At 40.4% G+C, this 72,089-nt stretch overlaps 2 protein-coding genes across 3 annotated transcripts; one reads left to right on the plus strand and one right to left on the minus strand.

The window, feature by feature from the left end:
* Nucleotides 1-11,255: 11,255 nt before the first annotated feature.
* Nucleotides 11,256-16,853, plus strand: ccnh (cyclin H). Of its 2 annotated transcripts, none has more exons than XM_080892937.1 (10): nucleotides 11,256-11,430; nucleotides 11,505-11,656; nucleotides 11,758-11,880; nucleotides 11,985-12,058; nucleotides 13,136-13,349; nucleotides 13,458-13,621; nucleotides 13,961-14,031; nucleotides 14,280-14,385; nucleotides 16,498-16,561; nucleotides 16,665-16,853. In XM_080892937.1, the coding sequence occupies exons 2-10, from the start codon at nucleotides 11,540-11,542 to the stop codon at nucleotides 16,689-16,691; spliced, it is 960 nt and encodes a 319-aa protein (XP_080749063.1). In that variant the 5' UTR covers nucleotides 11,256-11,430; nucleotides 11,505-11,539; the 3' UTR covers nucleotides 16,692-16,853. The 2 variants fall into 2 exon arrangements, with proteins under 2 accessions (XP_080749063.1, XP_080749062.1); XM_080892936.1 differs by having other exon boundaries at nucleotides 11,257-11,430; nucleotides 11,755-11,880.
* Nucleotides 14,762-45,702, minus strand: rasa1a (RAS p21 protein activator (GTPase activating protein) 1a). Its single transcript, XM_080892935.1, has 26 exons — nucleotides 44,447-45,702; nucleotides 30,490-30,642; nucleotides 27,986-28,121; nucleotides 26,999-27,069; nucleotides 25,324-25,441; nucleotides 24,999-25,030; nucleotides 24,705-24,757; nucleotides 24,438-24,588; nucleotides 24,201-24,279; nucleotides 23,635-23,758; nucleotides 23,376-23,532; nucleotides 23,145-23,232; nucleotides 22,290-22,370; nucleotides 21,768-21,925; nucleotides 20,266-20,342; nucleotides 19,981-20,153; nucleotides 19,729-19,888; nucleotides 19,400-19,542; nucleotides 19,147-19,262; nucleotides 18,966-19,052; nucleotides 18,800-18,867; nucleotides 18,618-18,706; nucleotides 18,456-18,533; nucleotides 18,028-18,162; nucleotides 17,855-17,934; nucleotides 14,762-16,126 (listed from the first exon to the last, which is right to left on the minus strand). The coding sequence occupies exons 1-26, from the start codon at nucleotides 44,980-44,982 to the stop codon at nucleotides 16,078-16,080; spliced, it is 3,192 nt and encodes a 1,063-aa protein (XP_080749061.1). The 5' UTR covers nucleotides 44,983-45,702; the 3' UTR covers nucleotides 14,762-16,077.
* Nucleotides 45,703-72,089: the final 26,387 nt, after the last annotated feature.

The following is a 72,089-nucleotide window of genomic DNA, read 5'->3' on the forward strand; positions in this document are numbered from 1 at the left end:
AAAATCACAGATCCAAATGGGCATCCTAATAGTCAGATTTCCCCCCCCCCCCCTGCATCTCCAAATGCACCCACCTCAGCCCAATCAACGCTTTGTGTCTCACCATTTCTGGCACTCTGACACCTCTGAGAACACCCCCAGAAGCCTGGACTTGCTCATCAAAAGCTCTTCTCACAACAAAATTAACCACAGCGCCGGCGAGAAAAAAACATTTTATCTGTGAATGTATTCAAAGCTAAACAAATACAGTAAGAGGGATGGACATCGACACAAAAAATATAAAATTCCAATCATCGCTAGGAAACACACAGACATAATGTGTTCACATTTTAATGCCTCCCTTTAGTGAATAACAATCACATCAGATAACACTTAATGACCCTGTCAATGATAGCCACATTAAATGCTTGTAATGCTAAAGAGCAGTTAGCAGAGGCTATTAGATAACCATAGTGATAAAACCTGCAATAGTGTGCAATGCAAGGCCAACTGTTAGCATTTTAGATTAGCTCTGTGCTGAACCTTTGGGTTCATTTGGCTGCATTTGTGTCCATTATCGACTGAATAAGCAGATCGGGCTGGCAGGGATCCATTTTTCTCCACACACCGTAGCTCTTTATCTTTGTCTGAGCTCACTCAAATCACGTTAGCCAGTCAAATCAGGTTAGCTCCTCTTTAGCATCAAACGCACTTCTAATTCAAAGCATCACTTCATCGACACCAGGCGTGTTGGCATGCCAGAGACAGAGTTGTCAGTGCCTCTGCACTGATCCACATCCACCAGGGTCAGGCAGGCTGGGATACTGAGCCAATCTGTCTGAGTGTGCGTGTGTGTGTGTGTGTGTGTGTGTGTGTGAGGAGCCGGAGTTGGACTGAGATATTTTAGGGTTGGATGAAAAGAGTTACTGACAATCTGGCAGCCCTTCACAATGACATGTGTGTTTGATGGTACACACAGCCCATCATCGGCTTCCGTGACCCAGTGCTGTCACGGGGGGTCGAGTGCGTGACAACGTGCTTCTGTTTGTGCTGTGGAGGACTACAGTTTGTTAAGGGTGGGTTGGTGGGGGCAAGGACAAGGGTGGGGGTTGAGGCTGAGGACAGGGGTTGTGTCGAGACTGCCAGTCTTGTGCTTACCGTAGGACCTGGAAATACAGTCATCGTAAGAGTTTGTCATAACACTGATTATCAGACTTATCCAGAAAAACAAATAAATCAGAGCAATTAAATAATGTATGTGTATATCAAAATTACTTTTTTTTTCCCTTTTTCACAGCACAATCCTTTCATTTTTAATCCATATGTTACTCATTACATGGACTTTCGTTTGTGACTGGCAGCAAATTCTCGTGAAAAGTAGAATTCTAGGGAGAGATTAATGTCATGTTCTCTCTATAATAAATAACCAGGGTGAATGCAGTACCTAAGTGGAACACAAGACCTGTATTTCATAGCTTCGTGCAGATATCAACAAACCCTGCTTGTCCCACTGCCTGCAAGGACGACTAACATCCAAAAGCAAAACGTTTCTGAAGCACAAAGTGGTGCACCAGGTGAAAGAAATACAGACTCCCAGTTAGAAGTTTAAGTTTAATTTCATAAGCCTGAGGCCACATATGTCTCATATAAAACTAAAAAAAGCATAGTCTACACATAAGTCTCAGGACTTGGGAATAGGTTTTGCAAGAATAAAAGCAAAACTCCTACAACTGTGTTTAAAAACATAGCACACCATGTGCTTCTTTGCCATGCTAATTCCTTATTTTGTACTAGTGTCTTTTCCCAGTTCGATTCCTTTGATTTTGCAGTGGCGAAACTGTACGCATGGCCTAACTACGGCTCGTGAAAATAACTGAGTTGCATATTGTTCTGACTCATATACATGCCAGGAGGTGGAGTCAGGTATTGTGATTGCGTGAGGCTAATAACAGTAGAGTGGGAGGAAGAGGTGTACATAAGAAGTTAAAAAGGCTATAAGGCTTACAGCAGGCGTAGGCGTACGTCTGGGTCTAAACGTGTGTGTGTGTTTGCATGAGCATACAGTGTAAGTGCAGGCACTATGTGGTACAGTAACCCTGCACTGATAAATGTGTGGGATGTGAGGATCGTTGTGGAGCCCCAAAGCCAATCTGTCCAGGACCCTCACAGCAGCCTGAGGGCCTCCTCAGTGCCTTCCTCTACCTGTCTGTCTCTATTTTTTTGCCTTCCTGCTACTCAGAGACTCCAGGAATGTCTGTGTGATGTTTTTTCTGGTAGTTTCCAGTCTTTGAACACATTTTTAAATGAAATATTGCAAAATTAACATGCAGTTATTTGAAAAAAACAAAACAAAACAAAACTGCACAGACTGAAAATATTAATGAATAAATATTAGCTTGCAATTTGATTAATTATGCATCGCTCCTATTTGATCAATTTGACATCTTCAGCAGTATCGTTCACTTAATTCACACATCTATAACTGTTGTTGGGACAAAGCTCAAAAGCAAAAATAACCAGCAAAAAAAAAGAAAAGAAAAGAAAAGATTCACCTCTTCCAGCCATCGCTACCATTATTTTGCCGCCACGTCCATCGTTAACAAAAGCCTTAATTTCATGAAATTCCCTTCAGTGTCGGATCTGTGAATGAGCTGCTTTGCTACAGTACTAAGAACGAAACCTTTATGACAATCACTGCGCTGCAACACTGTAATAACTCAGATGCATCGACAAATAGACATTACAAAATCTGTGAAATATACATGACACGGACGCTTTATAAATGCAATTTTTTTTGCATTTGAGCAGATGAGTGGTGGAGTACACATATCTGGAATCAAATAAAGACTGTGTGCGGGAAGGAAAAGAGTGATGCGGAATCAGTGTGTGACGGAGCTGAGCAGCAGAGAGAATAAGGTGGTTTTGATCAGGAGTTTCTCTGGGATAATTGTCAGGATCTGCTGTTTGGAAGATGACTGACAAAAGGAAAAATATGACAGTGGAATTTGTTAAGGAAGCATGAAAATGTGTCAAACATCCATCAAACAAAGAAATGCAATATTTATGGGTTCAAGAAGACCCCCCCCCCCCTTTTTTTTTCCCCCTCTAGATGCACACACACGCATATTGTTAAAGCCTTCTCAGCGTCTTCTCCACAAATCATTTCCCATGTCGTCATGCACCTCGCTAATGTTCTCTCGTAAAAGGATTAACATGCAAAAAAGGCTGTTTACATAACAATGACGAGCGTGAGCGTTTAAAAATCTTCAGTCGAAAGCCTGATTATGATAAGTGTGTGAAAGTTTGCACAGGCTGAAGGCATATTTGGGATACAGTTTTATTCTTTTATTAAAGGAAAACAACCCCAATTTAACACAAATTAATCACTTGAAGTAATGTTAAGCATTTAAAAAAAAAACTCCACTGCACTTTATAATATATATATTTCAAACACATTAAAGGTGTATGCAATCCTATATCTCTATTTAATAGATTTTAAGCCAAAGAAACATTTTTTCTTAATCATCTCCTTTTACTGTGTTGACATACACATTTACGGATATGCATACACAATCCCAATGTGCACGTCTACAGACACTACAGAAAGAAAGAAAGTTTTGTTGTCTTTTCTTAGAAAGCCCGTTGATTAATTACAACTATCAGCCCGAAGACCTCCTGGTATGGTTAGACAACCTCTCCTCCCTAACCCTTCTCTCTTTTTCTCTAACACACACACTCACTCACACGCACACACACTCTCACACCTACTAAGAAAACAAAACCCCACTAATCACTTGAAGCCTGTGCTTTGTAGGTGGGGCCCAGTCATTATCAGGCCTCAGCAGTGCGGGTTTTTGTTGGTTTTAGTTTTGCATCCTCAATCAATCGCTAACAGGAAGAGCTTTAATCAGGGTTTTAATGCAGCAGTACAAGAGGTGGGCTGGCCCATTGTCTGGGTCTGAAAGGCTGATCAGAGGGGAGTCCTCTCACGTTTCTTTACATTCACCTGCTGGGCCCTATTGGGTCTCTTTCTGAAAGAAAGGGACAAGGGAAATGAATAAAGAACACAGGCAAAGTGTGGGTCTGCTGAACCAGCCTATGGGTTAATCAAGGAGCTACTTGTCATCTCCACAGAGTCTCACAGTTCTGGCGGTTAAGCTCGCCCCTTCTCTTTCGTATGCCAATTCAAACACACTGAGGAGCTGGGCTGGGATGAACAACAGCGGCCCTAACACAAGCATGAGCTAATGGTACTCTGAAATGAATGTATGAAGCGAGGGTGGGAGGGTGCTGATAAAGAAGGAGGACAGAGAGAAAACTTTATGAGTTGCAGAGAAACACAATTTTGAGAGACTGAATATATGAGAAAAAGAATGAAATGAAATCTAAAATAGATTCAAAAATATTGTACAGCAGGAAGATGTGTTTTTCTGAGAGTTATTCTGTTAAAAACAAACACTGCAAATATTCAGAGTAGCTCGGCCCAGACTGCAGCAGAAGCTTTGCAAATCATCTCTATATCCAGTTTGCAAAATGCTTTGGAGAAGCAAAGCAGAACTGATATTTCAGTATGAACCAGTATTCCAATATTTTGTACATTTTGTGATATTCCGATTTTTCTTTGCATCTGAGGCACTTTGGTAAGTGCTGCTTATGGCCCAAAGGGAAGAAAGTTCAGTACTTTAAGCAAAACCTGCAAAGCTGACACCATTTTAGACTTTGGATTTCTATAAAAAATCATTAAAGAAGAGTTTTATCATGATATCGTTGTTTGCAAAGGTGCAGTGGGGCAACGTTTGCTAGGCTTAATGGTCTATTAAATGATGCTCTTACCCCATCTAGTGAAAAGAAAGAGTAACTCAAATCATTAGGAAAAAAAAAAAGAGTGAGCGAGTTTATGTGTGTGAGCGTTTGTGTGTTTGGGGGTTTCTTTTAAATGACACTCGCAAGAAACACAATTAAAATGGGACGTGGATATAACAACATGAGTGGAAATGTGATGCAAGTACTGGGTGTGTGTGGAAATTAAAGCAAATGAACAAACGCATAAAAGTGTATTATTTCTAGTGCTGATTATATTAATTTCTAATTTTACTTCCCCTCAGTAGTCCTCATACAAAGACCACAAGAGGGCATTATTTAATCAGGGCTGTGTGGCACTGTTTACTACACATTACACTGAAGTCGTAGGAATAAGTACAGTTACTGTACTGTTCAGATACACAGTTAAAAAGACAAGAATGAGGATCTATAAATATTTTTTCCAATTTATTTATTTTTTATTATTAATATTATTAATATTATTATTATTATTAGCATTATTATTGTTGTTGTTGTTGCTCTTGTTGCATGACCGGATCAAAAATGAAGGTGACTTTATGTCACAAGATGAAATACCAAAAAATCTTCTTTAAATCATAGCAGAACTAAATTTTAAAAAATGGCAGTAATTACATTTAACTAAAAAAAAATGCTATAATGTCAATTACTATTTGTTTGTTGTAATCAAATTTAACTGGGTAAAGATCTAAATAATTATTTTTCCATCAATATGTTTTCTGTTCCAGCCAACATTTATGATGTTTCCGGAATAAAATGTTTGCAATTTGTTCTGCACAGAGAGTGCTTTGGAATTACGCGTCTACTTTAAACGTCAGATTTGTCAGAGACAATGTAGACTGGTGACTAATGGCTGATCTACCTGACAGGGCTTTTTGTCGAAGTCCACAGGAAGTCCACAGGAAGCCTTCAGTCCTCTCCAGCTCAGATTGATGCACTTATAAGAATGCCCTCTAACAAAAAAGGGTGGTGGCAATTAGGAAAACAAAAGAGGGGAGGGTGCCAGAGATTACAGCAGGAGCACTTCAATGCCCAGCTTTCGTGTCTCGATTAGAGGAGCCAAAGAGAGTACTTCTATAAGTTAATGTTTGTCAAATATATGGATTTTTAAGAAATAAAAAAGATTATGATTATTTCACAAAATAATACATCAAAAAACTATTTTAAATATTTTTTCATGATGATTGTGGCAAAATAGATGTAGTTTTTACACAACATGCTTTTTTGTTTTTTTTTTATCAGTCTGTAATTAAACGGAGTTTAATTTTAAAGTGATTCATTTAAACAAGTAAATCTGAGTGTAAAATTCAACACTGAGTTTAATTAATAACAACTGTGTTTAAACACGCTTGAGCATGCTCAAACAGAGGGAAGAAAAACACAGTGTATGCAAATGCACTTCGGTTTTATTCACTTCCTTTTTACAAGCTGCATCTGAAAGCTTATTTGGGCTGATTTGCAGGGTTTAAGGGTTTATTTTGACAGGCCCTTACTGCAGAAGGTCAGCAATTCACCTGTAAGTTGAGAATTTACCCTGACTAATTTTTGCCATCCTTCAGGTGCAGTCTGCCAACGTCCTTTGCATTTTAATGCAGACAACCCGATTATAAAAGCTTAGAGGGCTTCTTCTTCTTTCTTTTTTTTTTGTCTGAAATAAATGGTTTTGGTTGCTGGGCAACTTGACTTGATCAAACGCAGCTCCCCCTCCCCCAATTTGAAGCTCATAATTCTTCATCTATATTCAGGCACTTTGTTCTTAATTAGATTAAGATGCATAACCCCCCTCTGAAAGCTAATTCACACTGATGTACAGCCCTCATGTACGCGCGCACACACACACGGGCACAACGCTTTTGTGATGGTACGAACCCATTAAAAATGTGGCTATCGAGGAAAAGTGTTGATTTTTTTAAAGTTGAAAATTTAGAATGAACGAAAAATACTTTTTTTTCCTTAAATTTAACAACAAGTAATAACCAAAACATACTGATCTATTACTTGAGACACTGGGGATTCATTTAGTTTCTTTGCAATTATTTTACCCTAAAAACTGAAGAAGTTATGGAAGAGAGATAATAGATATTTTTTAAAAATAAAAGAAAACAAACAAACATTAAGTAATAATAACAATCCAAACTATACCCTAATATTATATATATATATATATATATATATATATATATATATATATATATATATATATATATATATATATATATATATATATATATATATATATATATATATATATATATATATATATATATATATATATGATATTTGTTTTATTTTATGTTCAAATAGAGCAGCAACAGTGCCCAGAGATTGGTCACACAACATTCTACCTGTACAGCATTTCACTCGAATGGCCCGGCTATTTGGAGAGGTGAGGACATTGTACATTGATATAAAGGGTCATTTGGTGGACTTGTTGGAGCATTGTACAGTATGGATTGGATTTTCACCAGAATGACTGTACCTTAACATCACTCTGTCTGTCCTCCTCTACATTCCCCTCAATGCCTAAGGTGCTCAGAATGATGGAGCACAATGTGTTTTTCATTCCCTGCTGATTTAAACACTGCCAGACACTTAAAAATGAGCACACGTGATTTTGTTTTCTAAATAAAGCCCTTATATTCAAACTCACTGAAGAAACAAAGAAAAGAAAAAACTGAAACATTTTCACACTGTTTGCATTTGTCTTCAAGGTAAAGCTAAAATGGGTCATTTAATTTGCTCCAATTCTCAAAGGTGTGACTATGGAGGAAGCGGCTGCATAGGAAAGCCAAGGACAGTTGGATTTACCGTAAAGAGCATGCTAGTTGTGCTCTCCCTAGAGCTATGTCTTTGATTGAATACTGAAATGAGTTGAAATGTCACAAATCTCTACCAGTATGCTCAAAATGAAAATTGGCCTTGGGGGGGTTTTAAGCTTCCCATTAAGAGCGTGCTTAACATTCTGTTAAATGTGACTGGAGTGCATCAAAAATACAGCATAATTACGTGTCTCTGTGCACTCAAGCAAAACGTCCCTAAAAATTCCTCAATGCTGAGCAACTTCCTCTGCTAAAATGCAAGGGACCTTAAAATCGGGCCTCAAAGGGAATGATGTGAGAGTAAAGCTAAAGGGCAGTAGGGTTCAAATTAAACCTGCCAAAATGGGGCAAAATTGTCACGTAACTGGCAAAAGGAAAAAAAAAAAAGGAAAAGAAAGTGGGTGAATCCTGTTTTCCTGCAGAATTTCCAGGATTTAAATTTAAATACAAATATAAATGATGTCAGCTTGAAACCTTCGTAGCCTACATCACAACACCTCTGGCAACTTTTAAGTCAAATTAGAGTATATGATGTTTTGCCTTGTTTCGTTTAAGAAAAAAAAATTAATTCTGCCTTTATATCAGCATCCCCTTCCCAGTCTGGTAATGCCCGTCTGACTGTGAATGCAACTGATTTGATACGACCGCACTCCTTCCTATTTACCCCTGATCTCTCAGGTAGCTGTATTTTCAGGAAACAGGAAAATGACTATCGCGCCTGCTTAGTATTCACGTCACGCAAAGTGGGTCTGTGTTCCTCATTTAGTTCTGTACAGTACAGCTGGGGAGCTGTCCAGCACGCAGCGGCAGTATGCAAATGAGGCTGGATTTGAATGGAGATGGAGGTAGACACAAAGCTCAATTAGAGACAGAGAAGAGAAAGAGGCAGTGGGGGAGCGCTGAGTGTCTGAAGGGGAGGGGGGGGGAACCTTTGACTGCTTAATGCCAACCTGAGAAAACCAGTGTACGGACACATTCAAACACAAAGGGACACACAGATGTGAATGCGCTTAAATAGCCAGACAGATTTCTAAATTCTTCAGAAAGGCAGCCGATCTCTGAGGGGCTCAGACAGCTCAGCTCTGTGATGCCTTTCCCTCACACCAATCACACAGAGAATATCCCACATCATCCATATCACACATTTCAAAACAAAAAAAGAGAGGTGGGGGGGGGGGGGGGGGGGGGGGGGGGGGAGGAGCACAGGTGCACTCCACGCTTTTATTTAAGCTCAAAGAGAGAGTCTCACATGTGGTTAATAAAAAAAGAAGAAAAAGAAAAGAAAACTGAGGTGGGGGGGGGAGTGGCCGCCATTTTGTTCCTGGATGCCCAGCAGCGTTGCATATCACCTGACCCAATGCCTGCATGACTGTCCTTGGAGGAGTTTCTGACATCAGCACTGCCACTTATGGTTGCCATAGCAACCTGGGTACCAATTTGGATGGGGTGGGGTGGGGGTGTCGTTGGATGCTGCAGGATGGAGAGTAGAAAATTAATATGCACATGTGACGAGTCAGAATCGGGATTTAATTGTTGGCGTGTGAAGCTGAAATGGAATGAAAGCTGCAGCAAACACGAGGAATATCAGGGCAAGGGCGGGCAAAAAAATGGATTAGGCAGGCTCATTCTGGTAAATCATCTGCATCATTGTCAAGGTTATATCCAGATTATTTCCTCTCATGCTAGAAAGTAACTTCATAGATGAGATGAGGAAGGTGGGCCACGGGGTGGGGATTATCTTCCTCCAGCTTCTCCTCGCCTCCCTCCTCAGCATTATCACCGCCATGAATAGTTTACAAAGCTGCGTACAGGCGAGGTGATGGTTCACATGGCATCGGCGGCTGAATTTTAGCTGACTTTGTGTCCGTGAATAGCAATCATTTCAGCACGCCTGAAAAGGTTTTCATATGTGGCTGAAATATAACAGGCAGGAGTGTGGGCTCGACTCTGGGAGGATGAGTCTAACTCGATCAGGGAGGCTCAAAGATCATTCAGTTGATCTGGCAATGCAACAAAATCACCCAAGTTTGATTTCCCATAAAACACTGCCTGTCAGATTGCATAGGAGCAACCGTTACTCACAGGGACACACACACACACACACACACCTGACCTAAAACTGTGGTGTCTCTCCCTTCAAATCACCCATCACATGAACATACACACTCACGGGGAGGCAGATTTCACTTGCTGCCTCACCATCAAGCCAGCATTTCTTTTGTAAATAGTGAAGGCACAGGATGAAGTGATGAAGTCTCAAAACAGAAAAAAAAACCCTACACATACATATATAAATGACAAATTAAACAGCAGAAATGTAAAAACAAAACAAAACAACAACAAACAAACAAAAACCTTCAAGATAGTCCAACACAACACAGAAAGACAAAAATAAGTCATCACACTGCAGAATTATGCGAAATAGCAGAGGGAGAGGTGTTAGGCTGACAACACAAGCGTGCATGCACAGTCAGTCCCGCGCACGCACACATATGCGCACATACAGTAAACGTTGCAATGGTCTCATCAATAATGCATCGGCACTTCATGTTTATGCAATTTACAGGGCAAGACCGAGCGATGGCTAGTGTAGAAGCCCGCCGTAGCCTTGTGCACAAGCCTATCACAGACAGAGCTCAGACGCGAGCGTTCACACGGAAAGCGCCTGTAGAGAAAAAGGTTAAGATTATATAAAATAGTCCCAAGTGCGCACATACCTGTTAAAGCGTCATTTCTTTGAGTCTGGTTTTATGCAGGCTCGAAGGGCTTCATGATAACGCCGCACTAAGGAAATAAAACTGTAGCTGTGGTGATATGCAAATTAACGGCTCCCGCTGAATGCAAGGGCATTTATTATTCATAAATTACTCATGTTTATGCAAATGAGGGCGTGCGGAAACACGGGTGGGGGGTTGAGTGGCTCTGTCTAAACATACCGTGTGATTTCGTTTCTGTTGCGCATTTTTTCCCCACCCCCCACTAAAAAATAATCAAAATCCTTGATTTTAACTAACATATAGTCACAAACCAGCTTTAGCAGTGTGAACTTTATGTTGTCCTGGCTCATTTAAAGAAGAAGGAGGAGGGAGCTGCTGTTAATGCGGGCCTTTATTCAAGGTTTACATGCTTATTTATTCTGGGTTATTTAGCGTGTGCTAACCCAAGTGAAGAGGACACATAAGGTCAGACACCTCTTTCAACGCTACAGACTGTCAAAAGTGGCAGCTATTTCTAACCGGCCTAGCACACGTGACCCTGCAAAGGTGGGATATCATCTGAAGAAATCTCTTGGGTGGGAGGTGAAACGTCTTCATGGCGCTTCATTCGTTTTCTTTCCAACCTCCTGTTTTTTCTTTTTTTTCTGGAGTATGTTTGCTTGTGTGTGTGTGAGTTCGTGTGTGTGTTTACTTCTGTCAAAATTGGGGACCTATATCAGCTGACACACCCGTTCATTGGGGACGCTGTTGCCTCTGGGGACCGAAACTACCCCAATTAGACATAAATTGAAGCCATTCGGCGCGTTTCAAGTGGCATTCCCGTCTAAAACTGCCAAAAACGTCCCTAAATATGACTTAGATTGTGTGCGTATATGTGTATGTGTGCGTCATCAATAACCGACGAGGTCGACGTAATCCAATGGCGACGCGCGTGGGATTTGTTATTGCCGCAGTCCGCTTGTTAAGACGTTAGTTTTGAACTGTCTTGAGGCATTAAACGCGCTCATTTGTAGAAAATTATTTTCACGCAGCATAGGTGTCGTGGATGGACTGACCTTCAAATACGCTCAACAACTGTAAGTTATTTTATTTCAGATTTATCAAAGTTTGGACGGCAGGCTAACGTTGACTCTTTTTTTTTTTTTATCAGGCAGTTTTGCTGCGGTGTTCTCCACAACAGGCGACATGTTTCACAACAGCTCCCAGAAGAAATACTGGATTTTTAAAAGTGAAGATGAACTCGAGCATATGAGGTGCAAGGCTAATCAGAAATTCCGCAACAAGGCCCTAGAAAGTGGGAAGGTAAGCTGCGATTAAAAATGTCATTAGGCATATTTGAACCAAAGATGTAGTCCATGAACGTCTGTTTGACAGTTACCTTCACTCCCTCCTCTTTGAAGAAGCCCGGGGTGAGTGAGTCCATGTTCTTGCAGCGTCATGAGGAAGACGTCCTATTTCGGCACTATGAGAGGAGGCTGCTGGAATTCTGCAATGCTTTTAAGCCCACAATGCCAAAGTCTGTGGTGGTATGTATGTATGTATGTATGTATGTATGCATGCGGTTTCTTTGAACAGAGCCATGTGACCTCGAGGACATCTGTGAACCACGTGCCTTTCTCTCGTTTTGCAGGGTACAGCCCTCATGTACTTCAGGAGATTCTACCTGAGCAACTCCGTCATGGAGTACCACCCCAGGATTATCATGTAAGTACTGCTGGTCGGTGAAAGGAAAACGAACAGCACTGAGGTGACACATTAAAGGAAGTGTCTGTTGAGGAAAGTTTCTGATAGGTTTGGCAGTTTCCCTCTAAGAATTTGTTGACATATGTGAGTCCTTATATTGACTTTAATAAATTCAAACACTGAGGTGAAAAAAAGTAGTCGACAGTAGTAAAAAAGACTCGACGGTGCTGAGCAGGCCAATTACAAAAGTTGCATGCTGACTCAATACGATGCGTAGCTTTGCAGAGAGGTGGACATCAGGTTACTGCATAGGTTATGCTGTAGGGTTTCAGAGGGGTTTGTGGCTACGAGGTGACATCCTTACAGTGTAGATTGTACACAGAAGCATACATCTCTTGGTGTGTTTCAGAAATTCCCAGTTTGTTAAACTCGCAGGCAAACTTTGAACTGTTTTATTAAAACGATCAAAGCGATGCGACGGTTGTAGTGTAACTCAGTTTGGTGGTCTCTTATCGTAAATTAATGTGATGTCAGGTGTGTTGAAAGCCTCAATTCAAGAGTCAAAGTTGATCTTCAGTGGAGAGAGATGATGTGGGCAGATGTCAGGATGAGAAACGCGTAAGAGTATGTGGCAGCAAAGCATCTCAGGTGTTTCGTAATCTGTGCTCAGTGTTAACAGGGGTGACCCATGTGATCGTCACCCACAGTCACATTATCAAGTCGTCTAGACTAAGTGCAGACAGATTCTCTAAACACAGCGTTTCTTTTTCTTTGACATCATAATTTTACCTGACCTCATAATAAATTGTTTTTGTTTTTTTGTGGGGGGGGGTTTTCTCTTCGATCTTAACCAAAGTTGTTCTCAGTGATCTCCTACTTCCTGCTATACACTTTCCTCCTAATGGGAATGTTTCCTTCTAAGATAAAAGTGCAGCATCCATAGGGCATAGGGGGAGGGTCACTGAATGATTTGCTGTGTATAAAAATGATTTATTTAACTAACACTTAAACCACTTAACCTTCATGTCGTGTTGAATAATGAGTTAATTATAGAATGTTTTTTCAGCCTTGTTCTAAGCAACCTGTTACTTGTTTTAGGCTGACGTGTACATACCTGGCCTGCAAAGTAGATGAATTCAATGTGTCCTGCACCCAGTTTGTGGGCAATCTTGTACAGGAGACCCCAGCAGGACAAGAAAGGGTTCTGGAGCAGATCCTGGAGTATGAGCTACTGCTAATCCAGCAGCTCAACTTTCATTTGGTGGTCCACAACCCCTACAGACCCATGGAAGGTCTGCTCATCGACCTCAAGGTGGGTGTGCTCTTATGACTGCTTCACACTATAAACACGAAGACGGAAACTACTACTGCCCTAATCTCGCTTACTTAAGTTTTCATTTGAAAATATCGCTTTTTCCAGACCCGGTACCCTACACTGGAAAGCCCAGAGTCACTGAGGAAGACTGCCGATGACTTTCTGACACAGGCAGCTATGACAGATGCAGGACTACTTTTTTCTCCCTCCCAGATCGCTCTGACAGCTATTCTGAACAGCGCCTCGAGAGCCGGTCTTAACATGGAGAGGTAGTACACAAAGTTCTTAAATCAGTAACCAGGTGACAGTGGTCAGTTTGAATTTCAAACACGGATTTAAAATATTATGTCTAATTATGAATCGAATCTTCCTCATGGTTGAAAAAAAAAATTTAAATGTTAGATAATGTTTAGAATTTAAGATTTCATCATAAAGTCCAGAGTGATTATTGGCTGGCTTAGTTAATTTATATGTACAGCAAATACATTACAAAAGCAAAATTTGAATCAGGAACAAAAAAAACCGTAAAATGTAATTTCTCTGAAGAAGTTTGTCCGTCGTATGTTAATCAAGACCGATCCCTTCTATGTATTATTTCTCATGCCCAGTTACCTGACCCAGTGCTTAGGACTGAAAGAGGAGAAGGAGACGCTCTCAAAGATGTACGACTCCATGAGACGTGAGTAAACCGCACCTTCAAGTTGACACCACAAGATGGTGATATTGAGCTGTTTTAGCTTCTCCAGAGGCTTTTTCTTGCGGTTCTGTCCGATTGACTGCACGATACAGAAACTATTATGCTGAATTGCACAAGTAAAGGAAGAACTGAATACATTTTAAATGCCAATCCAACTCATGTGCCTTAGAGCTACAAAACAGGGCCTTGGCAAAGAATGCGCTTTCAAACTTGCTGCTTTGTTTTTTCAGGAATGAAAACCCTCCTGAAGAAATATGAGCCTCCTAAACTAGAGGAGGTGAATATTTCCAAACAGAGGCTGGAGAGGATTCATGCCGAATTTGCCAGTTCAAGCAAGTAAGGAGACGACATTAACTCCCTTGGTTGTTTTTGTTTTGTGATACTTTCCGACAGTTAAACATTGTGATATTAAAATCAGAATATATAAAGCTGATCAGTGTGTACATATGTATGTAGAAAGAAAAATAACACTTAATGTCACTGTAAAACTGTCACGTAGTACTCTGGCACACACAAACAAGCGACTAAGTCCAGGTATATATTGTTTTATTTTAGCCAGGTTGTCGTATCTAAGATGCAAAAGGTTCAAGGTTCAGTAATCAGGTAGAAAAATAAAAAGGATTACACATCATTATCATCAGCTGTATGAAATACAGAAAGTACATCATCTATACCATGTAGCACAGCTGATATTGGTATAGCTGATGAGGAGTTTTGTTTTTTTTTGTTTTTTTTGTTGTTCTGGGCGATGTTAGGAGACATTATGTCACTTATCTGTCGCCAGATGTCTGCTAACACTCGGTGAGGTCCGTGGTATCTTAAGTGCAACTACAGTAAACTGTGGTAAACTTTTGCGCTATGACAGGCACAGATTCAGACTTTTGCAGCTGCTCGAATCACGACGAGGCACACGGGGCCAACCGTTATGACGTTGAAGTTGGTAAATCTGTGCGTGGCATGACTTCTCCGGGTGGATCTATGTACTGAAACGCCACCTGTTGGTGGAGGGAAAAGCGAGAGAGAGACTGCAACGTGTGAAAGCTTTTTTTTTTTTTTTTTTTTTTTAAACGTCCAAAAAGGCATAAAGGGGAGTTCCCGTGAAAGTCGTTAGAGCAGCATATATGTAGGCCCACACACAATAACAGGATCCGTCAGGATTACACATGCACAGAATGGGTTACAGGTATCTCCTACAAACTCCTATGACTACCTTTCAGCTGTAATCGTACACAAACACAGTTTCTCTATACAAGCCTAAGTATATAACATCAATAAACAAAGCAGCATATTTTAAAAAAACAGCCAAAAAAAGAAGTAACAAGCGACTCCCGTTGCTGCGTCAAAGTTCACACACAGACTGGAAGTCGTCAATGGTTTAAAGGAAGAGCTTATTGTAAAAATCAGGCGACGTGGGTGAGAGGACAGTGAGTAGAAAGGGCGTTAAGGCTCGTGTTGTCTTGGCAAGAGGTGCTATGTTTGAATTCCCTGATGATGGCAGAAAAAAAACGCTACTTCAATGCTTTGGATTTCCTTTCTCCTGTGTCATCACGAGACAGAAGTTGGCCCATCAGGTAGCCTCCCTACCAAACCCCCTATTTGTCTGGTTCTATGTCAGTTACCAACTGTAACTGCTCAGGTTTTTTATTTTTTTTTTTATTTTATATTTAGGGAGTGGCAGGAATAGCAAGGATTTAAAAAAAAAAAAAAAAAAAGTCTGCAGTAAAGTCTCTCAGATCTTCACAGAAATCTTTGAGGCTTTTTGCCCATCTTTAAACACGGCGTCATCGTTTGAAGCATTTCGAGAAGGGCTTTGGAAGGACAGCATTCAGAAACGCAGCAAGTGGGTTTCCCATGGAGAACAGCCGTATTGCATTTATACCGCCAGGAATCTAGGCCACATGCTTGGAAAGTACAAACTTGCTCCAGTCTTCGGTTCTACACCTCACGGGATGATGAGGCCTCGCTTTGGCTGGCTGTGCGGCCCGACCGCCACACTTTTGATTCTCAGGTGAAAAATCGTATGAAAACTCACATTACCTGGATGGCAGCAGCGAGTGACATGATGGTGCACTCTGTCCTGTAAGATAAAGCGAACACGTTTGTGAAAGGGACTTTGTTTGCTGTGCATCAAAATGTTCCAGACAGATGGCCTCGCCAGTCGTGTGTGGCTTGCAAACATGGCGTGAAGAGAGTCTAAATGAAGTCATAGAAACTAAAATAATGAAGAGAAACACAAAATGCAACTAAGAGTGATTATGGAGGGGCACTACACACTAGAGGTCTCACACTACCGAAATGAGTTGACGACAGAGTTGACAAGTTACAGTTAACAGCAAAGATGTGGGACGGTTATTTCTCGCAAAACAACACTTGCGATTTGCAGAAGTGTTTGCAAAACTAGTTTTACACCTACATGCTAAATTTTCTTTTTTTTTCCCCCCATCGCAGCAAACGAAAGAGAGGATATGAAGAAGATGGCCATGTAGCAAAAGAACCACGGTTGGTAGAAGAGGTGAGGCAGGCCAACATTATTCTCAGTTTAACGTTTGTTTGTTGCTGTTGTTGTTTGTTTTTTAAACAATTCTTTCTAAATCTAGACTTTTGTTTTATTTCAGGAATGGACTGATGAAGACCTCATCTAGACTTGTGCAACTGAGCAGTGTTTAAAGTTATTATATATACACATTAATTCCAGTGTTTTACTGTAAAGGGATGTGACATAAATGCAGGTGTTCGTGTCATAATTGCAGTCAGCTGTTTGTTTGCTCTCTCTTCTGCTTTTTTAATAAAGAGTTTTCTACATATTTCTGTCACATGACACCATGTGCACACATTTCTCCTCCTTCAAATCAGGAGACCAAAAGAAAAACCCACTCCGTAATCTACTTTACAAAAACAGTTTAATGAGTGCATGCATGTCTGATACAGTCTGTACTATCCCAATTTTTTTTCTTTTTACTGCTGTAAACACTTTTGTTTTACTTGGTTTCTCTGATTATGTGTCTTGAAGTTTCAAAAAAAAGAAAAAAAGCCTCAACCAGATAATCAAAAAAATAGCTGATACAATTATTGGGAAAAATGCAGCTCTTCTCATGTATATACTCATGATTCCAGCAAGAGAATTTATTAATATAAAATAACCATACTTTTCTTTTTTCGAAAGACTTTGTTCCAATCTAGAAAAGAAAAACAAAAACAAACCACAGACATACAGAGATGCTTGTTTCAGTACTTTGCAGATATTGTCACCACCTTCAAATAAGTCACTAATTACAAAAAAGCATCATCTCTTGTAATCCAGTTTCCAGTAAAGGGGTCTGAGGAAAACTAGCATCTCCTTGTCAGTTTCCTCATATTGAGTAGGAGGGGTGGGGGGGGGCACTTTGGCAACCTGTGCTATTGAAAACACATACTGGGTACAAAAAGCCCCTCTCAGCATTTGGCCTCAGTGATGAAAGGAATAAATGTACCCAAATCACAGTTAATGGAGGAGGTGAACAAATATTTGCATTGTGCATACAGCTGTCAGTTACTGGTGCAAGTTCTTTGTTTTTTTATTTATTTTTTAAAGTACGCCGTCGCCTGTTGTACTCAGCTGCTGTTGTTGCATAGCTCTCTTGTGTTGAACGAGACAAGATGGCAGGTGGGTGGGATGGGCGGGACTATCAGAGGAAGATATGATGGAGAATGGTGGATGGGTTGCCATGGTGATGAGGGTAGAGCATGCCATGTCTCCACCGGGCTGCACTCGGAGACTTGACGCAAGGATGGGGAGGATGGGAGGAGAGGAAGAGTGCAGTACTACCTGTTGCTGTTGGACATGGCATACTGAGCCTGCTTCTGCTGGAGGAGCTCTGTGATGGCCAGCATCTTTTTCAATACATGCTGCGGAGATCAAACGGGGAGATAAATGAGCCTCGTGAAATGCGACGACATTAATTGATGTCTCTGTGCGAGAATGTGGCAGCGGTCTCTAACCTGTCCTGAGCCCCTCTCGTTGCTCAGCGTCCGGAGCTCGTCTGAGTGTGTGGCACAGATCTCGTGCAGCGCGGCCAGGTCCCGGGACAGGTCCGTCCTAAAGTGCTCCGTGGCTTCAGGGAGGTCAGGCACATTCTAGAAACACAGTTAAGAGTTTCTTAAAGTTTTTCAAAGCTTATGAAAAGGTATCCTTTTATAATTTCCCTAAGGTCAATGTAGTATTTAAGCTACTTTCTTAATTTGACCAATAGTAAAAAAGCAGCGATGACATACCGCCCACTCAATTTAGCGCTTTTGTCAATGTAAAGAGATGTAACTACACACTGAATTGCTAAGATATCTTAATAGTACTTTACTTTTACTTTATAAAACTACAAAGCATTTAAATGCACTAATCTTTTGAGCTTTCGGCAACAAATGTGACTCACCCCCAACTCGTCCAGAAACATGATCATCCTGTGTTTGTTGTTTTTGATGAAAGGGTTTACACCCTCCATGTAGGGTTCCTGTTCGTGAGCAGAGACAACTGTCAAATCCAGACAAATCTCGACACGTGCCTTCCTATAAAAGCTGAATGAAAGAATTCATACCTTAGCACCAAATTCAACCAGGTTAGCCAGATTCTGGACAGACTTCGCCACCAGTGTGAGGGTCCTGCCTGCTGTTGAAGATGGAGGATCTGCAAAAGGGAACAGTAGTGTCAAATGCACAGTGGCAAGTCACAGAGTGAGCAAAGATGATATGGCGTGTGCGCTTTTCAGCAGATGCTCACCAGAAATGATGTTGAACATTCTGGGATTGAGGATGGCGGGGCAGATCAGTCTTAGAAAGACAAAGCCACTAGAAAAGGAATCGATAAGCATAATAAGATATTGAAACATAATAAACAAACATTCATACTCTCAAAGAAAATCGGTGTTTTTTGGCAGTTTGTCTACCTTACAACTCTCGTTCGCATGGTGGTGTTGGTGGGCCACTTCTGTTGCACAGACTTCTGCAGACAGCCGTAGATGTACCTCAAAGTACTGAAAAAGTAATTATAGAGACACCTGAATTGATTTTTTGGGTTCCTTGGACTTGTGGTTTGATTTTCTGCTGTGTGAGGGTAAATGAGCTTACGGTGGAAGGATCTCAGCAGCCATGAAGATCTTCTCCACCAGCTCAGACAGTATGTTGAGGAGATGCCCCAGATTCATATTCACATCTTCATTCTTTTCCAGTTTTGAAGGGTTCAACTTAAAAACAATTTTTAAAAAAGGTAGATTTAGGCCGAGATTTGGCGGGGAAATAGACAAATAAATTCAACAAGATAAATATTTCACCTTATTGTACGGTATCAACACTTAATGCAACATTTTTAGCAGGCGTTTACCTCGCAGGACTGTTTGCTCTCCATGATTTTGAGGATTGTGTCTTTGAGCGCGTGGTGGACGAAGGGTGTTGCTGTGGCCTTCATGTACTGCTCCATCAGTGTGCTGGCCAGTGTAGTCGCTCTGAACAATGTTGTGGCCTCATCTGGTAGCAATGCATAAGCAGAGAAGGGTTTTTAAAATGCGTGGACACGACAACTTCCCGGTTACTAAGCAACATGATTGTCACTTATAGCTTTCAATGAAATGATTCTTTCATAATTCTTTAAAACCAATCTATTTAGATGCCTAAGCCTTCCTATCTTTGGATTACAATAGCAGTGACTCCTACCCTCCATGCTAATCTCTCTGTCATTGAGTGTCCTGAGTAGCGGGGCTTCAGTCTTCTCGTGCCTGAAGATCCGCAGGAGGAGACTTGCCAGTAAGGAGCGGTCCTGACCACACACATGTGCCAAAGCATAGACGACATAAAACTCCTTCTGCAAGATTATCTGCAAAGGATGCACAACAAGGACATAAAGTCAACAACCGAGTAGACCGTTAATAGACGTTGCAATCAAAGCCACTTTTCAGTGGTTCAGACCTCCTTGAATTCGTTGTACTCCTCTTCGGGCATGATCTTCTCCACGGAGTAGCGGGCACGTACACGTAAGGAGCCCGGCTCAATGCCCTTCAGAGGAACGTAGGAGCTGAGAGGGAACCACTCGTCAATCATCTGGCCTTTTTGCAGCCGGTTTAGCTGGCAGCGCATGAACACTGAGAAGGGAAGACATTGAGGCATCGATGAACACGGAGAGAAAAGGGTAGATAACGGAAATAAAGTAAATGCAGATTTGAATCTGTTTTAAAACTTGAATCTGTTACTTACAGATGTCATTTTCTTTACTCTTTTTCGTTTTGTTGCTCAAGCTGATTTCAAATCTGTTAATTTCACTGGACAAGTCACTGAAACAACAGAGATAAACACATCATTCTCTAAACCAGGAACCACACACACACTGCTCATTTCAAATGTACAGTACCGGTATTCAAGTGCATTGTTTTCAAAGTCATCGGTTAACATATGTACATATAAATGGGAATATGCTTTAATCTGTTTGTGTATCTTGTTATGTTGCCACATTAATGTTTTGGATTGCTATGTAGCAAACACTTCAACTTCACTAGCATCACATGCACAGCATTTCAGATCCAATTGTAAAACAATGACTACATTTACATGGAATATAATACTAAAAAAATGAGAAAGAAATTGTAGTCTGTGAACAAATCGTTCACTTGGTTTCAGGCTGTGTTCTCCCTTTGCGTGCTCTTGTATTTATATAAATGCCAGGTCATTTATATTACTGCAGACTGAGAGCTCAGAAGAATCAAAAGAGCAATAATAGCAGCTACAGTGCCATACAGATGAGAGATATATGTCTTCAAGTATCTATTCAGATAAACATCACAGATGTTAGATGTGTATTTTTTGCATGTTACACTTTTCTAGTTCATTGCATGTGCAGCCAGTGAGAAACAAGAAAAAGCATTTTATTAAAGGGTCCACCAAACATCAACTTAAGGACAAAAGCTGAGTTGTAATTTCAGCTACATTTACATGTCAAATAATTCAAACAAAAAAGTGTGTGTGTGTGTTTTCCAGAGTGTAAGGCCTCTGCCTGCATTAACAAACCAGATGAAAAACATTGCATGTATGTACACCGCTGACTCAAGGGTTCAGCTCCTCTCTGCCACTCACTGAACAGAGCAGACACAAAAAGATGTGCATCTTTGGCAGGAGAGCAAGAACCCTGCTCAAACAGCAGCACTGGCCACAGTGCAAGACTCTTTGTCGCTATAGTGACATGAAAAGTGGCTAAATCAGGCTGGAAGCTGCTTAAGCAACAATGAGATGAACTGAAGCATGACATGTACTCTGCGAGTGAGAGGGATGTCAGTCGCATGAGCTAATATCCAAATTACAAAAGTGTAAAAAAAAACAAAAAAAAAAACAACAACAACAAAAAAACGATGTTCAATGCCATCGGTGCAGCTTATTCAGTGACAATGTTAATGTGTACGGCCATAAAGATATGGGTTTCCTTAGGCAGAATATGTGAATCACCGTACTTTCCTGTTAACTATGCCACTCCTACATGGTCCTGGGGCAGATTCACTTTGCAGACTTTCGACACCTCAGTCTTATCTGTGCTCTCTCAAACAGTGGTAAACATTGGCACTACACTGGCTATATAGCATGATGCTAGTATGCTATGAAGTGATTTTAAGCAATAAAAATAGCTGGAAACATTAGAAGGATAAAACATGAAGGGAGAAACATAACAGCAAAAGCCAAAGGAGAGAAATAAACAAGTACAACAAACTTACTCAAAGATGAATTCCTCAGTGAAGACGGGGTTCTGCCCCTCCCGCGGGTGCGTCTTAGCAACCTGGACACTGTTCAGGTAGATGTTACAGTAGGGGTTGGTGAAATACTTCGCTGGCAACTTGTGCGCCTCCTCCACGTACAGCACCAGGCTGCTCACCTGAAAGACAGCAATAAAGATTAAAACATATGCACTGATGGGTTGCAATAATTAGATGTCCTGATATGCCATGACATTTGAGGAGAACCTCGTCAAACTACTGAATTAATCTTTAATCAGAAAAATTAGAACAACTGCCTCATCACAGAAGAATTAATATACAAGCCATTTTAATAATCAGTGTTTAATCTTTCACAATATTATTACGTTTTGATACATTTTAAACTTTAAAATGTTGATGTCACAATTGCAGCCCTCTCTTGCACATACACCTGAATGAGAGCTGCCTCTTTATTCACTGGATTTAATCTTCTGCTGTGTTGCTTTGCCATCATGACCACACACTGGGTGCTGCTATACAAACCTGTCTAAGCCTCTTGTTGGAGGTGGGCTGAGTGGTTTTCCTTAGGTTATTACAGAAGGTTTGAAGGCATTTCATCCAATCCTGCAGAAAAAAGGAAAGAAGAAAATGGCCAAAACATTAAAAAAAAAATACTGTATTTACACTGTGTGTACTCATTTATTCCACAAAAAGGAATAAAATGAAAGTCTTATTGTGAAATTTCTAACTGGTGGCCACTTGCATCTGGAAACTGAAAATGTTTTGTGGCCCCAAACTTATCTAAGACAAAATATACTATAATGAATATATTACAATATAAAACAAGAGAAAACTGCTGTCCTAAAGTAAACCTGTTCCACCGGTGCTACAGTGTAAATGTGTAATTCTACAGTGAAACAACACTGCCACCATCAGGTCAAACTGAAGCTACAGCAATAAGTCTTTCATTTTCGAGCATTTTTATGACATTGCAGAAAGATTTTAAATCAAAGAACTGAGGCGTGATTAAAGTGGTGTTTCACCTCTAATTCAAGGGGTTTGATAAATGATGCAGTATGTTCGTGAGCTCTTTCCTTCCTTCCTACTTTTCTCTTCCCAGCATTCTAACTTCCACTTTAGACAATGATACATGAAAGATAAAATAAATAATGGAATAAATTTGCACTCTGATCTAGCAGAAGACAAATGGAAAGAATACCAGTCGGTTGAGTTCTACGAAAGTAGATAATGATGTTGAAATCCTTGTTCTTTTAGAAAAGCACCCTCAGCTCTCAGAAAAGTAAATGTATGTGTATAAAAATATTTCTAAGAATGTGTATGCGTTTCTGCCTTGTTTAACCATTTTCTGTGACAGTAAAGTGCTGACTCTCTGTTTACCTGTGCCTGCTCTGTAGCCTCTCCTGCAAAGTAGAATATGTACTGTTCCTCGCTAAAGTGCTGGACAACAATCTGGAAACAGTTTGGCCTGAAAAAGTAAAGCAGAAGACAAAATGCTTTAAAGATTAAAAATAATTTCCATCTATACAATGTCAACACAACTGCTATCATTAAGCATTCAGATTTTAAAGTGTAAAAAATGAAACCACTGATTAGATTTCAAAGCCCGACCTGCCAAACAGACTGTCGTGCACGCCGTAGACGGAGCACACGCTTAAGTCGATCAGCCCTTTGGGTTTCGTGGCTCTTTTCTCGTTTTCAAAATAGATGAGCTGTGCGTCATTACCCTCCAGGATAAAGTAAAGGTTCTTCCACCGTTTGCCTTTGCCTGTGGGAGAAATCAAAGTTTAGACTCTCAATGAGATAATAGTTACTCACGATGTTACAAGAAGATAAAAGCCCAGACAAAACGAGCCAACGTTACACAAACCTTTATTGATCAGGAGGTAGCCTTTTTTGACAATGTTTTTGTAAAAAGCATCTTTTGTTTTCCGTCTGATAGTGTTATAAATTTCTCTCCCATCCACTACGTCAGTCAGAACCTGTTCCTGGTGCTACAGTAAATACAAAAACAAACACCGTGTAAGGACAGAGGTAAAATGACATCATTCAAACGACCAGCTTACATCGCTTTTCTCCGTCTGTTATGTCTATTGATTAAGAGAAGTGTGGATGATTTTTATTAAAAATTGACATTTACTGTTCACTGAGAGTCCAATCATATTAAAATGTAGTACTTTAACATATTTAAGGTTAAGTCCTCCACCTTGCATTCATTTAAGCTCTAAAACTTCACCTCAAATATCAACAAAATGACATCTCAGAAAAAAAATTTGTACACTGCCTTTCCAAGGTGGCACAAATGCTAAGCCCTAATATCTTCAGAGACTCACACACACAAAAAAAACAAAACAAAAAACACACTGTCGAATGTCATTTTGCTAAGTCAAAAATACAGTGAGGTTCACTATATGACGTTAGCATATAACTGCTTACCTGAACTGAAACAGCTTCTTTTAAGTTGTAACCCTCAACAATCTGTTCTTTCTTGTAATGGTCGATGATGTCATCAACACTGCCAGAGAGAAAAGACACTCAGCTCATCAGCAACTACATCGGCATCCTCAATATGTGCTGATGTTGCATTGCAGAAATGCTACAGTTATACTTCAACTTTCTTTATATAACTGTGTTGCATCGCCACACTGAAGGCAGCCACACTGGCAGACATACCTGTTATAGTACCTCCCCCCCATCACGTATTGATTGTTAGGTGTGGGGGAGATTTTAAACCTTTGGATGTTTTCATTGGTGCGAAAAAAGAGGGAATAGTCGCCAGGTGTGTTGTCTGAAGGCCGGACTAGAAAACCGCACACTTGACCAACTATGAAATTAAAAGGAGCAAAAGAAGTGAAGGAAAAAGAGACGTTTAGATAATGTTCACAACATATTTGGGACAAAAAGAAACTGTAAAGTCTGCAGTGCTGAGTGAAAGTGTACCTGTCATCAGAAGGTTGTAGGCCTCTTGCTTGGTGATCTTTCCGTGATACCAGCTGTAGGAGAGCAACAGAAGGAAAACAGACTGAATTAACGCAATTAACCGAATGCTCAGTAGTGATCACATGTCTAAAAGACAAAGCAAACTAGGCTCCGCGTATGGATGCATTTTCTGCAATAATAAACTACAGTAATACAATTATGTGTGATAAATTATTGTAACAGAGAGGACAGATTTTTATGGAAGAGAACAGATGTCAGACACTAAGTAAGTCAGTTCAGTGCCATGGAGCTTACACTTTTCCCTCATGTGGATCCTCCTCACGGCCCTGAAAATGATCACAAACAGAAATGTCTGTAGTTTTTACAATGTCATGCAATTATTTTGTGTATTCATATATCCCATCCCAACTGTGGGTGCTATGCTTTTGCCTACTTTAGTGTCCTATATTGCAGTCACCTCACAGTGCTAGTGCAGTGCTTGTTTTTAATGCACACTACTGTGCAGATGCCACTATTAATTTTGTTTGTTCTTTTTCCCACCGAATTGACTTTTATTGTTTGATAAAGATCTTTTGAAAAATAAGGTGATATGAGCTTCTCAATGTCAGGCCGTACTTACCACCTCCTCCACCAAATCCTCCACAATGAGTCCCTGCTCCTCTGTACGAACATTGCTCACCCACATCCAGCCATCTTCCAGTTCATTGTGAACAATAAACATGTCCCCTTTAAGGAAGCTGCAAATAGATCAAGTCAAAATAAGGTAACTAAGAAAGACTTTATCCAACACTATCTGCATCGCATTGTCGCTCTGTAAGGGGACTATCATCTCAACTGTGATTTAATGTGAACTTGGGATCAGTAAAGTGAACACATATACAGACAATAATAATTTAGTGTGGAAATAAAGCGTTACTAAAATCTGAAGTAGCGCTGTGCCATATCATTTCATTCGTGATAATACCAGCATAATTTTTTTTACACAATATAAAAATGTCATATCTCAATATTGCTATAGCAACGTCATGTATTCACTGTACACCCAACGAGACAAGCCCGGGCATGTCTGAAGCAAGAGCCTTGTATCAGGCTCCAATGACGATTTAGACTCCACCGAGCATCATCGGAGCATTTGCTAGTTCCGCTTCATATGAGAGAAAGAATAGTGGAAGGTGGAAAAGCTAAGATTTTGATACAACATACCAGGTGGAAAATTACTTTCAGTTTTATTATGTGACAATATTGCACAGGCTCCTGAAGAGTTAAAGTTAACCTCCTAGGAACTGGCATCCACATATGTGGACATCACATTTTGGGTTGTCTAGACCAAAACACTAAATTTTGTTCTGCAAGGGCCTGATATCCACTTATAAGAACACTGCCATTGTTCCATCGAAATTTAAAACAAACGTCCTCTTATGTGGACCTCTTTTTCCTCAGAAACAAAAAAAAAAATCAAAAAAAAAAATCAGGTAATTCTTTGTTTTTACATTCATCAGGTCCCAGTCAGCCCAAATAGCAAAGAGAAATAAAAAAAGCATGCCATGAAAGAGTTCAGGTCTTACCAGGTTAAGGTACTTTAGGTAATGTTAAACTAAAATGTTTAGTAGGCTACTTTTGTGCTTAAATCTGACTTTTGCTGTGTCACTACTGTTAGACTAGAATGCTGCGGCTGGTGGCGCCTCATGTCACACTTAAAATTAGGAAGTGTGTGATCAGCAACAGTAACTTGTTGCAAAAAAATGCCCTCCATATACCTACTTTTTAAACTGCTGCCCGCATGCATCAATAATATTTTGTTAACTATTTTATAAATTCGACACTGGAATTATTCTTGAATTGTCATGATAAAATTTTGAACCATGTCGCCTACCCCTAAGCTGAAGTAAATGTTGCATGTGTGCTCAGTTAAGCCTGTGGCTCACTGGCAGGCTCAGCGTTGAGGTTGACTTCAGACAGTTGTTTATCAGATTTAGGAAATTGGGAATAGCTGGGATCATCAGTAAGTGTGCCTACTGCAGCTTAATGACAGGGACAAGACCATTTTTCAGTCACAAGTCAGATAATGTGCTTTCCAGCCTGCTGTGTCATGCCACAAAAATGAAAGGAAGACTAGGCTGTTCTTTGTGCTAAGAATAGGTATTTTTTAGGTCTAGGATGTCACTGTGGCTCGTGTGCAACTAAAAGATTATGGTTCACATTCAAAAAAATACTTTTAGGAAAGTGATGTTGGGACACGAGGATTTTGCCCTACAAGACAAGAAAAGCAGATTTTGTGCACACATGACACTTACCTGATCTCATCAGTATCTGGCACTTTGGTGTATGGAAGTATGGCCCTGACTCGCCTCCTGTCTTCTACAGGCTGTGGAAACAGGAATAAAAAAAAGAATAAAAGCCTCATTCTTAGCCCTGACCTTTCAGAATTATATTCATGTAAAATCCTCCAATTATTTTTGAAAATCAAGTATTCTACTACAGCTCCCTGGGGTAAATCCCACTACCTTAAAAAGCATAATTAACATTAGCCCAGGCTTTGCCTTAAACAGTTCTGAAATCTGCCAGAAGGCAAAAGAAAAAAAGGAAAAGGAAGACCGTAAAATACTTCCTCTTGCAATGAACAAGTGGCGTAAAAAAAAAAAAAGGAAGAAAGAAATAATAAAGAAGTGAAGGCTGACTTCGAGTTATCTCAAAAGGTGCATATTTCCACTCATCTTTCAACCCTCACACGTTTTATCAGATCAGAACTCTTAAGGGACATTTCAGGAGATTAGGTTTCATTATGCACACTTTACTCTTGTCCCATTTTGCACACTGTTAAGTATATTTAAAAAGTTTTGATAGAGCCCTGGGGAAAGTTCGTTTCTACTTATTTCCAAAACAGCATAGGAGACCGTTAATTCAACAAGCTGCCAGTCACACATTTTATTCGCTACATTAAACACAGCTATCCAACCATCACAATTTCAGTTTTTAAAAGGAAATCATTAATGATATGCCATCTGAAAGTCATAGTTCATTTATATCAGCACAAAAAAAAAAAAAAAAAAAACCACACGAGAAACTTCTCACGTTATGTTAAGTTTTTTAAAACTGACGAGGAGTTCATTTTTAATATAGCACAACCTTGGCCTACTTTGAGTTGAGAAACATTGGGGACGGTGTGACAAAACAAATCGGGGGTCAAATAAAATTACAGAGGAACACTACAAGACTTTACATTTATCTTAAACGCAGTACTTTGAATTACACTGTATACCTTCAGCCATGGAGTCACTCACCTCTGGAGGGGCCACTGGTGATAGCAGTTTCTCTCCTTTTAGAAGGCAAGACACATAGCTGTAGTAACCAATCAGGTCTGATAAGGACGAGAACCGCCGCCCACCAATGTAATAGTCCCCACACATGGCGATTATCCTGTTAATAGAAAACATAACAATAAAGAAGGTGCCGCGGTTAGCTTTAAGTACAGGTAAACCCCTGGGCAGTAAAGACAATCAAAAAGAGTTCAACTCTCATTTATTTGACAGTTGAATTATCTGTATCGATTACTTCCATCATTGTTCCTATGATACACCATCCAGCTCTGGTGTAAACACAGCTGACGATAAACTGCTTCATCACATGCATATGTGCAAAGGTAAGCTCATACCGACACAATGAAACATCAGTGCTGACAGTCTGTGCGTTTGAAGACAATCCATTAAGTCTGTTTCGACAGCAGTCCCAAACCCATTTACTAGATATGAATGGGAAATTGTGACACAGGTTAAAAACCTGAAAATCACTGCAGTGTACGGGTACGTTTACTGCTATCTGCTGACATTATTAGCAGGTCAAACTTTTCTTCGGTTCCTGAACTCAAATACTGTGGCATCGCTGAGAGTTAAAAACAGCCCAAATTGTTTCATCTCAATTAAATTGATCTGTGTGGGTGCCCTTCCAGGTGTTACACTAAAGTTTAGCATCCAGGCACCAATGGAAAAAACAAAACAAAACAAGAATTACAAAGTTTAACAGAGTTAGAAGTTAGCGGGAAGTCAACTAGCTTTAGAAGTCAACTAGCTAAAATGTGCAGCTCTGCTCTCACTTCAGACATAAATTAAAACAGAAACCAAACAGCGGCAGTGTTTGTAGGATTATTGGAATTTGGTTAACTGGCATATAATGGTGTGCTACTTGATGGCTAGCTACAGATTTATGGTTAGGGTAACAATAAACACCCTGATATCAACTTTCCCTTCTAAAAAAGTTCATGTGAGGGTGGAAGACATGACAAATGCAATCAAAAGGCAGGAAACGATGCTGAAAATTGACCAAACAACCAGAGAATACTGGAGATGATCCATTCACAGCTCAAGGTTAGTCACGCATATTCTCCTGCATGGCTTGGATTACTCACCATGAAAAATTCTCGATCCTAAGCTTCATGTCCTTTTGAAATCTTAGTTAGCTTCAGAGAGATTCTTATCTGAAGCATTCAAATATGTGGTGTCTGACAAACCGTAAGTCCATAGGCTGTATGTAAGGTTTTAAAGCTGAGCTTAAAGGCATGATGCACATGATTAGTGCTAATAAAAAGGCAGAGAGGCCTACGATGATCACAGATTATTTTGAGGGGATTGTTTATATTAAATAAAAAAATATATAAAGAATTTAGTTAAGATTACAAGTTAAGACAACAGCCTTAATGAACACAGCAGGAGCTTGGACCTGGAAGCAGGGTTGGCCCGTCATCACTTAACAAGCGGATTCTGAACTGCAACCAGTTACGGAACCACAAATCTCTAACAAACACTAACTCACTAAAATAACACGAATAAATCATATACAGAGCAGCTCCTTTCTCCCGTAACTGATGACATCATGGCAATATGTCCACAGGAGATCATGTCGTTTTCACTTAATTAGATGATGTTTGCCCTGAATCTTGGTGAGCTGCAGAGTTAATATTAACATAGCATAACCACTGAAGGAAAGGACAGACTGTAATGTCTTATCTTCTTCTCGTCTTTTTTATTGACTGTAAGGTTGTAAAATGCTCCAGGGTACTGTTGTTAAACAAGTGTGGTGTCATTTTTCTTCTGCATCAAGTCCGCCCACACACATTGCATAAAAAAAAACCAAAAAAAAAAAACCACCTTGTCCACCTTACACGCAAACACACACAGCGTCATCTGTCGCAGCAAACATTTAAATGTACAAGCTGCCATGACAAAACACTGTTTTTAAGCTCTGTATAGTCTTTGAATCTGTGGGACAAAAAGGCTGACCTACCCCAGAATCTACTTTCTTAAACCTTAACAGTGTTGAAATAAGGGCTAATCTCTGAACTTGCCCTTCTGTTGTAGTCTCTAGCTTTCTGCCCTTTTGGTTAACAGGTAATAAATAACTTCAGTACTTCAGAGATTTTATCTTACCCGAGGGCGACTTCCTACAACTTGGATCCTGCTTGTTGTGAGATGCCATAGAAAAAAAAAATGAAACACTTCATGTTGCACCATGCTACTCTAACTATTCCAACCACACATTTCTCTCTGGTCTCAGATGTTAGCAACACCATGCTAGACAGCCATTCAAAGTCTACATGGCTATTAGGGTAAACACAAATAAGACATCAATAACAGTCCTATTTTATTTAAACCTCAGGCCTGAACCACTCTGATTTATCTGTAAATTATAGAAACACCTGTAGGCTAAGTAGGTTCAAATTAACTTCTCTTTCCAGAGTTCTGTGAGCAGTCAGAGAGTTATATTCTGTTTGAATGGTGTAGAAAAATCATACCTGAAGTGGTTGACCACATTGGTCATACTGAGGAAAGACAGGACAAAGGAACCGGGCCGGCGGTCGCTCTCCCTGATGAGGTAGCTGCCAGGATTTCGGGCCTGGCGCAGGCGCTCCTCTGCAATGGTTCGGTCTAGCTTGCCATGGTACCACCTGAGAGAAAACAAACAGTAAGGAAATTGCCACAAGGAGAAACATGCAGCATAAAGTGTTTATACGCAGAATTTCTCAAGTTATAACCATGAAACAATATGTTGACAAGTCAAGCTATATTTAACTACAACTCAAAAAAAAAAAGCCATATAAAAACAATAAACCCATTACACACGCAGCACACAACCTAAATGCTTGATTATACCTAGTTTTGGACACAGACGGCCACAAACTCAACGGCCGAGTATTTATTCCTGCTATACTTCTTTGAAGTCCATTTGGCTTCATGCATAGTGACATACTGTGGTGATATTTCTCTGCAGATAAGTTTTCACAGTCACAAAAACCAGTCCGCATTGACCATCCTGCGAACTTATCTGATGATGAAATTTATGTTATTCCAACCTGAGCAGAACCTAACAGACTCACAGATGAACAAAGTTTAATCAAGGCTTTACAATCTCTACTGAATCTAGAGATTAAACTAAAACTTTAGCACTGTATGTCCATTAGTTCAAAAGACAAGGTTTAGGTTCATAAAAGCAAATGTTTGGCTTTTTCAGTTTTTAGTAACTCTATTTAAGTCTTGCTTTCTGAATTAAACAGAAGACCTAAGAACGACATTGGTTAAAATTTCAGCAGGTGGGGCTGAATTTGAAAGGGCCCTGCCAGCTGGGGTAAAAAATTAACATGTTTTTCCAAATTTAGGCCAGTGTTGCATCTCAGAACAGAGGGCAGTGACTGGAAAACATGCAGAGGTGAGAGGATGAATGAGGTGCTGCAGTAGCTCTTTTCACAGGAGGCCTTAATGGCTCCCATCTGGTTTAGGGAAGTACAGGTCTCCATTTGTAAAGAAAAATGCCATCAACTCTGCTATCATGCAGGAAGCTGGAGAAAGGTTGCTGAAGAGGAGATGGAGTGTGTCCATGAGGGAGGTTTGGGGGGGATTTTTGGTGATAACGAGAATTGAAGATGGCAATCGAGAGCAGCTGGAGAGAGAAGGGCCAAGGAGCCCTTAAGCGGTTGAGGAAATATGGGAAAATAACATTGAGAGGCAAAGACAGATGACTGTGAAAACAATAACATCCAGACAAAAAGAACTTTCCACCACATCCTACTGGCTAGTTAAGCTCCACTTATTATGGAATGAGGTTATTTAAGTTGTTTACGACTCCTCCAACACACACACACACACACACACACACACACACACACACACACACACACACTTTTAATCGGGTGTGGCAAACAAAGACACGGTGAGCCAGAACCAGCCCACCAAAGGGTGGCCAACTAGATGAAGTGGCAAAGTATGACATCTCAGAGAACAAATTAATGATTCTGATGTTTCATTAACATGAACTGCCATTTCTGCCTCTTTGATGCCAGCACTTGTAAACATGAGTGAACATGGAAAGCAAGAAGTATTTTCTTGTCTTAACAAGTTGCTCCAATTGTCATTTTTTTGTTTTTTTTCCTTTGTTCAAAATACTCCATGTGAAGCCATTGTGCCTTTAACGACCCTCTGCAATCTAAAAATAGCAACCCATAAATTGTTGAAATTGCACTTATTGAGACATTTCAAGCAGCTGTACTTTTTAATTCTTTCTTAATGGTTAATGATGCAGCGATTTCAAAAGTCCACCCCATTAGGGCTGGGCCAAACTATACTGTTCACGGTATAACAGTAGAATGTTAGTCAATGATAAGAAAATGAAATATGACGATTGAAATGGGTAAAACGCGCATGCGCAGAGCCTTTGTTTTCATACGTACATGGCGAAAAAAGCATGGCAGCGACGAGAAGGGCAAAAGCAGATCGTTGAATGAAACAGATGAACCAGAATTGGTTTCTAAAAATGGTGCAACTTCAGTGATGTGGAACTGGTTTGGTTTTTGTCCGTCAGACACACACCAAAACACTTTTTTGGGGTAGAACATGCAAGCGGGCCGTCGTTATTACTATATTTTTTGGACTTTAAAAGGCTTTTAAGAGCACCTTAATTTTCTCAAAAATCGACAGTGCGCCTTATAATCCGGTGCACCTTATGAACTCTGGTTGTGCTTACTGACCTTGAACTGATTTTGTGTGGTACATGGCGCCCAAAAATCGGTTAAAAATTTTTTTAGTGTGACTTTGGTAAGCTATGAAGCTGCAATGCTTGATGGATTGTCGGATCATTACGGCTACCGTAGTCAGGAGCCTCGCGGAGTAATACGTACTGTGCTTCAACATAACATTACCTTATTGTGTCGCTTAATGCGCCTTATAATTCTGCACACCTTATGGTCCGAAAAATACGTATTTGACTTATTTATTTGGCACACTGCAGTTTCATGTTGCAAAACACCTCTTTTTAACTTTTGTGGATATTATACATGGTTATGCTCAGGATATGTTGGCCAGTTTCCACTGAAAATGCCTTTTGGTTAAATTGTCAGCAAGGAACTTGCATTTGCACTGTTAAATTTTTATATAGCATTAATGCACATAAAAAACAGCTTCTTGTTTAAATGAAACTAAATTGATGGGGGCTTTTTGCACTAATAAAGTTGCGGAGTTGTAAAGTATTTTGGCTTGCATCTATTATATCGTTAGTTCTATCGTTATTGCAAATTTTCAAATATATATTGTGATAAATATTTTTGGCCATATTGCCCTGCTCTACATCCCACTATGAACAACAACAAAATACAAAAAAGAAAATGTGTGATCTAAATGTAATCGAATGACTCCATTGAAAACTCGCTAGCTGCACTCCATATAACAGAGAGACAATTGTGGATAGTGGACCACTAAATGGTGGTAAAAGAGAGCTGTAACATCATATGTCACATCATGATAAAGTATAATCAAAGTGATTTTTTGTGAAACTTTAGGCTCTTTTGCATCTACATTTAGTAAAACTATTTTATTGGATGAAGTTTCCTTCAGCTCTGTGTGTAAGCTATATATCCTCTATGATGACACGGGATGCAAATAGTTAAACAAAAGGAGAAGTGTTGAGATAAATAAGCCACAGCAATGGTGATATGAGACAGTGCTACTATCAGCTTCAGGAATGCTCTTTCATGTCAAAACACGAACATCAAGCAACACCATGACGTTTTGGTTTAGCTCGGCACAAGATAAGGAATTTACTTTTTCAACTACAGCTCCATGGCCGTGTGTGTGTGTGTTTCTAAAGACTAATGTTAAAAACATTACTATTTTCATTATATTGCACAGTAGCCCGGCAACTCCCATACGTTACAGTATGGTAAATGGCCTGCATTTGTATAGCGCTTTTCTACTCTCTAAGGACCCCAAAGCGCTTTACACTACATTCAGTCATTCACCCATTCACACACTGGCGATGGCAAGCTACATTGTAGCCACAGCTGCCCTGGGGCGCACTGACAGAGGCGAGGCTGCCGGACACTGGCGCCCTCTGACCACCACCAGTAGGCAAACATGGGGTTAGTATCTTGCCCAAGGATATTTGGCATGCAGCCAGGGGGCAGCCTGGGATCGAACCACCATTAGTGGCTGACCTGTTCTGCCACCTGAGCTACAGCCACCCTGAATGTAATGACAACAGTGTGCCGTCCACACTAGGTGACAGATACCCATGTTCCCACAGTGTCACCAAGCCAATGCCTGCATTTTGAATGGTATCTTCACACCAGAGACCTGTTTTATCACTCCATCACGATACAAGAGGCCAAGATAAACCTTCCAGCTAAGCTTGTAAACAAGTGATTTACTTGGGTAGGTTACATGGACAGTTTAGCTAACCGTGTAATGCATTTAAGAACAATATCACTGTGCACTGCTGCACATTAGCATGCCTAAGTCTAGTGAGTTGAGCAAGATGACTCAATACAGGGCTGATGACCGAAAGCCTTAAAAATATTCTATCACTAGACACAAGGGTTACGTGCTGTTTATAGCTTTTGTTCTAGAAAGGACAGCCTGCACCACAAAGCCACAAAGAGCACAAAACATTTTTTTTTTTTTTAAATCTAACTACAATGAGAGGTTCATTACACAAAGACAGCCAACAGACTCTTAGAGAGAAAGAGAAAGAGAAAGAGAGAGAGAGAGAGAAGCACTCATCCAAATTTAAAGAAGTACTTGAATGGATAAAATACTTGTTTATTAATAGAACAAAATTAGCACTTAATCATACTTTAATATTCAAGCTTGCAGAACAAAAATTATGAGCATGCATGCATGGATATAAAACCTATATGTCTAACTAACAGGAGAACAGTCGTTCCATACAGGCATTTTAAATACCAATATAAATAAAGCTGAGGATAAATAACAAATAACAAAATTGTTTGGGTCATTCGTGTGCACCCAACTCATGATCAGGGTATTAGACAACAGGATCACCATAACAGCATAACCATATTGTATCCTACCCACAGAGGGACTCATTCACAGACATTAAAATGGATATAGAAAATGACAGACAATCACATCAATGGACTGATCTGAGCAAATTTAATCAGTCTATATCATGAAGGCAAAGTGCATCATCCAGAGAGTGAATTGTTTCTTAAACCCCCACCTCAAAAAACCCAAAAACAGTGCAGTCATGACATGCTACTATTTGAAAATACAGTCTCTAAAATTAGCGGACAGGATAAGATTTAAGGATTTAACAAGCTTCACCAGACTATGGATGAATTTACACAGTAACCTTTTTTTGTCAAAAATGCTATACAGAGAATTTAAATCTGAGTTTCAATGATGATTGCAAGCAACAATTCTAGTATTTGTGGTCATCCACTCAATGTTCAGTTTTGTTGTTACGTTACCACACGTGAGAAAATCAGACAAAACGCTTTTTTGTTGATATATATATTTATTCCTGTCTGCTGGAGCCTAGTCTCTAGGGGCAATAAGACTAACAGGACAGGCACAGATTACTGTGACTTGAGTGGGTTAGACATCGTCTCTCTGTGTGCCTGTCTGTCTCTCATTAAGCAGTTTTGGGAGCTCTTTCTCTCTAGCTTATGCCTCAATTCTTCATCTTCCTTCGTCTTGACAGTTGGACTCAAATATCTCCACAGACATACTGTCAGCCATCATCAGGATCAAGAAAAGAAATAGTGCATGGCTGTACATTAGCAATGCACCTCGTAGCTACAGACTTTGTGTAGTTGGCATACCTTTTACACACATACTCAAGATTCCAGTATTCTTAAATAGAGCTAATGCACTCTATTAGCTTTCTTTGCATATCACATATATCCATACAATTGCACATAATAACCTTTAGCACCTTTCCGTGCCTTAGGTCTGAGAATTGGACAATGACAACATTATTGACCATATGCTTACATATAGAGTATTTAATAAACCAGTAAACCTTCTCCAAGCAAAACCGTTAATAAATTACTGTTTCTGCAGTATATTAGTGTGGCGAATTGAATTACAACTGTTATCATGAATTAAGTGCAATTGCTAGATAACAACAGGCTGCAATTTAGTTAAAGATACAAAAACATACCACATGTGCACAAAAGTTAAACAACTCTTTTCTTCCATGTGTAATCTATTCATTCAATATACCATACAGAGACATGATTATTCGGTTATTGACACTTTTTGGAAATAAACAGGTTCGTGGAGTCCGAAATGGTGATTGGGGAAAAAATGTTATCTCTGCAGGCTCTATAGTGTGAGCATACTGCTTGTAAAACTGACAAATTATGGAGGTGTAACATTGTAAGTGATTCTTACACTTCGAGTTCTTGCACTGTTGTTAGCAAAGCTAAGTGCACAAGACTTTCTGGCAGCAGCTTCCCACTTTTAGACAGCAGATTGGTGTGAAAACAGGCTGCAGGAACACTACTGTCTGTACCCAGCCAGAGTGTTTCTGATGTAAAAAATGCATAACTCCAGGGTCTCTGCCAGTGTTGCCAGACCAGTGGCACGCCAGCCCTAAGCTGACCTAACCAAGGTTAAGCATCATGCAATTTTCTAAATTTATTTTTAAGATGTTTTGGAGACATACGTTAAGCCATGTCTGAAAAACTGCAACAATTAATACTTAATATATCTTGTTGCAATCCAGTTCACAACCTTTTTTAAACCTGTATAAATAAAAAAAGCTCAAAAGGGGTTCCTGCAACTGTAAAGAAGTAAAAAGGAAAAAGAAGCTGTGAATGCAAAATGAGATTTATAGGCTGATTTGATCTCCCACTTACACCGAGTTTACCCTCTGCTGCATCTCCCTCCTGTGTCCCGTGTTCTCACAAGGTGCACCCACTCCACCGACAGCGCTGCTGGCCAGGCAAAAACTGTAAGCTCTGACGTGTAGAGCAGACCAACGGCAGCTTTAAATCCGTACCAAGCATGGTGATGTGACCCTTTTGGTGCCTTACTACGTCCATCTCCCGTAGCAAGGGTTAATGAGAAATATCCATGGAAGAAAGATAAACAGGAGTACACAAAGATGCAGATGGACTTGGATACATGCAACCGACAACCTATTTTGGTGACAGCTGGATGGTTTTGTCTGCTTCTTTGGTTCTCTAGAAGCTATTCTGAAGAATAACACAACTTGATCTTTCAGCTGCTGTCAAGCGCTGGTCTTTGCTCCCACTTCATCCGCTTCTCAATCTCATTCTCTTACTCTCCCTTAGTCTCTCTCTCCCTCTCCCTTAAAAACACGTATCACGAGCATGCTGGCGATTGGTGTTCCAAGCAGGGGAACAGCAGGGGTAGGGAGTGGCATATCTGCACATATACCGCCAACTGTATGACCACACATTTGCATGCTACCCACAAACACTAAAAAAACACACATCCATAAAAGAAAAAAAAAAAAAAATAGGGCAATCTTGTCACCTAAATAACTCTGGCTTAACAAGGTACACAGCATTGTGAAACCAAGTAAAGCAACTACCAAATCAGCATATTTTTGTTTTACTATTAGTGCTTTCTTAATTAACTGACTGTGTCCTTGCTTTAGAAATTAAAGTAATAGATATGAAGATATGTTATGATAACATAACTTCTTATCAAGTTTCACATTTAAAATCTATTAGTTTGCAAGTACTGAAACCAAGGCTGACTTTAGAAAGTGAAATTTTGAAATTGTAGTATCCGTTTAATAAAAAAAAAAAAGTTTTGCCTAAATCCTTCAGCTCTATCTTGAATAATTTCTTAAATTGTTAAAGGCTTAAATTAAACATTGCACCACAGTGCAATGAGGGCAGCTAGCTTTAGAAATGGCATAAAGTAACACTGCCTTGGCTTAATTTCCCCACCACTACCACGGCTTATTTTATGTGGCAGGCAATTTTCCAACTTTTCACTTAACATGGTAAATTAATTATTTCCATGAAAGTCTTAAGCCTTTAAAAATCCTCTTCAGGTTAAACTGGACTGATCAAATACCTTTAGTGATGATTAATTGTGAAAAAAACAGCTTTAAAACAGCTGCCAGTCTAGCAACATTGAGGCCATTTACTAAAAGGCAACACTGTTGAATCCCCTAATGCATGACTATCTCACTTTTATTAGGGCTAACACATTTTATGGGCTGAAGCCGTGATTGTGCTTGTTACTTTGTTCATTGTGCAAAAAAACCAAACAAATGAACCCCCCCCCCCAAAAAAAAATAAAAAAAATAAAAAAATCCACACCACCATAAAATTTCACACTCAAGCTTGAGGCACGCTTGACTTGCATCTTTGAAATATAGGTGTTCAAGCATAAACCAAATTTTGCCAAAATTATCTGCAAAGGGTCTCTTTTTTTTCCAAACTGCTGCAGTAATACTTTTGAGTTCTGTGCCAAATGGGAAGCAGAACCAGTGCATCCTGCGCTAACTGAAAATAAGCGCCATTATACCTGCAGAGCTGAACGTGCACACAGACCCATACCTCCAGCTCATCCATTTTCCATATGCACATGGCAACCATAAAACATTGCACCAAAGCTTAACCACAAATTTAACAACAGCGAGCATAAACAAAGCTTTGTGACCTGCATTAAAAAAAAAATTAAGCAAATTAAAACCTAACATGCTAGCATGGTGTTGCTGATGGACAACAATGTTTGTACAGCCATGAAATTCAAGGAGTATCTTAAATTATAGAATTTTCTTTTCAGGAGTTCACGGTCAACGGTCTTATTACCCTACAGAATAAACAAGTGCATCACAAGTGCGTAGCCATTCAAACAACTCCCATGCAAAATGTGATCCTTTAATCATTTACTTACATTTGTTTTTTCATGTTTCCACAACAAATAGAAAGGAAGTTGTAGAGCTGATGACAGACACCAGTTGTGACTTGGAGCAAGTTCTAATTTCATTATGTATAAGCTTCTATTAAACATGATTAACTTCCAGGAGTTAGCAAGGGGGGAAAAAATATAATGACACTATAGTAAAATACCATGCTTGTCACATGACAAACAACATCTGCTAGCAACCTCACTCAATAATGAGGGTGACAGCACACCTGAAATTGTACAGATGAAGATATGGGAAAGTCAATCTTCGGATTCTCAGCTTTGCTCAGTCTAAATGATAACCAGCCAACACTTTAATCCCCGGTCACTCAAGCCAATACCTCAGCTGTCCTTCTGTGAATCAGCTTCCTTGAAATAACAGGATTACATCAGTAATAATAACAAGCTTCACTCCCACATATGCCAACAATCTTCCTCTGAGCATTTGATTACTACAAGTTCAAGCATACATTTAGGAACACCGTTTATGACAAGAACTAAAACCACGTCCACCTGTTAAAAAAACAACAAGATACTGTAGCTCACAATAAAATGGAAACATGCAACAGCAGTTTTCAGTTATGTGGCTATTCCTTCAGCATTCACTGCAACGGCATCACTGCCGCAAAAAGAATTTTTTCATATCACAGGAAGTCATGACAGTAGTACTATAATACCAAAGCCTAACCTGGCACTGTAATACTTTCCATTCACTCCCCAATCCATCAATCAGCAAACCTAGTTAAAAAGAAAAGTCATTCAAATCAGAAATCCTGCACATTGTCAAACACAACTCAAATGCTTCAGAGGATCCTGTTAGGGCCACAATGAATGGTTCAGAAGTCTTGAAAACAGGATGCTGGGTGAGAAAAGGCAGGGCAATGTGGGCGCTGGAAGAGTATAGCACGACAATGTATAGCAAGCTGGAAATATATGGAAACTATAGACTGTGTTATGAATGCACAAGACAGATATTATACTAATAAAAGTTGGAGCGGGATCAATCAGCAAATCAGTCAAACCAGCCCTAAGCATGATCATCCTTGGTTGTAATGGTTCAGGAGACTGAGGGGATATTTGTTGAGCAACAAGCAATCACAGCCTAATACTTCTATATATTATTTACATGCACACGCGCGCACGCACACACATACACACACACACTAGGAGAGCTGCAATAATTTTAAAAATAAGGGACAGGAAATGGCATGCTCAAGAGTGTAATGGTTGTCACAGTGTTATTAATCAAATGCTGCTTTGTAATAAAAGTGCTGTAATATATTGACCACTAGGAACAGCTTCCATCAGGGAATAATCTAATTAAACTATGCAATCAGTCCTTGTGGTTTATCAGAATTCCATTGTCTGTAACAGCCTTCATCACAAAGGCCAATTAGGCAGTGTTGCTGCAAAATTAGCAGTAAACCTACAGACATGTTTCCACAGCCAACTGGTAAATCTGGTAAACTCATTCACACAACCACAGATTTTCAAATCCAAGTTTTGCTTCCAATTTTTTTTCCCCTTCCTTCCGCCTACCACAACCTCCTGTGGGAAACCCTTTATGACTTAAAATCCCCTCTAATCTTCGTGGAAACTCAAAATCAACGACTCATTTCCCAATGTGCTGTTTGTTTAAGCTCAGGCTCACGGCCAGTGGTTTCTAAAGGTAGCAGGAACACACACTACTGAGGCCACCTGACATCTTCACTCCTGCATCTTTGTTAATCATCAGCTTCTTATCAAACATCCTTTCAAACATTCATACAGTGCTTTTAACCACACATGATCAAAATAGGGCCTGATAGCTAAATCTGACCCAGGGTCTGGACAGAAACTGTGTGCAAAAATCCTAAAAATCAAAAGCAAAATAATCCCTAAAATGAAAATAAAAAAGGCAGCACTATGTTAATGAAGCTGAAGGACTGACTGAACCTGATTCCAACCGAAGGTGCCCCTTTTAAGACTGTTGTGGCCATTGCAAATTATTCATTATTAATATAAGAATGTATATAATATGGCTATCTTAAAAAAATGCAGCCCTCTTCCACTTTTTACCTACATACATGCACACAAATACACACAGGAAACTAGACAATACCCCGTTTAGATAATATTTTTGACTATAGCCCGCAAGTCTTATTTGTAGCCCTAATGTATCCAGGTTAGCTGGCTTTAGCCCTCGTCAGCACTGGCAGGGGAATGTGAAAGCTCTGCTAATGTGTTTTACTGTTACAGAGGAAATTAATTTATTACAGGCAGGGAAAATAATCAGCTGTCATAGACAAGCTGGGCCAACACTGTGGGAAATAAAAAGGAGAAATTTAGCAATATTTTTAAATCTAAAATTACACTGCAGACTTGATTGGGTTATTTAAGTAATTGAAGAAATTAGGTGATTTTAAGTAACTGTTTTAGTAAGTTATTTCATACTTATTGCTTTTTCTTGTTGATATTATTCAGAATTTTATCTTCTGCTTAGCAAGAATAAACAGAACCCTGATTGATGTTAAAAACCAAGGTTCATGTTGAGCAATGACTGTTTTTATACTGTTACAGTTTGCAACAGTTTACTAGCTACATAATCAAATGAACAACACATACAGAATCACTGTGATTAAGGCAGTAAGCTGTCAATGTCCCTCAGCTTTACTTTTAAGCCACAGTTTAAGTAGTCTGCCTCCTTTTTTTTTTTATTTGTTTTGAGGTACAATATTTGTTGGGGTTGAGAGTGGAGGGTGAATAATAACAATTTTTTTAAAAAAAATGTTATTTTTGACTGCAGGCACGATTACTCAATCATGACTGGACCCAAGGACAAAACAGGGTGCGACCCATCTAATTGTAATTTGAGACCTTGGATGCTTCTATCTCAGATACTATCTGTTTCAGAGCAGTTACACACCTAATAGATTTGGCATGATGCACTGCGCAGCACCTCTGACATCACATCAGCCCCTTCTATCAACAGTGGATCAGTGGCACAATCAGAAGGAGAGAGAGATCCCAGCCTTTACTGGGCCAACTTTACAAGACAAAGTCAGCACCTCATAACTTGCCTGTTTCTGAGCTGCATCCAGTGACAGAAAAAGTGATAAGATAAGTGCTCTCAGGAGGTCATTTCTCTGAATTTTCTTTTACTGCCAATCGCAAGTGTTCTCATGTAAAAAACACACAAGTGGTATATTAAGTGTATGACTGTAGTATTTTATTCAGATGTTTACGGAATACAATTACCTTAAAGAACAAAGAAAATCCATCCAAATCAAAAATAGTAAACCTCATTCTAATAAACTGCCACACAATTCTTATATACTAATAATACCCAAAAATGTGGTCCAGCTTTCCGGTGCAATCACAACCACTACAAACAATTCACCAAACCACAAAGCCAATACAGCGGAAAAGCTTGTGTTGTGAACATGTCTTGCACAACTCGATTAAGAAAGACACAGGAGACTGTGTTGGTGAGAGTCAAAAAGATTCTGGGTATTCTACTCTAGTCCAAAGTTAGGTACTGGTGAGAGGTTTAGCGAATGTAGCAGATAAATATTTGAATTCAAGTTACGCATGATGAAGCAAGTAAAACCAAAGAAAGCCCCCCCCCCCATAACACGCAGTAATTGCTCCAATGCCTCAGTGAAAATCTTTCAAGCTGAAAAACTGGGGTGAGTGTAAACCTGTGAAGAAGTCTGCATTTCCAGGGCAAAACTACAATTTCCAAAGCAGCAGGATAGGTAGGAGCCTAGATATAAGTGATGTTCATTCCACTTAAGGTTATTCATTACCAAAACAGGCAACAGTGTAAAACGCTGCCCTTCCCCTTCCTCTGTAATCTGACAGCGAGATATAGAATGGCTTCTAAAATAAGAGCTGAATCCACACTCCAAGCCTAGTCACTTCCATATCTCACAGTATGAGGGCCAGAAATGACAAAGCTCAGCAGTTTTCTAATGAGACTATAACAAATGGAAGGCCTATATTTAGGTTATTACAACACCAGCAGTGCGCACGCAGGTTTGAACATGGGTTTCTGTGCATGCCTGATAAAGTCATGACAGTACCCACAATTAGTCAGATGCTTTCTAAAGTACAGTGCTTAGGCAGAATTTACTGTGCTGCAGACAAGAAAAGAAAAAAGGTTTGCAAATGCTTTGTTTTAAGTTTTAGTTCACTTCAATCACAGGCAAAATATTTAGACACGATGGCCATTCTCTCAGAGCATACAGTTGTGCAGCAAACAAGAAACAAGATTTTCTACTTCCCATGTAGCATTACAGAGAACTATGCACTTTACTATAAATAGTAGATAACAGAAAGGTGTATGGATTTCTGTCAAAAGCACAGGCATTGATTTTAATGTATCTGGGCCAATAGTGCCAAGGGTTCTTGCCAGCCTAAAACTTAAATCTAAAACAAGAAAAATGCTTTGTTTAATCAAAGAAACAAAGTTGCTTTGGAAGTATTTGTGCATCACCTGAGCATCAGTTCGAATTGTCACAACTGTCACCAACGACACCTGGAATCAAGTTGGTCTCCATACAATTGTTGATTTAGGTTTTTGATACAACAGAAAAAGAAAGGGAGGCTAAGGAGCTTGGAATAATAAAAAAAAATTGGAGTTCTTTAAGTTTCTTAAAGACATTTTACCTCTTATTCGAGAAGCATCTTCAATTCTGAAAGAACTATTCAAAGAAAGTGTCCTGATATGTATATACTGACTTTATCCAAACTTAATGATTTCCTATCTTCTTCCAAAAACATAAAAACTACAAAAAAAATTGAATGTTAAGCTGAAAGATTACGTGGAACAGGAAACGAAAAACCTACAGTCGAGTTCACTTGAAAGAAATCTAAAAACAACAACAAAGCTCAAATAAGCCTGGACAACTGCTGCGGAGTGCAATTTTGAATGTTCTTAATCGCTCAGTTTCACTCCATCACAAAGAAGTTCTTTGTATACCATGACTTCTCTGCAGAATGGGCAAAGCTGAAGGACCAACAACAGCATAAACGTGAACAAAAGCGCCTGCACTACCAGTTGTCCCACATCCTTGACGGCATTTTTGTTACTGTTACACTGTATTACTCAGTGTTGATTATTGTGTTTACTGTGTATATACATAATACTTGTTCTGCTTGGTTGATCCTGTGAAATGAGGCTATGCTGACAACAGCTGTCCAAGTCAATTATTGATATGTAGTAGTCCATTGTGAGAATGTTTATAAGGGCATTTACTATAAGTGAATCAGCTCTCTGTAAAAAATAATGAACAGGCATTACTACTGTGTTGCTAGGGTTTCTATTTCATATTGAATCTCCTGACAATTCAATTTGATCTCAGTTATTTCAGTGCTTTCTAGGATAACAGGTGTGCAAACGCACAACAGATGTATTTTAGGTAATGTGTCTTGGGGAACTGAAATTATTTCAAAGCCACATCTACCAAATATACCTCAAGTGCAAAACAGGAAGGCTATGAAAACGCAATAAAATAAATACATTGCTTTAGTGCTTCTATTTTCTAGAAGTTATAGACGTCACTTAACTTGTGGTTTACTTACTGGTTAGTGGGAGGTGCGGAGAGTGGGAACGTCACCTCTTCTTCGTCGATTTCCATCCCATCTTGCATGTCGCTTTCATCCATAGTGCCACCGAGCCCCCCACAGCTAGGAGGCGGAGGAGGTGGTGGTGGAAGTGGTGGGAAGACAGTGGGCCCATCCGGGCCTGTTGATGTGGGTGAGATCCGACTAGCTGGACCCTCCATAGTTGGAGAGCAGCACATGCCGCCCACTGTCCCTGAGCTTGTTCCTTGAAAAACTGAATGTCCACCTCCTGCTACGCCACTCCCTGCTCCGGTCATATCCCCACTAAGCATGGAGGAATAGATTATATTCATCTCTGAAAGGGAGTCCGGAGATGTGTTTGAATGCTGTCGGGTGGCTGGTGCCGGCCCTTGCACCAAATCAGTGGTTCGGACTCTGCTCGGCTTGGGATAGTATGGGAAAGGGGCCGTCGTCTCCGGGCCTCCTCCGCCTGCCACCCCTGTCCCTGTCGCGACCGAGCCCGTATCCTCACTGCTGACCTCCGCTGCCATCATAGTAGAAAAATACGTAGAGGGGGAAAAGTCCAGAAGGGAACCTGCCCTTCCCCTCTGTTTTTACAATAATCCCCCGATGTTTGGGCTCCTGGGAAACAACACCAAAAGTTTCTCAAAAACGCGTTCAGCTAGCCGGCTAATGTTAGCCAACAGCTAACTTAGCTTACTTGGCTGCACTAGCGGGCGTTAGCTTCGCCTCGCATTCGCTCCCTGCAAAAATCACCGAGCTAACGCTAGCGGGACAGCTAGCAGCTTCGAGACACTTGATGAGTTCTTGCTCGCTATGTCTTCATTGTTTCCTGAGTTTAGAGTTCACGCAGAAACACTACATGAGATTAACCGTTACAATACTTCCAACAGAATATCACTTCACCTATATTTCCTGTTGGTATTTTTGAGTCTGGGGGGATGTTCGGACTTCACCCTCGGCACCAAAGCAGACCACTTGTCGATGAGTGTTGTTTTATTGTCACTGTTGTGTGTAATCCCCTTCTTTTTTCCCAGTGTTGTTTTCTTCAGTTTTAAACCGTCTCCAGTAGCGTTCCCAGACGACTTCAGCCTTATCTCCTATATCCCCGGAGCCGCATGTTGTTCTCCGCGTACTGCCATGTCGTTTACCAACATTTATTATCTGCGTACAAGCTTTATTTCTGGGTTTCGGGGCTAGTGGCTTGCCCGCTGCTGCGCTGCTCTTGTCTCCCCTCCCTCTCCCACTCCTCTCCAGTTAAAGATCAGACACAGCTAAGTGAACACAGAGCGGAACTTTTTTTCCCCCCAAATTTAATCCATGGCATCTTCAATCACGTTAAATCTTATTAAGTTGAATAAAATGCGATATTGTCCTTGTTACGTAAATGAAATATAGAATCTCATTATGGTTTGTTTGTTTTTTTCTTACCAGAGGATCTCAGAAAAGAAGACAAGTAGCAGAGTAAAATCAGTCCTCTAGATATTTTTCTGCAAATAATCTCTTGCTGAACTACTATACTGTGGCAGGAAATGTTTACACCTTTGATCTGCTGTTTTTAACACGTCAGCAGCACCGAACAAGTTTCACTAGTTATCAGATAAGCGGCTCTGTACAATAAACAGAAAAGAGTAATTAGAAAAAAAAACATTTAATGGCAGGATTTATTTACAGTTCCCCATTTAATCTACAACTGCAAAAATATTTTTTTTAATTGTACCTCTTATTCTTGCTTCCATACAAGAACACAGAGATTCAAAATCTCCCGTGATGTTATCAGTTACACCTGAGCGTTTCCCTTTCAAGCCCCAACTTCACATTGTGATTTGTGTGTACGTGTGTGTGTTCCTGTTTTTCCTTCAGACAGGTAATGAAAGTCTAGGTAAATGACAGCATGTATAGTTCCACGTCCTCTAGTTTATATTAAAGCAAAGGCTTTTAGTAAAAAAAAAAAAAAAGGGGGCGGGGGTTAAAGGCTGTGGCTGCTAATTCTAACTAATTTCACCACTGCATCCTGTTACATAGAAACATACTGGGTAGATATGCTACAATGCTATTCAGCTGTTTAAGATGTTCGAGGCGTTTACCTTAACATATTGGCAATAGCACTACGGGGCAGCAAGAAAACCGCTTAAACTAATTTGCAACCTTTCAGTTACGTTTATACAAAACAGGAAAATGCTTTAATTGCAAAGTCATAAATAGCATGATAATACTACTAAAATACCAATGTGAAGGGAAAACGCTCAAAAAAAGCACGCACAGATGTTCCATCACATTGCTGGCTCCTAGTGAAATAGGCTTGAATTTTTAATTCTGGCATGGTCCTTTTTAGTGCTGCAGACGTCATTGCTAACCGCGTTAAAATAGCAGCCAGGTTCAGATTTGTGCAACGCACGGACCCAAGTCTTTCTTTCTTTTTATTTCTAGATGCATAAATACAATTTTAGCCTAATTGTTGCAAAGCTGAATTCGTTTCCTGTATCACCCTCTTTCCTCTAGATGAAGAGAATAATCTGCATGTTGTGCTAAACTGCAGCACTATTACAGAACAACACCAGGAGGACAAATGTTTTGTTTTATTCCTTTAACTGAATGGACAACGATTAACAGTGTCAATAAAACTCAATAAATACTATCTGTCTATGTAGTCTACACACACACACACACACACATATATATATATATATATATATATATATATATATATATATATATATATATATGTATGTATGTATATATATTGTATATTGATCTTTACTAGACTTATGCACAAGTTGGTGCAGACAAGCATACACTTAAGGACAATGGAAAACAATGATAATCATGAAGTTTAATCAGGTGGCCAAGTGACGCCTTACTCACGACCTACAAAAACATATGTTTTGGCTTTTTTTGTTTTGTTTTTTCTGAATGCATCATATTTTGAATACAGATAAACTACTGATACAAACTTATATTTACTCTATACATACTCTCAGCACACACCCTTTAAACATGCAGAAGGGAAGGTGAATTTTCTGAATTCATCAGACATAAAACAGTCCTGTCTCACCTACAGCAGAAGTAGTGAAGCTGATTATGAATTAAATTGACTTTTTAAAGGTTTTTTTCATAAGTTCTAGTAAAGCAGCCACTGGCTAACTTTAAGATAAGAGTGCATACGTGCGCAGCTTAAGCAGCAGGCCACTGTTGTTCTCCACCCACCATCTACAGTCATGCCCACAGGGCAGCTGCCATTACTGTTCTACCTCCACATAAATCCATTTCGGAGCAGCTGGCACTGTGAAAAGAATATCTGGAGGTCTCATCTTTCCTCTCTCTGCTTCCTGGCCTTTCTAACCTATTTTCTCAGTTTTTGAGCCAACAGCTCTGATCACTTTGCTTTTGTACTAGTATTTCTCAGGTTGATCAGATACGCAGTTGAAGCTAGATGACAATTAAAATAGTATTTTTTGTAATTTTATTTATTTAAAATAAAAGGGTCACATGAAAAAGATATGAAAAAAAGTATCACACCTTCCGATCCAAAATCAGGACCGTGAGTTTCAGATTGGAAACCAGTGATTAGACCTGTATTAGATAGTTACTGGAACCTATCTTCTCCTAACTGTGACATCCAGGATCTCCTGTTATCTTAACTTTGCTTCCCATCTGTTTGCTTGGTGGCTTCAAGTCAGTATCAAAAGAGGTCTTCAAGGCCTTCGTGGAAAAAATGTAGATGACTATGAGTCTGGTAAAATCTTCATAAAGATCTCCCAGTTGCTGAAAAGCAATCATTCTACCATTTCAAAAGCGGTCTACAAGTGATGTAGATTTTAGTGGTCAATCATGATAGACAGTAAGCTGTTATCAGAAGGGGCGATGCTTACTTTTTCCTCACAAAGAGAACATATACTCACGTTTTGTAGATAAAACAACTGAACTTTTGTTTGTTTTTCTCTCATCTGTAAACACTGTTTAAAAAAATATTGAATGCGCTTTATTTATTTATTTATTTATTTATTTTTTTTAAAGCAATTTCCATGGGATGTAGCCTACTTAGTATTTCACATAACTATTCACAGTATTATCTGGATTGTGTAACAAGGGAGGAAGCACACCCTGCACCCCTGTTGGTCACTCAGGGAGCTGATGCCTGTGTTCTCCTCTAAGGCGTAGAGATCCCTTAAGTCCTGTGATACAGAAGGTCAGCGAGCTGTGAAATCCAGAAGCTGACATTGACTTGACGTATGATCATCAGAGGCACTCGAGTTGAAAGACATGTACAGTGGGGCAAAAAAGTATTTAGTCAGCCACCGATTGTGCAAGTTCTCCCACTTAAAATGATGACAGAGGTCAGTAATTTGCACCAGAGGTACACTTCAACTGTGAGAGACAGAATGTGAAAAAAAAAAAAATCCATGAATCCACATGGTAGGATTTGTAAAGAATTTATTCGTAAATCAGGGTGGAAAAGAAGTATTTGGTCAATAACAAAAATACAACTCAATACTTTGTAACATAACCTTTGTTGGCAATAACAGAGGTCAAACGTTTACTATAGGTCTTTACCAGGTTTGCACACAGTAGCTGGTATTTTGGCCCATTCCTCCATGCAGATCTTCTCCAGAGCAGTGATGTTTTGGGGCTGTCGCCGAGCAACACAGACTTTCAACTCCCGCCACAGATTTTCTATGGAGTTGAGGTCTGGAGACTGGCTAGGCCACTCCAGGACTTTCAAATGCTTCTTACGGAGCCACTCCTTTGTTGCCCGGGCGGTGTGTTTTGGATCATTGTCATGTTGGAAGACCCAGCCTCGTTTCATCTTCAAAGTTCTCACTGATGGAAGGAGGTTTTGGCTCAAAATCTCACGATACATGGCCCCATTCATTCTGTCCTTAACACGGATCAGTCGTCCTGTCCCCTTGGCAGAAAAACAGCCCCATAGCATGATGTTTCCACCTCCATGCTTCACAGTAGGTATGGTGTTCTTGGGATGCAACTCAGTATTCTTCTTCCTCCAAACACGACGAGTTGAGTTTATACCAAAAAGTTCTACTTTGGTTTCATCTGACCACATGACATTCTCCCAATCCTCTGCTGTATCATCCATGTGCTCTCTGGCAAACTTCAGACGGGCCTGGACATGCACTGGCTTCAGCAGCGGAACACGTCTGGCACTGCGGGATTTGATTCCCTGCCGTTGTAGTGTGTTACTGATGGTGACCTTTGTTACTTTGGTCCCAGCTCTCTGCAGGTCATTCACCAGGTCCCCCCGTGTGGTTCTGGGATCTTTGCTCACCGTTCTCATGATCATTTTGACCCCACGGGATGAGATCTTGCGTGGAGCCCCAGATCGAGGGAGATTATCAGTGGTCTTGTATGTCTTCCATTTTCTGATGATTGCTCCCACAGTTGATTTTTTCACACCAAGCTGCTTGCCTATTGTAGATTCACTCTTCCCAGTCTGGTGCAGGTCTACAATACTTTTCCTGGTGTCCTTCGAAAGCTCTTTGGTCTTGGCCATGGCGGAGTTTGGATTCTGACTGTTTGAGGCTGTGGACAGGTGTCTTTTATACAGATGATGAGTTCAAACAGGTGCCATTCATACAGGTAACGAGTGGGGGACAGAAAAGCTTCTTACAGAAGACGTTACAGGTCTGTGAGAGCCAGAGATTTTCCTTGTTTGAGGTGACCAAATACTTATTTTCCACCCTGATTTACGTATAAATTCTTTACAAATCCTACCATGTGAATTCATGGATTTTTTTTTTCACATTCTGTCTCTCACAGTTGAAGTGTACCTCTGGTGCAAATTACTGACCTCTGTCATCATTTTAAGTGGGGGAACTTGCACAATCGGTGGCTGACTAAATACTTTTTTGCCCCACTGTATACTCAGTTGTAAGCACGCAAAACAAACATTCCCCACTAGGATAGCCAGACATTTAAACATGCTCATTAATCAAAGCACTTCAGTGTGAGTGGTCTGTTCAAGTGTCAGAACAGCCTGTTTTTTGTTTTGCTTTTTATTAAATCAACACTGCCCCTGCTTTTAATTTCACAGAATTATACATATTAAAATATAATTATGTATTTTAAGCATCCTCATGGCTCAGTCCTTTATTTGCTAGTCATCATTTGACCTTGTATGGTGATGTAATCTGGAGGACTGGGATCATCTCATGTGTCCCAGTGGCAGATGACGTGTCCTGCAGATCCTCCCACATGGAGCATAATAAGATTGCAGACAGGATATAGCTAATTGTCTTCCCTTAGTAGACGTGATACAAGAGGACCAGCCTCATACCTGCTGAATGGCAGTTCAGCCACTCTCGGCCATGTCTGAATTCAACCCTGTCTCTGTGCATGTATGTAATGGGGTGTGAAAGACTGATTTTTTATTTTTTTTTACACATGTAGAGGTGAGATAGATAGTCCAAAATCTAATTTCCAGGACTTCACCCATGTGTGAATTTGCATGCAGTGATTTGTGTGTGTGTGTGTGTGCGTTTTTGTGTGCATCCATTCCTGTGTAACCATTTTTGTCTTTGTTTTTGTCTTTGAGAGAGAGAGAGAGAGAGAGAGAGAGAGAAAACATGTTGCCTAATACAGAATCAGCTGGTGAGGCACAGGGACCATGACATTCACTGCACATTTTAGCTCATATTAAAATATCATTGTGTGTAATAAGTGTGCTTGGAATTCCTTGGGCAAACGTACAAAAGAATCTGCAGATATTCTAAGTTATGTTTGAGAATATTTGTTGAATAATTGATCCGCGAGCATTAAGTTTCATGGTTTTTAAAATCACTGTACGACCAGATTGAAGTTTTCATTGCTGGATCTGTAAAGATTTAAAATTGGCCTGGATTTTAAGACATTTCTAGTGTTTTCAGTTACACTGTATGTGGTCTTTTAACTATAGTAGGTATCAATGTGACTTTATTACCACTTTTGACCCAGACACATTAGCTGAAGAAGGTGACAGCACTTTGCCACACTGAACAGATACGATGTGTGTGTGAGCAAGAGTGAGGTGACATTTCTCAGAGTGTTATCGCGTCTAAAATAGACAGTGTGAAAGAGGCAGGATCGTGAGGCCTTCTGCATATTTATGTCTCTGTGTGCAGTATATGTTTGTTTCCCTGAATGGCCCACATGTCTTGTAATATTTTAAGTGGCGCTGGAGGAAACTTCCTCTCCTGTTGCCTAAACAAGCGGCCATATATGCCTGCTGCATTACGCGTCCTGTCCCCGGAGCAGGAGGACAAAGCAGATGGGAAGGCCACTGTGATGCGTGGTGTGTGCACACATGCATGTAATTAATGCCCCTACTTGATAAGAAAATAAGAGCAAAGAATCCCAAAAGAAGACAAAGAGCTTCTTACAGTGATGGCGCAGGCCTTGTAAATAATAGGTTTGTTGTTTTTGGATAGGAAAAGGCCTTTTCTTTAGCTTTGTGTGTCTTCCTGATGCTCACAGTAGCTGTCAGACACATGCTGACCAGAGAAGCTCTTCGACTTGTGCGCAGAGCTGTTTTTCCACTTTCTTTTTTTCTTTTTTATCAGAGGGCAAGTGAGAAGGGAGGAAGGAGTTTGCAGCTGCCACCCGAATGCACATATGGGCTGAGTTGAAGTGAGAACTGGGGGTGGGGGACAGAGCACATGGCCCCCTCAGTCACACTTTTAGCCATGAATGGCTGTGGAAAGTAGGCGGCTCTGTACAACTCAGCCACTTTTTGATTTATGAAGCAAACTTTGACAAATGAGACAGTTTTTTTTTTCACTTTCATTTATAGTACCATGTACCATGAATGGCTTCTAAAAGTTCTGATGTTTACTTTTGTGGGTTTTTTTTCCATCTGTTTTACCTTTTCACAGCTACATAGATAGTAACAATGATTCACAAAAAGCCAATTTTAAAGTGCTCATTACAACACTTTAAATAATTATTATGATAATTGAAATGATTAAGTACAAGTCCAGCTTGTCTCTCGTGTTGATGTTTGCTGTGATGCCAGTGCTCCTCATGTCATTCTACATGTGCTTGAGAGCGCTCAAGCACATGTAGAATGACAGCTGATATTCATAATACAGGCTACAACTAATGGGCTGTCTCAATTAAAAATAAATAAATAAAATAAATAAATAAATAAAATTCTGGTTTATGGTTAAAGAAACAGGGATTCTAGTTAATAAGCCTAATTTACTTGGCACCCATTCAGATATATATAGCGCTAACAACTTCCCTTTTTATATGACACACCAATTTCACTCAATCTCCGGGATCAATATTTGCAGGAAAAAAAACCTCAATATAAAAGCAAGAGTGAAGGATAAAGACCTTTCACTATATGAAAATGCACTGTGTGGCTCAGAGCCCATGTTTGAGGTTGATTATCAGATGATATCACCCTGGCACCAGCGGTCTGGGCGGTTCCCTTTCCCGTCTGGGGATGCTGTGAGAGATGGACAGCAGCTCCCTGAGGACCAATGAAAGGGGTTGTCATTAGAGGCACTTCCTGTAAAAAGTTACTTACAAATATCAGACTCATAAAACACATTAGTGTGTGTGTGTGTATAAGAGCGAGAGCAATAAAAGAGTGGTTCTATCTAGCAAATAGCCATTGTAATCTAGACCATACGCTTACGGACTAATCTGCATCAGGGGTTAATCCTGCTGCAGATGGTTGTCCTCAGTAATAATACACACATATGACATGTAGAGAAAGAAGCTGTACTAATACTAAATATGTGCCAGAAATGACTCTTTAAAATGCCTATTGGTACTATAGGTCAAATCTTATCACTTTACTAAAACAGGAAGGGTATTACCGGAATCTTTTATCACTGTGTGTTGTTTTGCTTCATAAGGTGATGAGTCACAGACTAAATGAGGTTATCCTCTCCATTAGGACATGCAGGCTGACACCAGAAGCTACTCACTGCGCAGCCTATTTGAGCAACAGCTGAGACATCACACGCCCCACTGTCCAATGCACACATGCACGCGTGACATCATTGTCATTCCTCTATTTTATATGCACCCAAAAGGGATTAATGTCTCTCTGGCTAAATTAAGACTGCTGCTGCTGCTCTTTTAGCTATTTATCTCCTCTGTGTCCCGTTAAAGCCTTTGTAGCGTTTCTATCAGTCATGTCTGCTGTTTTCAAATGTCATTTTTATTTTTCTCTTGTATCTTTACGCTTCCTCTTCTTCTTCAGCGTATTTTTCTCCCTCTCTACTCTCGCATCTTCCTGTGTCAAAGTATGTCCCTTCCTCTCTGCCTGCTTCAGATCCCTCCAGCCCCTCAGGCTGCAGTGACATGTGCATTGCAGTCTGCAGCCCCAGTATACTCTGCTGTGTCCTCAGGCCTTCCCATCACCCTGTAAGCTCCCCTCGTGCTTTTAGGCCCTTCTGTATAATTCATAAGCTTCCTGTGGCTCCTGTCATGTCTCATCGGGGCCACAGGAAGGCATGGTGTAAATAATGGAGCATCCCCAAAGACATGTTCAATGCTGACTGCCACAGCAGTGTGCCTTGCGCTTCCATGGAGGGGACAGGACAACTGTGTGCATACTTTTAAATTTTTTTATTTTTATTTTGGTGCCCTTTTGAACACATACCAATGTAAATTATTTCTAGACATATGGTATGCATAGAGTGAATATAATTACTGGAATGTATACCATTAACATTGTTTTGTACTCTCTCATGAAACTCTTGTTTTATTTCAATTGACTACACGGTGCCAGAAACTATCCAACATTCTCACGCTGTTAGAATCCTCAGCATTGATCATCTCTCCAAGGTTTTATTAGCATTATTCACAGCTGAGGTGGTATTGGAGCAATACCCCATTAGGGAGCTCCTGTGAAATCCTTCCTTAAACCCCATAGCAGATCGAACTGATCAATATTGTTGTGATGCAAATGAGAAATCAGGGCAGCGGTAAAGATGCAAAGGCCTCACTTCACTATCACAGGGTTGTCTTTAAAGGCAGATAACAGGTGATGTGCTTGTTAAATGTAGCAGAGAAATTCATCAAATGGAACAAAGATCACTTTGTCCCACTCAAACGTCAAGCTTAAGGATCTTGTTTTGCATCAATCTTGTTAAGGGTTGTCACAGCGGACCATTTGCCTCCATCTCACTATATTGCTAACGTTTCACACCAACCCTCTGTAAGTCCTCCTTCACTGCATCCATGAACCTCCTCTGAGGTCTTCCTCTTTTTCTCCTGCTTGGCAACTTCAAATTCAACATCCCTTTTACAATATATCCACCCACCATCCTCTGCACATGCCAAAACCATCTCTAAGTTTGTCTCCAAATTGCTCAACCTGAGATGTCCCTCTGGTATATGCCTTTCTAATCCTATACCTTCTGATCTCTTGATGTCAATGAAATCTTAGCATCTTAAGCTCTTCCACCCCCACCTCTAGTTTGGCCTTATATGTTTTTGTCATTGCCACTGTCTCCAGACCATGTATCATAGCAGGTCTCGCTACCAATTCGCAGATCTTCTTTTTCATTTGTGTTCTTAATTCAAAAATGAGCTGTGATAATTGTCTCAAGCCACTCTACTCTGCTCTTCATCTCTCTGTGCACTGTCCATTGCTTTGGATTGCTGTGCTCATACATGTCCTCCACCACCCTCACATACTTGTCTGCCGCTCCTGACTTCCCCATACAATACCACAGTTCCTCTCTTGACACCCTATCATATGCTTTCTCTAGACCCACAAAACCACAGCAACTCATTCTGATCTTTTCTATGCTTCTCTTTCAACACTCTCAAAGTAAAGTGCTCTTTCTCCCCCTTAAGCCAGACTGCTGCTTGCTGATTGTCACCTTTCTTTTTAACCCAACTCCAACAACTATTTCCTTTATCTAACTACAGCCTTTGCATTTGGATATCAGTGTATCGGTTAAAAAGCCCACTGTCTTCCACAGACATGTCGCCTGAACCAGCGGTCTTTCCACTCTTCAGCTTCTTACTAGCTGCCCTCACTTCCTCCTTACTAATCCTCTGCATTATTTACTTTCTTTATCTTCAGCTGTACTTTCCCAGTCACCTGGTAACTGTTCCCTACCACCTAGAGCTTGTCTCAACGCTTCCCTGAACTCGATGCACCATTCTTCCACCACTTAATCCTTGCCTCTGCTTTCACTCACTTCCTCGTCTTGATTTCTAAAATCATGCTGCACACTGCTAATTGATGCTACCCCGTTAGATTGTCCCCTGACACAACCATGCAGTCTCCTATTCATTTCAAATGGCTCTTTTTGCATAGAGTCCACCTGTGTGCACCTTCCTCCACCCTTATTTGTCACCTTATGTTCCTCCTTCTTCTCGAAGTACATGCTCACCACAGCTGTTTCTATTCTTTTCATAAAATACACTTCCATTAGCCCTTTGGAATTTCTCTCCTTAACACCACACCTGCCTAGCATCTCCTCATTACCTCTGTACCCTTTACCTTCATATTCATGGAAATTCCAGTCATGATTCTCCCACCATAGAAACACTCTTCCACTTCATCCAACTTAATTCAGACTTTTTGGCCAACAGCACTGGATACAGTCAGTGTTCACCCTAACCCAAATGATTTGGTATAGATTTCTCATTCTTGATGATCCACGTTTGATTTGTTAAAGATTTTATATTTTGGGGAAACAAGGCAGGGATTTAATGTAATGAATTAAGGACAGAGTGACATCGGGCATAGATAGAAGTTGGGTTAGCATTGCAATTAAACATTTAATCTAATACCACTTTTAGCCACCTAAGAGCTATTTTTGCTATCTCACTCACACACTTCATTGAGACTCAGTGCAATGGAATATAATGGAAGCTTCTCTAGAGTACTGACTCCCCACCGAACTGAAGAGAGTACATATCAAAGTGAGGTGTCATGTTTTTGTTGGCGCATGTATGTCAGGAAGAGAAAGAGAGAGTGAGGCAGTTAGAGAGCTAAATGAACCGCAGTTTGATCAAATCAACATGGGCAGTCTCTTGGGGCTAAGAACCTGGAAACACACCATGTGCTTATTGATCTGTGGCATGTTCAGAAAATCACTAGACTCCACTTTCCAATCATATGTGTAACCCCCTACTGTTCAACTCTGTGGTGTATTCTTTGTAATTCTGCTTGATCCGTCTCCCCTTGGCTTTAAGTTGAGCCCCGTTGCCATATACAGAATGGAACGGATGCAAGGTTAAGTATATAATCAACTGTCTGGTGGCTCACCAATCAGCCTGCAAGACCCTTTCACATTATATGTTCAATATGAGCTCCTGGTCTTTACAGATGAATAGCCAAATCATGACAATGTGCAAGTAAGGACAGCCAGACTCCTCTGTGTCACTTTTTACTTAAGTAAAAGTGCATCACTAACTGAACCTCCACCTGCCATACTAATATCCATCCATTTATTCATTCTCTTCTATTCATTCAATGCAGGGCTGTGAGCCCATGGGCTTGAATTACATGTGACTTTCACCTGTAAAATGTCTTTCAGAAATGTCTTGATTCTTCATGGCATGAATTCAACAACATACTGGGAACATTCATCCAAAATTATGGTACATGTTGACATGATAGCATCATATAGTTCATCATACAGTTGCTGCAGATTTTTTGGGTTGCACAGCCATGATGTGAATCTGTTCTACTAGATCCCAAAGGTGCTCTCTTAGGGATCTGTGGAAATCAGAAGTCATCAGAAGATGGGTACACACTGGTCATAAAGGGTTGGGAATACTGACCAACAGGTAGGTTGTGGCATTTAAATGATGCTTATTTGGTATTAAGGGTTCCAAAGTCTACCAAAACATCTCCCTCACACCATTATACCAGCAGCAGCTGGAACTGTTGGTACAATGCAGGATGGATCCATGCTTTCATGTTGTTTCTGCCAAATTCTGAATGGCAGAAACATTTCTGCAGCAGAAATGATCTTCTATAAAAGAACTGCATGTACCTAGAGAAGGATTAAATATTAATGAAATATTAAGTAGGAGTTTTAGCAAAAAAAGCTGGTTAAATTCTACATTTGGTCGAGTAAGTAAGTTCCTAGAGATCTGAAAGTTTCAGTGGAACCTGCACCTGTTCAACTTGCGTGTTTTATTAAACTGGACATGGCAGAAGTTCCGCTCTCCATCATCATAGCTTTCATTAATAACAAGTAAATGAGTCATCAAAAACCTCTTACATCATGTTTGATGAGGTGGTTACTAAGAGAAAATTCATCTGGTATACTGGTATACTTGCTAATGCAACATCTGTTTCTACACAAAGCACAGATGGTAACTGATCTCAGAGCAGTGAAAGCAAATCCAGTGATAGCTCGTGCAGGACGCTAATCTCCCATCATTCTTCCATCAAAGCCCATACTTCTCCACAATGCACATGCACAAACAAACAGCTGCAAGCTGATGGCCTCTCAGCTCGACAAGCTCCAGCCAACAGTGGCTGAAGTGCTGTGTTAATTTTGCTTCCAGAGACAATAGGCAACTGTTGCCACAGGATGGCAGTGATGTAAAGAACTGATACAAATATGCACGTAAAGCTTAATGAAGAAGTGCTTTCTGAGATGAAACAAGAGAAATCACTTTACTATACCTTTTCATTTTTAGATATCACGAACCTTGCCTTCCCTGTTCGAACTCCACTGGGTGAGAATTTCATTATTTACTTTGCATGACTTATTTTTCCAATCAACATAACAGTGCCGTGCCTTCTGTTCAAATTATCAGGATAACAGTAGACAAGTCAAAAGTAAGTGACTAAAAATAGGCTAGTATATCATTGATTTCCCTTTAAAAATGCATAGCAACGAGGATAATGGTTGGTATGCCCAAAAATAATTTCACACTTGAAATATAGGTAATATCTTACATTGGTGCCTTATATGTACTAATATCAGCAGCACCAACACAATAGAAGTTAGCACTGTCAGATCAAAGGATGTGCCAAAGGGATAGTTTGCACAGCTGTTAGTGGTTGTTTAAAAAACCCTCCACACTGGCATCAACATTTTGTTTGATCACTTCAGCTGTGGTGGCCTATATATATATATATATACATATATATATATATATAGGCCAGATGTAGCCATGTTTCTATATATCTATATAGAAACATGGCTACATGTGGGATTATTCCCATTGGAAAGCTCTTTATATGATTCAGTTGCTTGGAAAAAAGCAAATAATCTCTCTGAAAAGAAAAATATTTTCCAGCCTGAATGCAAAACAAATTTAGATTATGGAATAGATTGTGTTATAAATCAGCCGAGTGCCTGGAGGCAAGAGGTGAGTGTCTGCTATCTTTGTGTGCATAATCCTCTCCCTGAATGGATGTCATAAAAAGTGTGTTGCTTACAATGTGATGAACTTGGGTCCCAACATAGCAGCTCCCATGGGCTTCTGAGGCTTTGTTTTGGATTAAGTGGCGCAGAAATGGGGGGATTAGACACCACGCTAAAAAAAAATAAGGGCACTGCAGGTGTGGAAATCTAGAACAAGCCATTAAAAGAGAAAGCACGTTTATCTTTTGTGCTTAACCCATTCATTCCAGCAGAAACACATGTGTGTTCATTTCGGTGTAAATGTGAGGGTGACTGGCTTTCTGTAGCGCTGGAATGCACAGTCCATGGTATAGCCCACCTCATGCCCTATGACAGCTAAGATAGGCTCAAGCCCTCACTGCAACCCTGAACAGGTTAGGCGGTTATAAAAATATATGAATGGAAGGATTTTTTCTTAATTTTTATTTGTTTATTCAAAGGAAGCGTTTTCCTTGCTTTTACCACTTGCAAATATATATGTAGCTGTTATTGTTATTAACTGAGCCCAGAGCCTATGGCCCTTCTGCTCCTCACTGTAATGATGTTGATACTAATGTATAAACTGATGTCAGCTTGAACAAGCCTGCACCAAAGAGCTTGTATTTTCACCAGAGGCAATCTTCTAAAATCTTCTCTATCTTTTTTCTGCTTCCTCTTTTTGCTTAGGGGCAAAACTTGTTCTGCAGTTAATTAAAGGTTACTCTATCCCCTGCTTTTATTAGCTAATGTTTTATACCACTCCTCACAAAGGCACACAGAAACCCACACTGACACTCTCTGCCCTCCAGCTGCACAAGTGCTACTTTCTTAGCAACTGTAATCACAAAATAGAATTTGTCCTAGCACCTTTGATTCAAGGCTGAGTACTGAAAGTATACCTGTCTTTCTGACATGCCTTGGGATTTGGAAGATAAAGAAAGTGTTCGAGACAATTCAAAGAAACACTTCCTGAGGACTTTTGTTGTGTGTGCTGTGCGTGACTGAACAGGTCAATAGTTCCTGATGTTGCTCTTGGCTTTATTCAGAATACATGAAGGCTAGTGTTTGCATGATGAGGTATGGTTTTATCATTACTGGCTAGACAGGAACTATTTTTACTGCTCCCTTCCTTTACTGTCTTCCAAAGCATGGTAAAAATGTGCCTGAGATGAATGAAGGTGCTTTTGCTATTCATTGATTCACTCTTTCAATAACAATGAAGCATTTGAATTCATAATCCAGGCCAGTTTGAGATAGATAGATAGATAGATAGATAGATAGATAGATAGATAGATAGATAGATAGATAGATAGATAGATAGATAGATAGATAGATAGATAGATAGATAGATAGATAGATAGATAGATAGATAGATAGATAGATAGATAGATAGATAGATAGATAGATAGATAGATGTTCTCTCTTGCTTTCTTATTTTTCTTTCTCTTGCTTCTTCTCTATAGACATGCTCCAGCCAATGACATCGAAAAGCCTCTTTATGAAGATCATAATGAGAAGTAAAGCTTTGAATTCAGGCTGGATGCCTCTGAGGCATGTTGCATGTCTGAGCTTAGTTTCATGTCCCATCCCATTCAACAGGGTTGACGAAAGGCCATCGTGTACAAACCAAACAAAACACCCCCCCACCCACACCCACACACACACACACAGACGCGCACCAAAAAAAAAAAAAGAAAGAAAAGCAAACAGCAGTTCTTAGAAAACTTGGGTTCAGCCTGTGGTATTGATTTTGCTGTTCACCATCAGTACACGTTAAAAGATCAATGTTGAGGTGTTCTACAGAGATATAAGAAGATAAACAATTTTGAGCACAAAGAGACACTTTTCAAAACCATCAATAATCAGTTTTTTAAGCCACATATTAAGCAAATTTGACATTTAACGATTTCAAGAAAGTGGGCAGAAAGGCAGTGGCTCTGCATGCTGCCAGGCTAATCCCAGTGAGATAAAAGGTGTGGATGAAGCCCCCTCTTGTGGTGAGATTGCAGGCTCCTTGTTTTGACAGGGCTGAGAAAAAGAGCACACATTGTACCATTCATCTGGTGAAAACAACATTGAAAAGGTAATTGGTATCACAGACAATGCACTAAAAGCTCTTCTTTTCTTGCTGCATTCTTCTTGACGTGATGCATTTTTAAGCGAAACATCTGCAAGTGATAAAGTTGCGTGACTGTCACTGCACAATGCCTGTGTTGACGAGACTCCTGAAAGGACAACAATGCCAGCAGTCACAGACATTTCTGTGTGCCACATGGCAGCGAGCCAGCACACAGACACTGCCACGTGCTCTGACGGTTTGACACAGAGATGGGAACAGTTTTTCCGAGAGGGCTTCTGTTGTTGTCAAAACAAACACGTGTTTTGATTTATTTCCCATATCTGCAACAAGCCGAGACACTTATTTTTCTATTCTTTCTTTTATCTTCTGGCCAATAGATGGCAATGTAACATCAAGTATGAAACAGGTGTCCTTAAATTGCCATATATATAGATAGAAGCTAGAAAATACATCACCATTATGAGACACATCAGCATCATCTTGCCTCTGAAATTGGGGAACACTTTGGTGGGAATGAAATATGCGCATTGGGAGCAGATGATAACCAGAGGGAATGTACATTTTTTAGAATACATTTCTGGCAGGCTATATTTACATACATTTAGACAAGAAATGTTTGAGAATAGTAGGATATTGTTCACATATCAAACATACCACCCTGGCTGTCAATCATCTGAAGCTATAAAGCAGACAGGCGAATCAACAATAGTCATTATTTCAACACAGGAATCTCTGATCTGGAATACATTTAAATATTAAGCTGCACCAAAGAAAACTTGTCGCCGGCGTGCCCAGACGTGTCATTCGTCTATCTTGGCAACAATAAGAAGTAAAGGACAGAAGTTACGACCTCTTTGTTTGGCTCACAATCCCATGAATTCCCCGGTGCCTGCGTCTTGCAGCTGTAAATAAAGGTAATTGTACAAAAACTTAATTAAACCACATAAATCCTGTTTACGACATCTGGGCTTTACTGAGCCACTGAATCATAGGAAGGGAGGAAGATGCAGTTTGTGTGTACGCTTATTTTTCACTCACACCATCCTACCCACATGTGCTTTCCCTTTGTTTTTTAGACATGCACACAAACACTACGGGGTACACCCAACCTAAAATCCTCCCCCTTCTGTTCTGCGTGTCAACATGAAGCACAACTTTACTGTGGCTCTCGCTGAAGTGGCTTTCTGGGAAACTGGAACAATGATTCATCTTATTCATTAACTTAATTAGAGCTTGGTATATGCTGTGCTGTCTGACTGGCACTCAGGATGGGATTCTCTGTTATTCTACACCACAGACAGCTGAGATCAGCCCAGTGCCATGATCCTGTGACCTGATGACCGGGTATTTAACGAGGGGAGGCAGAGGATGGAGCATACAGACAAGGGTGTCCCCTGTTTAAAAATCAAGTAAACGTATTTATGGAAAGTCAAGCAGAGTTCAGACCTGTCTGCTCACATTTGCTGTGAAAATATAACGCAAAGGTGGACAGTTAGTCACGTTCGTCTGGCTTGCAGAGTGCAGTGGCTGTGTGTACAGCTCTCGGTCTCAGCAGTTTCATCCGGCGAATACAATCTTTTATGATTGATTGATATTAGATTGAACTGGCTCGCTGTTGTTTCAGCGCCATTGACTTCAGCGAGAGTTGCAGCTGAAGATTACAACACTGATTGCATTTCAATTTTTAATGGAAAGTGCCAGAATATCCAGAGTTCTCTCTCGTAAGTTCACTCACAGTGCTTTGCGTCATTAGCAAGCCTCAGAAAGACAAATTGGTTGTATTACCAGTTGCCTAATGTTCATTTATTATTTGTAATAATAAAGTGGCACGTATGCGTGCTTCCCCCTAAAATTTATTACGGGATACAGCGCACTGTTCGTGGAAGATGATGCTTTTTCACAGCCTCATAAGTCACTTGAGTCTTTATGGCAGTTATTAATTTGTCTAAGTGATGAGGTGTGGGAGAATCCCCTGGGCCTGCTCCTGTTGTGTACACTGGACTGCAGTTAGACATGGCTGAACTATAAGGATCCTAATAGCACTAGAGTCAGTAGGTAACTCAGAGGGGTGGGGAAACATGAAAGGGGATGTGAATAAGCATTATAGATGGGTGGATGGATGGATGTCCTGTCTTTGTCCCATTGACTCAGCTGGTCATGGCAGATGACCACCCCTCCCCAAACCTGGTTCTGCTGGAGCTTTCTTCCTGTTAAAAAGGAGTTTTTCCTTCCCACTATCTCCAAGTGCTTGCTCAAAGGAGGTTGTTTGATCGTTGGGGGTTTCTCTGTATTATTGTAGGATCTCTACCTTACAAGATGACTGCTGTTGTGGTTTGGTGCTATATAAATACAATTGAACTGAACTGAATTGAATTAAAAAGATGGATGACGGTGGATGGTTTGGCAGATTGCTGGATTGGTGGATGGATGTTGTGCTTAAAGTTTGGCCTAGCTCTCGCTCATGTTAAAAGCACAGAGAGTAGGCTGTTAGAAATTACAGGAGAAAGTGAATCAGGCAATCCAAAGAAAGATCTAAATCACTTCTACAGTAATGTAACAGATGAATAATTCACTAGGAGAAACGGTGCTATTCCCACCAATACATCTTCAGCTTTCTCTCTGGCTGACTATAGTGAAGCAGCCCATAATTGCTCAGGGCATGAAGTAGTACTTAAAGCCAAGAACGATGTAGATCAGAGTGCAATGCACACTACAGTGACAGGCACCACAAGTAACTAGTCCATCATACTAACCTCTATACCGTGGCAGGTGAGCAAGTTAGGGGGCCATAAAGCTGCAACATTGCTTGCATATCACCGAAAGCACAAGTCTTGTATGGCACAAAGTGCAGAGAAGAGCTTGTGAATCACAGGGAGGCGAAAAATGGCACTAGTTAGTATTTAATGAAGGCACATAAAGTGGAAATCTCAGTGTTCAAGACCTCAGTGAAGTGCTACCCTGGAGGAAGAATGCAGTCTGGAGCGCTGATGGAAAGACTTTGATCCGGCTGCGAGAAATCTTTAAACTGACTTGAGTGCTGGCGGTGCACTGTTGCATCGTGGTTTGTTTTAAAACTGAGAGATAAACAAGTTCTCACATCATCACCAGAGTTTTAAGATGAGGAGATCATAAGCCCATGTAAGGAATCGAGGAGCGCTTAGGCCTCCATCCCTTCTGGTCTTATCTCCTCCAGCAGTATGTTGGAGGAGCACTTCTTTGTGGCAAGCTCAATATTATAGCCAGTGCACCCCTCCCCCCCTGCCCCCCAGTTCAGTTGATTATTACTGTATGTAGCTGTTCTCTCAAAGGTCAAGAGAAGTGATTTGTCTCTCCACAGCTCAGCGCTGTCTCTCACTCTAAATCCCAGCGGCGTCTGGGTGGAGATGATAGAGCAGCCCATTCCAACCCTCCCAAACTCCCTGACCGACCCCTCCTTCCCTTCGTCCTCGATGGGTCATTCCCTTCCGCAGTCCCCCAATTACATGCAAACCAATGCAAGAATGCACATTTTGTTTTGAAATCCCTTATCCAGGAGACGAGGGTTTTGGAGGCTGAAAGCAATGTGTAGTGCCATTTCACGAAGTTTATTGCATTTCTCTCGTGATAATCCCGTCCCAGCTACGCTCATGCATGTTTTATAAATCTGCTTAGCCTTGTGATGGAAAGCGGGGGAAAAAAGTTAAACAAATATTAAAACCTTCTTTTGCAAGTCTCTAGATTTGCAAATCCACTGGCATTTACATTGTATTGTGGAGGGGGGAGGGAGAAATCTGAATTGTGAAAATATTTGCTATAAAATTACAACAATTGTGACTAGTGTCATGTTTCTACTTGCAATATTGATATTTAAGCATTACTTTCTCAGTGTGTAAAAAAAGGCAAGTCTTCTCTTTTGCTTACTTTTCTATTTCTTTTACTCCCAGGACTCTACATCTTACTTTTCTTCTCTTACAGCTGGTCGTGCTGATTTGATTCAGCATTTCCAGAGTTCCCCAGCTCCCCGTTGCTTATTCTCAGAGCATTACTCACAGATGGCTGCAGAGGAGGCTACAGGGACGCTGGGCTTGCAAGCGCCAATTGGCTGGACACTTAGCTACAACATGTAACTGACTACCCATTGTTTTCTTTTTTTTTTTGTTCCTGTGTTCATCCTCTTCATCACCCTGAGCTAAAGAGTCACTTGCTGTCACAAGCTGTGCACGGACCTTTATCCGTGATTATGCTTCAGAGCATGACTTAAAAGGATGCACAATTATGTTATGCATACATTAAGAAGGAGCTCAAATTCATTCACCTACTCGCTGTGATGCTGCACTTTTTTCTATCACAGACACCCACAAATAATGTATTAAGGGCAATGACATTTCAACACGTTGACTGAAGGAAGCGGAGATCAAACCACCACTCTACCTGCTGGGCTATAGTTGGCCACTTGACAATGACAGTGATTATAATGTGTTTAACAAATATTTAACTCTTAATGTTTGCAGACTGCAAATGCCTTAATGTGATGACCTCAGGTTAAGACCAAACCTTTTGTGGAGAGCGAACCTGTGGTCTCCCATTAATGTGCCCATGAAAAAAATGGAATAAGAATCAAACCTCTTCTGCATAAGTAAGTCATTACTGAGGTTAAATACAGTGATGGAGGGCAGAGTTTAATTGGACCATTTTTTTGTTCTGTAAGGCAGGTCATTCACTTAGCTTTAACAGACCTTCCTGGGATCTTAAAGGAAAGCAAGTTAATGAACCACTGAAGTTTTCAACCATTAAAAGTGAGCTTGATTTGAAATTTAGCGAGAACTTCTTCTTTGTCTTCACTCTGCTCCCTTTAAGGGTCAGCATTGCAGACTATTTGCTTCCATCTCACCCTATCCATACATCCATGAACCACCTCAGGTCTTCTTCTTTTCTTCCTGCCTGGCATCCTTTGTCCAGTATATCCACTATCACTCCTCTGTATAACTAAACCAGGGATGTCAAACATAATGTCCAGGGGGCAGAATCGACCCGGCAAAGACTCCAATCTGGCCTGCTAGAAGGCTTTGGAAAATGTGAAGCAGTGCATAAATTTTGAACTTTTAACTGTATTTTCAAATGTTTTACAGCTTTTTTCTATTGTTAAAGACTCCGCCCACAATGCCACTGATTCAGTAAAAAGGACTAGATGTTACAGTCCCTGATAATGCATTGCTTTAGATGGAGAGACTCTTGAGGGATGGCTGTTATGAGGAAAGGCAGCCCAGAAACTTTGCCAGCAGCACACATCATTGTGTGCTTCAACTTTCGGTCTTTTACCCAGGCTAATCTGCCATTTTCCTTCCTTGGTTAGGTTTAAGGATTAGAGATCTGATCTAGATTATCATTTTAAATTTGGGACACATTGTCAGTAGTGGACCTTGGATTCATCGGGTGTATTTTCAAATGTTTTACAGCTTTTTCTATTGTTAAAGACCCACAATGCCACTCATATTATACCAAAGTAGTTCAGTACTAGATAAACAAGGAAATGACAGAAAAGTTCCTGTTTTTTTCTTTTTTCTATCTACTATCTTAACATCTTCATCTCCACCTCCTGTCTTTTTTCAGTGCTACAGCCTCCAAACTCCATACATGATAGCAATTCTCACTACCTTCCCTTTCACTCTTGCTCCTATCCTTCTGTCACAAATCACCCATGACACTCCTCTCCATCCACTCCACCCTGCTTGCATTCTCTTCTTCAACTTCTTGTGCACTGTCCATTGCTTTGGATGGCTGAATCCAGATATTTAACTTCATCCCCCTTCGCTACCTCTGCTCCTTGCATCCTTACTGTTACAGCTGTCCACATGTATTCTGTCTTGCTTCTACTGACTTTCATTCCTGTTCTCTCTAGAGCAAATCTCCAGCTCTCCAGGCTCTCTTCCACCTGCTTCCAACTATCACTACAGATCACAGTGTCATCTGCAAACATCATCGTCCACAGAGACTCCTGCCTGACCTGATTTCCCAACCTGTCCATCACCATCACAAACGAGAACAGACTCAGGGCAGACGTAATCCCACCCACACCTTGAATTTATCAGTCACTGCACACCTGGTGAGGCTTTCTATACTCTTTCAATACACCATCATCACTCTCAAAACATTGATTACATTTATAGTGCTCTGTTGCTTGCTGATGATCACCTCTCTTCTTAACCTAGCTTCAACAACTTCGTGGCTTCATGACATGGCTCATCAACTTTACACCAACATCACCCTTGTTCTTGAAATGCAGGATTAGAACATTTCTCCATTCCTCAGAATCAACTCACTCTCCATGATTGTGTTAAGCAATCTGGTTAATAAGTCTACTGCCCTTTCTCCTACATCCTCTCCATACTTCCTCAGGTGTGTCATCTGGATCAGCTGCCATTCCACTATTCATCCACTTCATAGTTGGCCTTTCTAATACTTAACGCTTCCTCATTCACCTCTCTTTCACACTTTCTTCATTCATCACCAAGTATTTCCCAAATCCTCTCAAAAAATGAAATTTATTGAGAACACAGAACCTCAAACTCCCTCTCTCACACACAAACACATACATAGATTTATAAAACCCAAATTCTACAGATCAAAAACAAAACAAAAAACGGTATATAGAAAATTTTACCTTAAGTGTTTTACTCAACAACAGGGTAGCCTGGTTTAAGAGATATAAGTGAGGCATCATAAATGGCCATTTTATACTGCTGAACACCCCCCCCCCCCCCCAAAAAAAAAAAAAAAAATGCAATTAACTTCTAAGAAAAGACGTTCAGAACAAAGAGACTCAAAGTCAAAGAACTAAGCTTAATTGTGTTAGCAGACTTTGAAGGTAGGTGAAATTCAATCTCAAACTTTAAAAGACCATGGCTGCATCAAATTACTTTGTTCAATTTATTCCAGTGAAAATTACACCAAAGTAATGAAATATTATGCTGTAGCCATAGGGGAAGCTTTTCAAGGCTAGATGAAAACATTTATTCAGAATAAGGGCACGCTATGATTTGATGACATTGCATCAAGATAATACTGCTGAGAGTGGCTCCTTCAAGAGCTTGTAATGATAAGCTAGATCTCCATTGGAAATGATGAAACAGCTGTGAAATCCTAGTAATGTGTGGCCAAAGTTCTCTGAGATTTCTTTTTTTTTATTAAACAAATGCTACCCCCAAGTTTCACGAATCCCTTTATTACCTGCGCTTTCTAGGATTACCTTTTCGTGAATTCTTTGGAGAAAAGAAATTCATATATATATTTTTTGCTTTGTCACTTTCTTTATTTTGAATATGTGTTTTTTTTTTCCACTTCTGAAATGCACCACTCAAGAAAGCTCAGGAGTGTTGGAGCCCCCAGGAGCCGAAGGGCTACATGTTCTATTCAGAGTCACTGTTCTCAAAGTTTGAATAGAAGTCTGCCTGCCGTCAGTTTGGATTCATAAACCAAAGCGTGGAAGATGTGACGGAGACGGGGAGGTGCAGGGGTGAGAGATGGAGGGGGAGGAGAAAAACAAAGGCGGCAGACAGGAATTCTTCTCAGCCTGCTGAGGAAAAGCTGCCAACAGTGCTTGTATGTGAATTTAGGGAAAAAGTGGATATAGTCATAAGCTTCGTCCCTGGCGGCTTGTCACAGGGGGTGTGTGTATTGTGGCAACAGCTGTCCATCTTTTTGTTTTTGAGCTCGCAGGATTCCTTTTGCAGAGAGAAGAGTCACTGGCTTCCCGGGTAGAGTCAAGTGAACGATGCTTCTGATTGCATATCCACGTGGGAGCTGAGGAGGGGAGGCCTATGAAAAAGAAACAGCTACATGTCACATCAGAAAAACTTTTCTGATCATGTACTACGACTCTGGACTAAGCAGAGATGTAAAAAAAAACAAAAAAAAGCTCCTAACAGTATTTTGCTATGTAACAAACACCAGGCCAGTCTATGAAATGTGACATTTACATGCAGACTTGATACACAAAGAGTCATTCCACTGAGGCAGTAAAAAACAAACAAACAAACAAAAACTTCAGTGGACTTATCTAGTTCTGGTTGTCGCAAAAGTTTTGTTTTGGTGTTTGATGTAGCACGCAGTTTTCTCCTGAACCGGTCTGATCGCTCCCATTACACATTCAGCAGATGTTTTTTTTTGTTCAGTCAGCTTCCTCATTTGCAATGCGTGCTGAGCTGTCAGGGGGCCGCAATCTTTCCCTCAGTCTTTATCCTGCTTCCTCTCATCCATCCATTCTCCTCCGACTCGCTTTTTCCTAAGTGGCCACCCACCCCCGCCATGACTTTGTTCACCAAATTAACCAGGGCACCTGCTGAGATTGGACCAGCCAGTGGAAAGTCAACTTTAACCTCCTTTATTAATTGGATATCGTGGCCTCTTCTGTCGGTGCAAAGGGGCTGCGGCGCCTAGGGAAAGCTTTTTATTTGTGTTGACCTCCACGTGCACGTGCAAAATCTAAATTCAGCAGGTAACGATTACATCAGGTTCCGATTGGGCATTCATAATTGCAAAGAGAAAGCGGGAATGTCACTCACGTTATAAAGCCTGCACGGGTAAAAGCTGTGATATCTAACGAAAGGAAGAGCCTACAAAACTCTGAGCGGTCCGTATCCAGTAGAAAAGTGAAAGGTAATTAAATTTGTATAACTCAGAGTAACCGCTGTAAAAATAAAGTTAGCACTTCACCACCTTTAAACTTTAAACACCTCATCACTGACAGCAGCTCTGAAGGATGTGCAGAAACATTTCTGTCTGCCGAGGTATTTCACACGCAGAGTACTGGAGGGATTAGGTGTCATGCAGAGGCACGTTCAAACCATCATCTAATTTGTACTACAAATATTTATGCCGCTTCAGGATCAAGAGAAAAGTAAACAAACTTAATAAATAAATAAATAACAGACTTATTTGAGCCTCTTTATGGTTGCAACATCGAGTAACTCTAATGAGGCTTTGTGCCCGAGTTCCTGGGCACCATGTGGTTCAGCAGAACCTTTGAAAGGCGCCATTCACAGACCGAAACTGAACTCAGGCCAGCCCCAATTGTGCCTTTTCGTTACATCCAAAACATCTGTGGTGGTGTCCAAAGAACATCCTGGAGGAGACTGGTCTGCAGAAAAATAAACCATTCTGTGCGCCCCGTGCCTTCCTCTGCCCCAGTCCTCGCTCCGTGCCTCTGGGAGACACAAACCCCTTTCATTCAGATTTCCCCCTGCACAGCACAGTCTTGGCTTAGTCAGTTGTATTGTGTCTCTGTTCCTGCGTTCAAAGGCAACAATTATAGTTGCATCCTGCCCTCTGAACGAATGCACTCGCAAGAGCTATGTGGTGCTATCGAATTGTGTTTGTATGGACTCTTACTGTGCAGCTCAGTGATTCACGAGTTACCTCAAAGTTTAACGTGCCTAGAGTCGATCAGCGTTAATATCAACGAGTGGCAATTTTTGGACAGAGGCACAGGAAAAAAAAGTTGTTTAGATTTTATGTCGATGACAGTCAAGCAAGTTCCTCTTCATGCAGCATACCCTAACCTTGGCACTGACAAGTATTTTACATCTCCCGTTATTTATTATATGTCACAGCTCAGTGGTTCGTTGTTCTCCATGTGGGGGAGCTGTAAGGCTACCCAGGAGCACTACAGTAGTGCGCAGCTGTACTTCTTCTCTTAACTCCACACCTCTGCATCTCTATCCTGGGAGACCACTGTGGAGCTACCTGAGAAATCTTGCAAATATGGTAAACAGAGCTGCAAAAAAACTGGAAAAAAAAATGCTGACTCTCAGACTTCAGGCTGGTATTTGTTCCCTGTGGGAAACAATCCTAAATATACTGCATGGTTCCTATACCTGTGCTGATTCTTTGCTCAGTTCTGCTCTCTGCGTTCATTAGAATTTCTCTGCCTTCTTTGGTCAATCTGTACTTTCAGGTATTTTATCTATTGCTGCTTTGGAGCTATAATACAGGCATTGCTATAGTTTGCATATGTGGCACCATTTCAGGTAGAGACCTGCTGGATGTATAGCAGCTCCATTTAGTCTAGTTATTTAATGCAATTGTAAGTAGCATAAATATATGAAGCATAAAAAAGGAGTCTCGAAAAAATTGAGTGTAATTGCACGCTAAGTACGAATATCCCAGACTTCAGTCCCAAAGTGTGTTTGGATTCACGGAGGCATGTGTGTGATTATGCAAATAATGTTTACATATTTTTGCCGGCGTTTTTTGTGGATGCACTCGAACTATGTTTGTTCATCTGTTTCAGAGGTTTGTATGTGAGCAAATGTGCGTGTGAATATGTAGGTTGGTGGTGGCAGATGCCTCTCGCTGTGTGAAAATGCCTTGGGTTGAATGTTTCCAGTGACAGTAAAAAGAGAAGGAGACCACTGGAGAGCAACAGACGCAGTTTCTGGCTGAGGAAGAAAAAAAAAAAGAAAAAGAAGAAAGGTTCTAATATTTTCTCTCTGTCAGCGGGAGAAAAGAGAGTCATAGCAGCGAAAACAACAACAAGTGATCAACAGAACCCGCCTTTTTTCCCCGCCATCCATCTTGCTCTCTGTTTCCACTAGTCTCACATTGTCAGACCTTATTCCCGCACTACATTTACGCAGTTCCATCGCAGCAGAAATCTCCAGAGAGGCTTCATTCGAGCGAAAGATATCTTTCGCTGTTAGTTTTTCCTCTCTGTGTAGATCACATGAACCCAGCCCTGGCAAATATGAGAGGGGTTTGTTAAAGTCAATAAGCAAACAGACTATTATACATATTCATGCAGATGCCACATACTGCTTTACAGCCATAATAACATTCTTTGGAGGTCTGACAAGGTAAACAACATAGATTATGTTCTGTGAAGTATCAGTGAGAGAAATAAGGTGTTTGGGAACATCAAATAGGTTTAAATTAGTAGGTTCTTGTTCCTGCTAAATAAACTAAAACACGACATAATAACTTTCTGGAGAAAAGAAAACTGAGGGACAAAAAATGAAATCCACTTGCTCATTTTATTTATTCACAAGATATCGTTTTTTTTACACGTCAGGAAGGATTTGATAACACGCGGTTGGTAAAATGAAAGATAAAAGGAAATGATTTTCATTCAGAGGGCACAGAGCTAAGTTCAAAATTTACTGTATATTCTATGAAGGAAGAGGGAAAATTGCACATCCATTCACACTGGAGTCATCCGAGGCATTAACATAAGGCTCGGAGTGGGAGAGCGTGGACTGAAGTGGGCATG

Source organism: Rhamphochromis sp. 'chilingali', assembly GCF_963969265.1.
Source record: "Rhamphochromis sp. 'chilingali' genome assembly, chromosome: 10".
Taxonomy (NCBI): Eukaryota; Metazoa; Chordata; class Actinopteri; order Cichliformes; family Cichlidae; genus Rhamphochromis; species Rhamphochromis sp. 'chilingali'.

Bases quoted from the DNA above. Each gene is read 5' to 3' on its own strand.
- ccnh (XM_080892936.1), top strand. From the start codon at position 11,540: ATGTTTCACAACAGCTCCCAGAAGAAATACTGGATTTTTAAAAGTGAA. The intron at 12,059-13,135 runs GTAAGTACTGCT...TACTTGTTTTAG, and splicing joins TACCACCCCAGGATTATCAT to GCTGACGTGTACATACCTGG. The intron at 14,386-16,497 runs GTAAGGAGACGA...CCCCCATCGCAG, and splicing joins GAATTTGCCAGTTCAAGCAA to CAAACGAAAGAGAGGATATG.
- rasa1a (XM_080892935.1), bottom strand. From the start codon at position 44,982: ATGATGGCAGCGGAGGTCAGCAGTGAGGATACGGGCTCGGTCGCGACA. The intron at 18,163-18,455 runs GTGAGTCACATT...CTGTGTTTCTAG, and splicing joins TGTTTCTGGACGAGTTGGGG to AATGTGCCTGACCTCCCTGA. The intron at 16,127-17,854 runs GTAGTACTGCAC...TTTATCTTACAG, and splicing joins GCCATGTCCAACAGCAACAG to GACAGAGTGCACCATCATGT.